This window comes from Physcomitrium patens, chromosome 2 (genome assembly GCF_059467195.1).
Source record: "Physcomitrium patens ecotype Gransden chromosome 2, ASM5946719v1, whole genome shotgun sequence".
In the NCBI taxonomy this organism is placed as follows: domain Eukaryota; kingdom Viridiplantae; phylum Streptophyta; class Bryopsida; order Funariales; family Funariaceae; genus Physcomitrium; species Physcomitrium patens.
In genome coordinates this window covers 24949196-25021284 of record NC_143411.1, presented here as the reverse complement: position 1 = coordinate 25021284, position 72089 = coordinate 24949196, and the positions used below count along the sequence as shown (strand labels likewise).

General features: G+C 32.0%; 3 protein-coding genes across 3 annotated transcripts; 1 reads left to right on the top strand and 2 right to left on the bottom strand.

Annotated features, from left to right (window-relative positions):
• Positions 1-40070: 40070 nt before the first annotated feature.
• On the bottom strand, positions 40071-42159 carry LOC112278884 (naringenin-chalcone synthase). Its single transcript, XM_024512753.3, has 2 exons — positions 41946-42159; positions 40071-41687 (listed from the first exon to the last, which is right to left on the bottom strand). The coding sequence occupies exons 1-2, from the start codon at positions 42157-42159 to the stop codon at positions 40693-40695; spliced, it is 1209 nt and encodes a 402-aa protein (XP_024368521.1). The 3' UTR covers positions 40071-40692.
• A 22923-nt stretch (positions 42160-65082) lies between these two features.
• On the top strand, positions 65083-67124 carry LOC112276778 (naringenin-chalcone synthase). The gene is made up of 2 exons (XM_024508464.3): positions 65083-65572; positions 65831-67124. The coding sequence occupies exons 1-2, from the start codon at positions 65359-65361 to the stop codon at positions 66823-66825; spliced, it is 1209 nt and encodes a 402-aa protein (XP_024364232.2). The 5' UTR covers positions 65083-65358; the 3' UTR covers positions 66826-67124.
• Positions 67125-68631: 1507 nt separating this feature from the next.
• Positions 68632-70065, bottom strand: LOC112278462 (chlorophyll a-b binding protein, chloroplastic). Its single transcript, XM_024512008.3, has 2 exons — positions 69842-70065; positions 68632-69425 (listed from the first exon to the last, which is right to left on the bottom strand). Exons 1-2 carry the CDS (start codon positions 69991-69993, stop codon positions 68774-68776), a joined length of 804 nt encoding a protein of 267 aa, XP_024367776.1. The 5' UTR covers positions 69994-70065; the 3' UTR covers positions 68632-68773.
• Positions 70066-72089: the final 2024 nt, after the last annotated feature.

Genomic DNA, 72089 nt, shown 5'->3' with positions numbered 1-72089 from the left:
ATCAGTGGAATTCCTCCAAAGAATGTAATGTTGCTTCAGGAGGAGGAAAGCTTTCTTTTTTTGTATGTATGTTTGGAAGGCTTCAAATGACAGGATGCTGGTTAGATCAAAGCAATGAGTTGTTCATGAGCTAAAACTTTTCAGAGCTTACAAGATGAGCATCTAGTAACAAACTCAAAAGAAGAAATTAATTATTATAATCATAATAATAAATCATAGTAATAAATCATAATAAGAAACTCAACAAAGCTGGGGCCACCTCTTAATGAACTGCTAACCAGGGTCAACAAAGTCCATTTTCATAGAAGTAGAGCTTAATGTAGCCACAGCTGGCATGTCCACAATAGATTCACCCCTCCAACAAGAATAAGAGTGGGAAAAATAGACAACACAACCCACATGGCTAGATACAAACAAAATAAAATATAAAGAAAGACCATTTTCATTAGAGAAGCTTTACTTCAATAAATTCTCATACACATTGTACATTGTATCTCTTTGCAAAAATGAAAGAGGATGAGTGAAAGAGGAATTTGACATATGAATACATAAGTCAAAGTCTTCATATTCTTTCTAAAGTGGTCAACAAATACATGAATGTGTATGTGTGTGTAGTTAAATAAATAAATAAATAAATAAATAAATTCAACAGGACTCCACAGCCTTGGTGTGATCTCAGAGTTTTTTTGTAGCTCTTCTCTCTACAACTCTTGATATTTAAAGGTTCTTAAATATTTTAGATAAGGTTGATGGTTTGATCCCTTATGACAGCATCTTATGTCCACATTTGTATTAAAAATTTCATTAAGTTTATGATTTTTACTTTTTATTTTTATATCATGTATTTTATTATTATTATTATTGTTATTATTTCAGATTGTTGGTGGTTGAAGCAAGTACAACAGTTTCACCATTTTATTTTATTTTGTCAATGTTTCACAATTCTTGAATTCATAACTTCAATGGGTGTGTACTGGCTGTAGCAGAATAGGTACCCAGTACTGGATGAACAAAAAATTGTAATGGCTCTTTGGATAAGAATATTTTTAATAAACCCTAAACCTTTAATTTTTCATAAATGATTTTTTGTTTTGTTTTTTAAAACCCAAAATTTTTTAACCTTTCACTTCTCCTATTAATATTTGATCCACTTGTAACAATTGGTAGTTTGTCAATAAGCTATTCAAAAAAGTGAGGCAACTATTTGACATCAATATTTATCAACATGCAAGAATGATGGACGGATGGAGTAAAAATGTCAAAGGGCAAGCTCGGTACAAATTCTACAAAACTGATGTGCATTCATTAAATAAGTATAAAGACATTTAATTTTAAAAAATTATGTCTTTTAAATTTATATATATGATATACATATGTAAATTCATACATTATGGTATATATTAGATAAGAACATAAAAATGCATGTGAGGATGACAAATATTGAAAGGCTCAAAACAAAACCTTTGTGATTAATATTTTTTTATATAACCAATCACATGGCTATGCGTATATGTGGACATACACACATATATTTATAATTGAGTTCAAATTTCTTTTCAATTCTAAGATATGATTTCTTCTAATAAAATTATCTACTAAAATACTTTTATATTTTCAGTTTTCTTTGATTTAATTTAATATTACATAATAAACAAGTGTCTCGGAATTCAGAGGGATGAAGTTCAAAGCTGCAAAAGCACAGAGCCCAAGTGGAACATTCTGTGGCTCATGTGCATGCATGAATGTGAAGATGGGATTTTTTTGGACGGGGGTTGGGCTATGGGGAAGAAGCAAGGAGGAGAAACAGCACAAGCTTCATAAGTCACTGTCGAAGTAACCAGGATACACTACCATTCACATCATTTTAACCGTCGCTTCGCACTTCTACGATTATGTGCCTGGTGTCTACGAAGCAGCGCAGTCAAACAAGCCAATGCACACGCCGCTCACCACATGACGAATCATCCATTGACTTGTGGGTAAAATCAGAGAGTGCCGTGTGTGCAAACACGCACTTGTAGGAGATGCATTGCAGAATTTCTACCACAGTTTCACATTCGAGATGCGGACGAAGTCCGTTCCAACCGGCGACCATACACCGGAGGGGACGTAAGACTCCTACCCACTGAGGTTAATGGGGGCGAAGAAGGCCTGGTAATCTGTCTCCAAGTTCACCGTAGTCTCCCATCTTCGGTAGCAGATGCAGACTCTGAATGCTGGGACGCAATCCCGCGTTATCGGTAGGTCGACCAATCCAGCTGTTGTTGAAATCTTTCGCATGATATAAAGTGCGTGCAAGTTCGGAAATCACATCTCAAGGGTCATTTGAGAAAGGCAAATCATATTTTCGCAGCATATTAAAGGACTCAAGACCTCATCAATCGCAGCTCTCTGGTTTCGATTGCAGACAAATCCATTCCAGTTTTTTCGATTGTGGAGTTTCTCCATACTTCAAGTACTTGTAGTCGACTTGACGCATGATTTTCTTTGAACGCGACGACGATTGATGACGGAGATAAAGTTCCGTACTTTACTTTTCGTTTGTTCTGATTTTTGGCGACTCAGGATCTGAATCGCTGCCATCTCATTCCGTACACGACCAGCCGATCGACTGCTATCGGGCCGTGCAATACACAGTTGGAAGAAGGAACAACTCAGTCACCGAGTTGTTGCACGGGATGGAAATCAATTAATGGTTTTCGACGCAATCTGTGAGGTGGGATTAAAATCTGATAATCCGATTGTAGGCATGAAAATCCTACAGTGTTGGTGAAGTAGGTCACTGGTTGCTGCAAAGCTGCAAATATCTTCAGGAGGTCGGAAGATTCGGTTAAGGTGAGCTTCAGGCTTGATTTTATTTCCGCTTATAGGGTGACAATGAACTTGAGAGTAAGTTTCGAAGTTTCTCTAATTTTTTATCAGCCCCGATGTAGAATTCGATTGTTGTTCCTCCCTGTGATCAATCCACTGCAAGCATTACGACCCTCTCCGAAATCCACTCTAGGCAAAGACATGATCCATTGCGAGGGTCAGTGATTGCTGCAAGCAGATGTCATGATCTAAAAAAGGAACTACATTTCCATGATGCAAGTCCAATAACTAGAGTACCATTGTGGCAGCTTTCGGGCCATCGAGTTGCTTCTTGCAACCCATCTCATTCCTTGATGGCAGCCAGTTCAGTTAATTGGAGCTAAATATTGCGGAAACATCATTGGGATTTTCCTTTTCCACTGAAATATATGTTGGTCTCAATTGGCCTACTGAAAGCCTACCAAGTTTTTTGGTATCGTCATGGATTTCAGGAAGGTGTCTTTGTGCCTTTTCTTCGCTGTGCAAGCTCAAATGTAGCTAGAGTTGCTTTCAAATATTCTACTTTTAGTTCTGAAAATGAGTAAACACTCAGCAGATGATCACTAATAGCAGCCCTGAATGCCTGTCGTGAACCTGATTTCATGATAGCTCACTACGCAAAGTAGCCCACAGACTGAACCCTGACAGACACTAACATTTCTGGCTATCATAGGAAGCATCACCCTAATGCAAACTGTAGAAGGCAAGCCCTTCATAGCTCCTGACTTGAAACTCTGCAACTATACTCACCTTTCATTAGAGGTCTTCTGTACGTTACCCCTATGCCTTGGCCCTCTCAAGAAATTTTTTATGAAAACATGATGTGTTATAAAAATATGATGGACATCATTCATTGCAAACAAAATGTGCTAGAAGCCAAAGAAAGGACTCTTTTGGTGACTTAGTTAAAAATTGGATAAGTCATAGCTTTTGGTACATATAATATGGAACATTCAACAGTCCTCTTCCAAAGGTGGGACTTAATTCTTTACTGAAACAAGACCTAACATATCCATAAAAGCTAGAAACTTATCTCTAAGAAGAGTTTTTGTGAAGATGTCTGCCGCTATTTGCTCTATGGAACAATATTCTAAAAAAATTGTCATTTTTCTAAACATTGCTTAATAAAATGATGTTTTGTATATCAATGCTTTGTATGACTATAATGTCCTAGATTCTTGGCAATAGCAATGGCATTCTAATTGTCCTCATAAGTGAAAATCTTTTTTGGTTCAAGAATGTCATAATTCTTAAGTACTTTACAAAGCCACGAAGTCTCCCTTATTGCAATAACCAAAGCTACATACTTTGCCTCTATTGATGAAACAAAAACTAAAGATTGCTTCTTGCTTGATTTTGTGATAAATTTCTCACTTAATATAAATGTATCACCTCCTACTGAATGACACGTCTTCATACAACCTACTCCATCTCCATTACTATAGCCTAAAAGTCAAAAATTTGCTTTATTTTTTCTATATTAGAATACCAAATATTTTATTTTTTGCAAGTAATAGTAATATTTATTTGATTCTTTGCCAATGTGAAATATATAGATGTACCATGTTTTGAGTAAAGTATTGACAAGTAAATATAATGTCATATCTTGTATTATTTACAAGGTATAATGATGAATCTAAAGCTTTTTAATAAGGCTTTAGACTTTTTGCATCCAAAAAATTATCATTTCATCTTTAGTGACATGACTTCATATCATTGATATAGCAATTTCTTCTACATCTTTTATTCCAAATTCTTCTAACTTCAATAAATATATTTAATTTGGCTCACATTAATAGTATTATTTTTTTTTATCTTACAAAATATCAATGCAAAGAAAATTACTAGGTTTATCTAGATCTTTCATCTTATAGCACTCTTATAATTCATCCTTGTATTTTACAAAGATCTCAAAGTTCTTACCACTAATAAGTACATCATGGATATAGATAATTAGTGCAAGAATTAGTCCTTCAATGTACATTAAGTACAAATAAGGATCTATTCTTGAGCAATATGAACTAAGATTCAATAAAGATTTATCCAAACTCTTCTTCTATCTACATCTAGATTGCTTCAAATCATATAAAGTCTTTAGCAATTGCAACATCTTGTCTTTGTATTTTGATAGAACTTCCAAACCTTTTGGAATCTTCATATAAATATCCTCTTCTTTAAGTTCATCATTTAAATAAGCTAAAATAATATTAAATTACAACATATTCTAATTAAGAATAATAATAATTGCAACAAATATGTAAATTATTGCAAGGCAAGGAACTGATATAAAAGTTTCTTGATAATCAAGACCTTTTACTTGAATAAAATTCTTCAAAACCACTTGTACTTTAAAACATTTAATAGAGCCATTGCTAGTAAGTTTTTTTTTCTTAAAAACACATTTTGAATCTACAACTTTCTTACTATTGGATAAAAATAAAAATTTCTATGTATCCATCCAATCCATCATTCATATATAATCTTAAGGATTACTATTGAAATAATTCTAATGTACTTAGATATTAAAAATCTAGCATATTAAGATTATTTCTATGATCTATATCTTTTCCAATTTTGTCATGAGAAGTCAATGGTTTACCAAATAATTCATCTTTGTTATTGAAAAAATCAAATTTTAATTAAAAATCATCTTCTTCACTTTCGGTAGAATAATTTCATATCCTTTTGCTTCTTTTGAATATTTAAAAAAAATACCCTTTTTTTCTTTTGCATCAAGCTTTTGACATTTTTTCTTTAGTATCTGATATCAAGCAAGCAAACCAAAATGATGAGTATTTTAAAGAAAAGTTTTATTTTTCATTATAAAAAGCTTCATGTAGTGTTTTACTACTGATTCTTATAAGTAGAAGGCGATTGTAATTCCAAGTCACAAATTTTGCTACAAATATCTAATATTGACGATCTAGTTTGACATTGTTTAGATGTTTTTGTATTCTTTCAAAACAAATCTATATCGTATGCTCTTCCATGATAAAAATTTCATGTATATATATATATATATATAAGAGTGATCATGTGCCAAATATCTTCAACTTTAAAATTAAAATCAAACTTATTATTCAAGAACTCAATGCCTCAATTAATAATTTTTTTTTTTTTTTTTTTTTTTTTAGTTCTTTTTTGTGTCTTTTCTTCGTAAGTCTTATAAGCAATATATACTTCGTCTTTAGTTTGAAGAAATGCAAGGCTATAATAGCCAAAAATTTTATTAATAACCTAATTATTCAGTACTACCAAAGCCAGATATATTAGAATAACAAAGGTTAGATACTATTATATCAAGGAGTATTTTTCTAAAAGATGACAACTGAAAATCTTATTGCAAGTAAAGTTGGGAGTATTTATAGAGGACATCATACATTTGTGACTTACTTGATACAAATTCAGTTCAATGTACTACATAAATATTATTACAGACACTATGGTTATACTTAAGAAATGGAAGAATATGAAAATACTCAATAATATAGACATTATAATTTTCTTGACTGAAGTACTTTTAAAGAGAATTATTTCATATTAGATACCTTTAGAGTAATGCCATCTTAGTACATAGAATTCTTAATAGGTTGCTTAACCATTTCTATTTTTTAGCTTGCCAAAATCTCAATAAATGAACAATACTCTTGTTACAAGAATTTCATGCTTTTCTTTAAGAAGATGATTATCATCTTATTTTTATAGATAAGAATCTAAAGAAGTATCAATTATAAAAATTTATAATGTTATTGACTATTTATATCATCCACGAGGCTAATATTATCTTTTAAGTTATTTTTTTCAACTTCAAGTATATTCTAATAACTTTATTTGTAATTGTTGTCATAATTTTGGACACACTTTTAAATATCATTCGGCATCCTTATCATTATATATTACATTACCAACTTTTTATTGTCCAATAATATAAAGATCCTTTATGTCCCTGACACTATAATTTCTATATTATGAAAAATTTCATGGACTTTCTTACAAAAATGCTTGGTATTTATTAAAATATTCAAGTTATAGCACCAATATCTTAAAGCAGTTGAGTAATAAGCAGCTTTGTTTTGAGAAACTTCTTGAAGTGACTCTTAAAGTACTTACAATATAAGGAAATGATACCAAATGGATTTTTGACTCTAAATCATGAATATAATTTTCAAGAGACATGGATTTTTTTTATTACTTAATTTTTTTTTAATTAATATTTATTATTCAATCAATTTAGACTTGATTTTTTATAATAGGCCAATATTATTACATATAATGAGTGTATTATTGAGATACAAGGTGAAGATGATAAATGTAAGATCTTTGTAGAGGTAATATATATTACCATCCAAGGTAGAAGCTACAGAATCAAGAATGACCAAAAAGCCATTGACAACTTTATATCACTCCTAAGGAATTTATTTTAGCCTATAGAAAGTTTTGTAGAGTCAATATATCATTTTAGGCCACAAATGTGAGATTCTTTTAAAAACTTATATGTAAACTTCTTCACTAAGACAACCATTAAGAAACGTGGTTTTAACATCTATCTAATGCAAGTAGAGGTTCTATTGGGTAGAAATAGTAAAAATAGGCTACATCTATTAGATATCAACTACGAAAAAATGGTTTATTTGAATATTAAAAATTATAGTGATTTTTTTCAGAAATGTAATATCAAATGCTTAATGGTACAAAATATTGTCATTGAAAATAAAATAATAAAACTTGGCAGTGTGGATTAAATCTTGATTAGGCATATTTTTGGATAAGATAGACGTGAGTAATAAAATTGATATTACAGATATATTATTGGTATTTGTAAAAAAATATCACAAGTGTGATGATAATACCCGCACCATGTATATTTCTTGGTGAATTTTGCATTAAAGCATTGAAGATAGATATGTCTAACATCTTTTTAAATTATACAAAATATGCTTATTTATAATATGCCTTCAAATGGTATTGAAACTAATTAACTTTCAATATAAATCTATTCAACTTTTACCAACATATTCTCTATTTTCCAAGTCATTTGTTAAAAGAGCTCTTTTATAAGATTTGATTTTTTTTTGTAATTTTAACTTATAGAAGTAGAAATAGAGTTAATAAAGAATGGAATACAAAGGAGTCTTGTGTAAATTCTAGGTAGAATAGCATGCTATATTAAAGATCAAGATACATTGTGTTTGAAAGTAAAAGATAGTATAGAAGAGAAAGTGAGGTAATCTCAAACTATTTTTCTAATATTTTTTTGATGCTATCAATTCTTGTACAACTTGATCCATGTTTTGGATTTATGAAAATGTGAGCTATTTGAAAGCTTTGATAGAAAAAGCTCCTTGAAATCTACAAATAGTTGTGGTGTTAAATAGTTATAGATTAAGATATGTCAATTATGTTGAAAAATAAAAAATGAATGATGAGACTGATTTTGCATCTTATTTTATGATTTCTTCCAATGTTTGATGAAGTGTTTTTATTCTTTGAGTACAATAAAGTGTGTACTTTTTCTTGATATCAACCTTGTTCAATCATTTTAGACCATAGAATTCAATCAATGGAATCAATTACTTCTAATTTTGGTAAATCATCAAATAATCTTTCTTACATTTTTTTTTCAAAAAATTGATGTTATAGGCCTTCTTTATTGCTTTAAATTGATTTAACAAGGACTAAATTTTTTTAAATTTAGCTTCTAAGAATATAATAGAATTTGATTGAATATATTCCATATATGTGCAAAGAACATGGGAACCTAGTCGCATTAGCAAGTTAAGATTAGAACTTAATGAACTCACCAAGGAAGTGATAATGAACAAGCTTGTGGAAAGTGAAGTTATATTTGCTATACTTGTTATAATGGTTGTAGGATCATGTTTTATATTATCATTGGAATTCAATTCTAAAGATAAAAGAATAAACATAAAGATATCTTTTTTTAAGCTTGGAGACAATGGTACCAAAACAAAGACGTATTTGCTTGAGCTTAGAGGCAAAGGAGCCATACAAGGATGTTATTCATATAAAAGAAAATTTGACAAGAGCTATTTGTATTAAAATAAAATAAGAATATGTAAGAACAAACTTATAGCTACGCCAAAATGTCTAAGTTAATAAGAATTAGATATTAAAATATCAATTCATATTATCACAAATATAATGACATGATTTGGAATAAGGTCTAGAGGCATCCTTACAAAGATTGAATTTTCTTATGAATTTCTTGGCTTCTCCTAGTCCGCACCAATATTTGACTTAATAACAATTGGTTCTTAGGCATTTTTTATATAAAATATTGAATCTACTAATCAAAAGATTAAAAATATAATATAATATAAATTCTTCATAAAGAAGGTTTTTTTGACTTATATAATCATAAAAAATGAAGTATATAAGAATCCTTAAGATTTTAAGATACTACCTTTTCATCTTTTTTTATATTAATTTTTATTTTTAATTTAATCCTAATTTAATTTTGTTATCTTTATGAAATCTTCTCTAATTACATTACTAAGCTTTTAAGTTGTTGCCATATTGGCAATAGCCACTTCTAGATCTTCAAAGAATTATCACATTTTCACACTTCTAAGGTTTTTTTTTTTTTTTTTTTTTTTTTTTTCTTCTTCATTGTTATTTTATAGCAACAAACAACTTCATTCATTTGAGCCAATTTTTGGAGTAAAAGAAGTGATGATGAGCAAGATGGTGGTAAGTCACTTGGATCAAAGGTGAATACAATTTAAGTATGAGAGTTGTAAGGAGGTTGAACATACTTGCTAATATAAAGCTTGAAAGTCAAATTAAATCTAGTCAATATATCATAAAAATAATAAATAAGATTCCAATAGAGGTTTATTATGATGTAACATTAGTCAATGAAGTTGCAAATTTGGTATAGATGCTCTTGAAATCAGCTACAAGAGAGTTGAAGTGAAGTGATGACTAATGGTAGAAGCATCACATTATGGATTTAAGACCATATAAATTTGCAATAGGTCAATGAGGGCCTCAAACTAGGTGAGAGATATTGATGTGCTTGAGAGGAGTACTTGAAGTTGGCAAGAGTTGATAATAGTTGGAGGAAGTAGAGGTGGTGCTATCAAAATAGTTTTAATGTTGATTTTGTGTAAGATTGGCACTTGGTGCAAAGTAAGTGTAGTATCACACATGAAGAAAGGCATTTTATTGGTCAATTTAAAAGCAGAGCCAATTATATGATCAAATAGTGGATCTTGCTATAATGCTGTATCTACTATATTGGAATTGATGGAATTATAAGGATGAACAGAAAAAAACTCTTTTCTAAAGATGATATTGATAAGAATTAGATAAAAACTATAAATTTATTAGTTTTTAGTTTGTATTTTCTTTATTAAATAAAATATCTAAAAAATGATAAAAAATTAGAAATAATTAATTAAATTAAGATTTGAAATAGAATAAAGATTATATTATAAAAAAAACTTTTAGAAGATAATATATATATAAATATATAAATATATATAAATACATAAATATATATAAATACATAAATATATATAAATATATATAAATATATAAATATATATAAATATATATAAATATATATAAATATATATAAATATATATAAATATATATAAATATATATAAATATATATAAATATATATAAATATATATAAATATATATAAATATATATAAATATATATAAATATATATAAATATATATAAATATATATAAATATATATAAATATATATAAATATATATAAATATATATAAATATATATAAATATATATAAATATATATAAATATATATAAATATATATAAATATATATAAATATATATAAATATATATAAATATATATAAATATATATAAATATATATAAATATATATAAATATATATAAATATATATAAATATATATAAATATATATAAATATATATAAATATATATAAATATATATAAATATATATAAATATATATAAATATATATAAATATATATAAATATATATAAATATATATAAATATATATAAATATATATAAATATATATAAATATATATAAATATATAAAAATATATATAAATATATATAAATATATAAATATATATAAATATATAAATATATAAATATATATAAATATATAAATATATATAAATATATAAATATATATAAATATATAAATATATATAAATATATAAATATATATAAATATATAAATATATATAAATATATATAAATATATAAATATATATAAATATATAAATATATATAAATATATAAATATATATAAATATATAAATATATATAAATATATATAAATATATATAAATATATAAATATATATAAATATATATAAATATATATAAATATATAAATATATATAAATATATATAAATATATATAAATATATATAAATATATAAATATATATAAATATATATAAATATATAAATATATATAAATATATATAAATATATAAATATATATAAATATATAAATATATATAAATATATAAATATATATAAATATATATAAATATATAAATATATATAAATATATAAATATATATAAATATATAAATATATATAAATATATATAAATATATATAAATATATAAATATATATAAATATATATAAATATATATAAATATATATAAATATATAAATATATATAAATATATATAAATATATATAAATATATAAATATATATAAATATATAAATATATATAAATATATATAAATATATAAATATATATAAATATATAAATATATATAAATATATAAATATATATAAATATATAAATATATATAAATATATAAATATATATAAATATATATAAATATATATAAATATATATAAATATATATAAATATATATAAATATATATAAATATATATAAATATATATAAATATATATAAATATATATAAATATATATAAATATATATAAATATATATAAATATATATAAATATATATAAATATATATAAATATATATAAATATATATAAATATATATAAATATATATAAATATATATAAATATATATAAATATAGTTGCACATAAAAGAAATAGGAAGAATGTTCTTTAATTTTTTAAAATTTATTTATTGAAGATATTCAAAGAATTGGCCTCATAATGCTTGCATTAAGAGATTATATTAAATGACAATAGAACTTCTTGTCAATAAACAAGACATAAGAATCTTCTTTAATATTACCAGAATTTGTGATACTCATACTTTTTATATATTCATCTTTTTTAATAAATTAATATATAGCTTTCTTTAAAAAAAAAAAAAATCAGAAATTGATAGTGACTAAAGTGAAATGGCATAAATCTTTTAGAATCTTCAATCCAATTTTTTTTCTTTTAAATATACAAGCTTCAAATAAAATAAAAATTTAGAATATAAGATTTCAAAAGAGGATTTGGATTTAGAATTTTAAAATAGAATAGAATTTAGAATTTTAAAATGATATCAATCTTCTTAAGAAAGAAATATAAAGACTCTTCATAAAAATAATAGCTTTCTTATATTATTATTTTACAAATATTTAATGAATAAATTTATTGACCATATGAAAAATAAAAAAAAATTAAAAATGGTTTTTATTTTATTGAACATTGAATACGTTCTGAAGTTTATAAGAAAATTGAACAATTAGTAATAGTCAAAGGCCCTATATTTTCTTAAGGTAAATTTTTTTCTACAACATATTGATATTTTCAATGAGAGAACCTTGACACAATTCTTTTACTAAAAACAATAGATGATGATGATTTAGGATTTGAAATACTTAGACGAATAGTTTTAAATAATTGATTTTCAGCATTTGTATAATTCATGGAGCAAAAACAACAAGTTCAAGGAAGTCGCAATGGTATTTTGTTGTGATTTGGCTACTATGTGAAAATAATGTATATATATATATATATATATATATATATTTAATATATAATTTACTATATAATATAGTGAGAGCCATGTTATTAGATTTTAATTAATTACAAAATATAATTAAATTACTACTTTGAACATGTTAATTTTAAAAGATTATTATTGAGGTATATTTTATGTTGATAGTAGTTTTTATATATTTAGAGTTATTTTTATTAGACATTGGTGACTCTTAAAATTTGTCAAAGACATGAATATCAAAGAAAGAAATCTTCAATACACTATTATGTCACTGAAAGGAACTAAAAAATCAGTCAAAGATGATATAACATTGAACTAGAATGGCTATTGCGAAAAATAAGAAAATTAGAAAGTCTTGAAATAAGACTAAAGAATAAAAAGGCATTGACAAGAATGAAGATAGCTTCACTCTTACTTTTATATATACTTTTAATTAGGAGTTAGGTGCCGATGTCCTATAAGACCTCGAAAATGTGCTGACTTTGCAAGACACATATCTTAATTTATAAGGCAAGTTTCTTATAAGTGTGCCACATAGTTAACTTGTTCCACAAGCTACTAATATGTGGTTAACTATTTGATCAATTTTCTAACCTATTAATCATCTATAAATTCATATAAAGCCAAAGCAGCGCCTACAAAGCTTTTCTAAAATGTAATATGAAATCAACCTATTTTTATCTATTTTTACCTATTTCTACTTAATTATATAGGTATTTACTAGTATATCTATATATATCCATGATATTATCTCTTCTTCTAGGGACAAATTCTACAAGGAGCAATCTTTATATGTTAAAAATATCTAAGATGCAGTGAATTATACTTGCCACATACTCTCATCTTTGTTCCCTTTGAAGATGGTTGATAGGTCTTCTTAGCTATTGATAGTATCATATACCAAGGCAAAAAGATCACCCTATTATTTAATTATTTTTAAGACCTTTGTAACTTCCTTCAAATAAAACATTTGAAATACCTTCAGGAATTGTTCCTACCTCTAATAAATTAACCAAACATTGAGAGTCGCTTCTAAGGTTGTGATACCAAACATGTTGTATCTTGCCATCTATTTGAGGAAGGACATGTCATTTTTGAAGATCTTTATATCGATTTTGTTGTCTTAAAGATTGTGACAATCACAATGTCTCATCTAATAAATTTACAAATAAAATCTCTTGAGTTGAATCTGCTAATTGTTGATTTTCTATCTTCATAGCATCATAAATATACAAAAGTTATAAAGAAGAGAATAAGATAGAGTGTTATCTTCCTTTGATCTTGTTTATTTTATAACAAAGATTTGGTATTCTTCATCTTGATTTTGATAAATGTCTTCAATGAAAAGCTTCAACTCTCTTTGTTGTATTTGTAAGATTTTTTTGTTGACTTCCATGTGCATTCATTGATATCATATTCATGCCAATGAATAAGATATTTCAACCTATTTTGTACATCGTCTTAAATCTAAGACTTCTTCTAGCTCAAATTCTTGATTATTATTGACTTCTATTTGAAAAAGTGATATTTGTCTTCTTCTTGAGATCTTCACTATCTTATATGGCTTAAAAAGAGACACATAAAATATAATCAATAAGCAACAAGATTGATTTGTTCACTAATAGGAAAAGGCCAAAGCCTACAATAGTCCAACTTTTCATAAGAACAAGTAGTCTTGATATTACGATAAAGTAATCATACCTTGTCACCTACATTGAATTATAGTTGTTCCTTGTAATAGGCATCTATATTAATTTTTTGTCATTCTTAAGCTCCTTTTCATTGTGCCTTCATTGTTGCAAGTAGCTCTGACAAATGATTTGCCAAATCTTTTGCCATGGAATTATAAACTTTTGAAAAGTCAAAAGCATTAAGTTGTAGTTGATAATCATAATTGGCAAAAAAAGTTGTTTTTTGAATGGAAGAATATATCAAATTATTGTACGCAAACTCTACCAATGATAAAAGAGTTGTCCAATCATCTTGATGATAATTGATGGTACACCTCAAGTATTGTTCAAAAATTTGATTTATCCTTCCTCTTTGTCCATGAGTTTGAGTATGAAAAGCCAAAAAGAGCTTTATATCTATCTTTAAAATCTTGAAAAGGATTCTCAAAAATCTTGATATAAATTGAATCTTCCTATTCGATATAATATCTTTAAATAATCTGTGATAGCAATAGATGTTGTTAAAGAAAAGCTTAGCCATTTCTTTAGATGTAATAAATTTTGTACATAACAAAAAATATGCTATCTTGATAAAAAAATCTACTACCATGAATATAAAATCATAGAAATCAAAGACCATAGTTGTTTTAGAATAAGTAATACCTGAAGAAGTCCATTAGATCAATGGCAAGGAGTTTCAGATTTTGAACAAATATCCCATGATTGTACAAAGTCTTTGACTGCCTTTTATATTTGAAGCTATTAAAATCTCTCAATATTAGCTCTAAAATCTTATTATATCCAAAAAATCTAGTTTATGAAAAGTCATGACAAGTTTGAAGAACATATAATCGTGGCCCACATTTTGGAATATATAAGCATTCCTTGAAATATAGTAGGTTGTTCTTGAACTTGAACTTAGAAGTATCATATACTTAGAAGAATTATTCTTGATATCATGGACAAGAAGATCAGAAGACATACTTGATTAAATTTGCTTGACAAATATTGAATCAATAATCAATGTTGATTTTATTGCTCAAAGGTGAAAATATTTTGGCTTCAAGAGAATTATTCTTTGTTTATTAAAAGATACATTTTATTCTTTTGGTGGAAGATAAAAATATTTAAAAAGGCATTTGACAAACTTTATTATTTTTTGGATTGATAAATAATCTTGAAATCAAAACTTGATAACGATATGCTCCAATAAGCTTAATGACGATTTGAAACTTGTATCAATATAAAATATTTGAGATTCTTATGATTTGTATACATAGTATCGTGTTGTAGTTCGGCTATTATGTAAAAATAATGTATTTATATATTTAATGTATAATTTACTTAGCAATATAGTGAGAGCCATATTACTAGATTTTAATTGGTTGTAGAGTGTGGTTAAATTACTACTTTAAAAAGGAGTTTGTTTAAAAGGATTACTATTAAAATTTATATAACTTTATTTTCTTTTGATAATGGTTTTTGAAGTTGATTTATTGGTAGTAACTTTATACATTTAGAGTCATCTTTGTTAGACATTGGTGATCCTTAAATTTTTATTTTGGTTCTTTAATTTGATGTTTAAGATATACAATGTCAAAATCTTATATAAAAATGAATTGAAGAGAGATTTTGGTAGCAAAAAAGGTAGTTAGGGCATCGATATGAATAAATGGAGATAGATGATATAAATCTCCATTCCTATTAGTCAAAAATCATGACCAATGGTCTTCAAGGAGGTTGCCTAAGAACATATTAGAAATTAGGGTTAATCTTTGTTCTTCTCGTTGTGTTCAAGCTTCAATATACCAAAGCAATTGAACTAATAGAGGTGGGTTCAAACACGGTGTCGTGTTGCAACATGACTATATGGTGAAAATATGAATGGAAAAGATTTATTAATATTTAGTCATGTTAGATGTTAGAAACAGTGGCCAATTCCAGTGCCAATACTCAGGGGCCAATTAATGTCACCCCATTGCAAGTTGTACCACCGAACGTGACAACAGTGTATACTCTACCGGGGTCATCAAACCAAGTACCTTCCGTACCAATGGAACAACCAAGATTATTTTCTAATCCTACATGAAACAATCTAGTAGATATATATTGCTGGAAACACCCAATATGCCTGATGGGGGTGCAAGAAGACCACTTTATTATTTCCATTGCAGACAGATTGGTGATTATGCTAGTAAATGTCCAAATCCCAAAGCCAGTGACAATTACGCGCTAGTGTGTAGAAATAGCAAACAGTCAAGGTATACTTATCAGCAATGTAATGCTCCATTCAATTTCAATAATTGGCATTAGAAGATCCAAAGCCAGAGAAAAATTGAAGGGATAAATTAAGGTCCCCAAGTTTCTCCGATAAATTAGGTGGAATGAATCCGAGCCATTGTCGTATGGCGTGATTTGTTATTTGGGAATACACTGGGTATCTAGCTGTAGAGAGTGTAGCTTAAACCTTTATATGATTCTTGTCTTAGCTTCCAAAATTCCTTTATTTTTGTATAAAACTCTAAATATAACAAAATCCCTTCACAACATATTTTTTCCACGAAGGATTTTCTTGCCCCGAACTTTAGAAAATCATAACTATTGATCTAACCGTTCAATTTGTCTAAAATTTACAAGATAGGTAGAATTCACCCTTAACTTTTACTACAACAAAAACCAAATGCAAATTTGCTCTCGATCTTTTGGAATCTAAGAAATCCTAGTAGACACTCTAAACCCTAATTTACAAGCACATGAAAAACTATTTTCCTTATATCTCAAAAATCCAAACTCCAAATTCCACAAAACTTATGTAGAAAGCTTTATAAAAAGATTATACACAATCTTGGAAAATTTTGAGCCAAAACCTCATCAATTTGTCTAAGATATATCTCAAATCACAAGCACAAGTAAATTGGACTATGTACTACACTTAGATTCCAAATACTAACTTCAAAATCTAATAACTCCTTTATTTTAACTTGGAATCTAGTAAGAAATACATAAAAAGTATAGCCGCAAAAGTGTTCTCTCCAATCGCAGTCGCCGATCCTCAATTGCAGTTGGTACGGGTGTGTTATGTCCAAAAGAGTAACAGTAGGTTCAAAACTAACACCTTAACTTTGAGCACCTATAACTTCTTTATAAAAACCTCAAATGACACAAAACTTATACCAAAACCATAGCCAAAAACCTAAACCTTGTGAATCTAGCCTTCAAAACTCCAATAGCCCCGAGAAACTAACCCTAATCCCTAATATGGCATCAGACAGCCTCCTCAAAGCCCATTGGTCATGATTTTTGATCAATAGGAATGGAGATTTTCATCGTTCATCTCCATTCATCTATATTGGTGCCTTAATTACTCCCTTTCCTACCAAAACCCTTCTTCAATCCTTTTCCTTATAAGATTTACATAATTTATGCTCTAAACAGCAAATAAAAGAACCAAAAGAAGTTTTCAAAGGTCACTAATGTCTAACAAAGGTAACTCTAAATATTTAGAAGTTACTATGAACTAAACCAATTTTAAAAGCCACTATCAAAAGGAAATTAAAGTTATACAAATTCTATAGTAGTCTTTTTAAATAACCTCTTTTCATGATAATAACCAAATTATAATCTACAACCAATTAAAATCTACTAATATAGCTCTTAACATATTATTTAATAAATTATATATTAAGTACATAATTATATTATTTTCATATAATAGCCAAACCACAACACAACACCGTTCTTACCAGGAGTTGGCAAAAAGAAAAAGGACTAATTCAATATTCGGATGAGTTTGATGTGAAGGGCCAATTTGACCAAATTACGGAGACATCCAATCCAGGTCCTAGTATGGGCCTTTTATCCAATATGAGACCTAACTCGGTTGGGATTAATGAGGTCTTGAATACGGAGACTTTGGTTCCATTTCAAGTTGTTCCATTCTCTATGCCGTTTTGGAGAAATGTTCTTTCCATGGAAAGATCCTTTTAGAGGCAGAAATTCCATAGAGGGGGGTCTGCTGTTCCAATTCATAGTCCAGGGTGGAAGAATAGGGGACCTTACGGAGTTAAAGAAAAAGAGAAGAAAATGAAAGGGCATTCAGGGAGATGGAAATTTTGGGATCGGAGAGCTAGCTTCAAGCTCCTTCAAAAGGTATAGAATTGGATTTCATGAGTTTGAGAGGACTTTGCAATCATTGCTCAAAGTCAGTGTTTGTATTGGTGAATTGGATTTTTACAATAAAGTAAAGGCTAGTACTCTTGACTGTTTTACAAAATTGGAGAGACATCTGTGGTTGAAATTTTAGAGGTGTCTAGATGGTTGAGTATACTAAGTACAAGAAAAAATTTGTATTAATCTTACGGTACGAATAGAGGATATTTGATCATTAGTATAAAGAGATATAAGAAGTTGGCATATTAGAGTTGTTTAGGGTTTTTATAATATCTGAGATCTATCGACTAAAATAAGGTAAATTTTGACATGGTAAGTCGAGGACATAAACACAAAGTTTGAATGAAAATTAATGGTCAGAAAAGAAAAAATTGCAAGTTAAAGTTTATCATCAACCTTCTAAGCGGCGGTCAAGGGACTTCAACATGGATTTACGATGTTTTCTTGTAATCTGTAAGTTGGATTGGATTAAAATTCTTGAGCAGTTAGAAGACTTGTAAAGACACTAGTGGGAGAAGTCTCACAACAATCAGATTATCAGATTGAGAATTACAGCTTGCCGAGGCTCATTGTCTAAGGTTAGGATTTTAAAAAATAAATAAAATATAACAAAAAATAAAATAAAATAAAAATAAAAATAACAAATAACAAAAGAATCTGTACTTATAATATCTAGAAGCTATTAAAAATAGTGTTCTAAGCACTTTGTATTGGGATTAAGCTTTTATATTGAAATCTGAAATACTTTGTGTTTAGATAGTTGAAACCTACTAGACTACTTGGATACTTGTAAAACATCATTTTATCTTCCACAACTAGATGTCCAGTGCATTTTTAAGCTAGATAGCATGTAATACGATAATGGAGAAAGACTAGTTATATGAATTGGATCTGTTAGTGTCACAATTGATTGTACTCTGGCTATCTGAAATCAATTATCAAATTACAAAACACCAAGGCTTACTACTTCCATCTTAATTTAATCCATAATCCATTCTACGACTATCAATTCAATAATACTTCTATATTCTTATCCGTTCATCTCCCACTTACTCTCTTTGTGGTTTAGATATATTTAATTACTGATCTCTAGCTTACCTATTGTATTCAGTTTCTTAATTCATCACACAGAATTACGACTCTCATAGTCTGGCACTCCAAACTAACTTCTCAGTATTCAAAAACTATCCATTACTCATCAACAACAAAGAAACAAAAAGAAATAGCACCAAGCTTGCCCCGGTTTACGACTATCACAATCTGGCCTTTGGCTTACGGCTCTCACAGTCTGGCCCTTTACTTACAGCTCTCACAGTTTGGCTCTTGGCTTATGGCCCTCACAGTCTGGCTCCAATCTCTCTTTTCTCAACCTCTTTATCTTACCAAAAGATGATCCGTCGGCCGGCGGATTCCAAAGGTTATGATCTTTTGAATTCTTAACCATTTATTTCACTAATAACCTACTATTATCAACTAAACTGCTTAACATCAGTGTAATTCTCAAGGTTATCAATAACCAACTAGTAACTTACCACAAAGTTTATTTACATATTCTACAGAGCCCCACTCCTATTTGTGCAGCGTCCTTGCAAACATTATTTAGCCTCAACTTATAAAAACGTAGCAGCGTTAGCTTCTTCAGTTAATGGCGTTGGCTTACCACTCTTTGAATTGGTGACCTTCTCCTCTGCTACATCTTCATTGTCTGCTTTAGTATTCGAGGGTTTTTCATCCAAATGTATCGTCAGATCTTCATTCAATAAACTTTATTCCCATACTTGAGACTCATGTCGAGCAATTTGGTTGTCACGCTCTTTTAATATCTTCTGGCATTCTTCTATCAATTTCAAAGGTATCTTCGAAGGTGTTGTCACTAAAACTGGCATATTGGTCTACACTAAATTATTGGCCTCCTTCTCTAATGCAGCTAGTTTAGTCTGTAACATCGCAACTTCTACCTACAGCCGTTCTTGCCATTCCTCTCAATCGGTCTCCAACCTTGCTTTCTCAGATACCATGTTCGCCATCTTCTCCTTAACCACAAAAGAAAACACGATGCTTGTCAAGAGCCCTCCTCCTACTTCTTACTATGGTCCAATCAATTAGGTCGACTCTCCCTTATTTCCCATGATTCGTCATGATGAAATATCCTATCATCATCATTATTTATTCCCCTTTTTCTTTTTGGAACAAAAAACCCATCTCGAGTTTATATATAGTAAAGTTTAAGTCGATTGCCATTGATCCATGTCATAAATTTAGTACCCATAAAATCTTCCAATTGCACAAAATCATTTGAAAATCCGTCAATAACTCAATATGGCCCATGCGATTGAACTTGAAATTTTTCTAGAAACTTTTTAAATCGGCTATCATAAAGAAGTACCAAATCATTTGGCATAAATGCCTTTGATCTAAGCTTACTATCATAATAAGTCTTCCTTCGTTTTTGTGTAGTTTCCATGATCATTAATGCATTGGCTCTATTTTCATCCAATTTTTTCAGTTCTTTTAAACGATGCCGTAATGAATCTTGATCTCCCAATCTATTATCTATAGCAATTCATAAACTTTGGACTTCCAATTCAATAGGTAATATTGCTTCTTAGCCATAAACCAATTGAAAAGGAGTAGCATTGGTAGTAACTTTATATGCAGTACGGTATGCCCATAAAGTTGCGAACAACTTAGTGTCCCAATCCGCTCTCGCTCCTAAAATTATTTTTGTTAAGATTTTACATAATATTTCATTAGTCTTTTCCATTTTTCCATTGGCTCTAAGGTGATGCGGTGTAGTCTTACGATATTTTATCTCGTATTTAGCCATAAATACTTCGATTGTATTATTTATAAAATGAGTTCCTCGTTCACTAACCAATTTTCATAGACAATCTAACCATGTAATAATATGTTCATACAAAAAGGTTGCTTCTGTACTTATACTATCGATTTTTGTAGCTACGGCTTGAGTCCATTTTGTTATGTAATCCGTTGCTACCAGTATATACTGTTTTTATCCATTTCTTGAGGTTGGTGCATTACAAAGCTGAAACAGCATAACCTTATAGGCAAAGGTTCCCTAATCCGTAGTAAAAGTAGTTTTTACTAGTCTTCTTTTGTAATCTTAACTTGATTATAACCGAAGAATCCATCAAGAAATGAATAACATTCATGTCCAATAATAGCATCTAATTTACTATCCATGAATGGTAAAGGAAAATAATCCTTCTTGGTAGCTGCAATTAATTTTTGGAAATCTTGACAGATGCAAATTTTTCCATTCTTTTTTGATACCATAAAAATTGGTGAAACTCATTCACTGAAAGGAACTGGATAGATAAATCCAACTTCCAAGAGTTTATCTAGTTCTTCTTTTACCATAAGTGAGTATTTTGGATTAAGTCGATGTTGTCTTTGGCATACTGGTGTAGCGTTCTCCTCCAATATAATTCGATGCTCACAAACTTCAATTGGAATTCCTTTCAAATCCACATAAGACCATGCAAAAGCAGTTTTATGCATTAAAAAGTAATCCACCTAAATTTCTTTATCCTTACCTTTTATACCATAGTAAATCTGAATGATTTGGAGAGCCTACCCTGTACCTAAATTAATTGATTGACATCGTGGAATTTCAGGAGTCTCTGGAATAATGTTCTACTCAATTCCAAAATCTTTCATAAAATCCAACAAATTAGAACTTTCCAACTCTAGTTCCATAGTATTAACGTGATTAACATCCTATCTATTTATCCAATATGCAATCATATGATCAAAATTGTCAATGACATCTGGAAGAACTAAGTACTCTCCTGGTCTCCTAGACTAGAATTTCATTCTAGTGTGTTGAACAACTTATCTTGTATCAGCATAAATTGGGTCAGGTGCACTAATTTCTTCTTCTATAGACTCATCTTTACAATCCGACGTGAATTCTGAACTGACAACTTGAGTTTCTCCTTGATATTGGACAGGGTATATTTGAAGCACAATTTTATCATTATCTTTTTTAATTGTCAATGTACCATGGTCCCAATAATTTCGAGCTTTAGTTTGATACAATCACGATCACTCCAATAAAATTGGATATGACAATATAAAGCTTCGCAATCAAAAAATAATATAATGAATTTTATAGATAATTCCTTCAATTACTGTATCAATACTTCGTAAAACATCCATAGGTTTAACTCGACTGGAATCAACTATTCTCAAAACTACTATAGTAGGCAATAAGTGATCCAAATCCAACTCCTCCATTGTAGTGGCATTCATAAGATTTACATTAGATCCTCCATCTACTTGCACTCCCGATAATAACAATCCATCAATTGAGACATCAATCATTGGTGCATCAGGATCGAGATTCAAACTTACTTCTTGGATTTTTTTATTTTGAGATCTGCAACAAATTAATAATGAATTCAAGATAGTTCGGCACTCAAGTACTACCACCAATAGTTGCTTATAGAGATCATGGACTGTATGGTATCCAAATCTTTTAGAATATCATATGGTTCTGTATTAGTGGTAATTTCCAATGTCCATTTCTTCTTCCCAATCCTAGACACCGATGTAGATAAATTGGTTTTCTCTATATTAGAAATTGATAAAGCTATTGGAACTGAATTTAACGGAGCCTGTAAAATTGATTCTTTCAACGGATAAGATTGTTCTCCAAATTGGACTAATATTAGTTCCTTGGAATTCATGCCTCTCAGAGGATCTTTCAATGAAAAGGACATTTTTGAAAACTGTGTAGAGAACGGAACAGCTCGATACGGAACTAAAGCCTCCATAATTGGTACCTCATTGGGGTGCACAACCGATTTAAGTCTTATACTAAGTAAAGGGCCCATGTCAGGACTTGGATTGAATGTCCCCGTAATTGGGTCCAATTGGCTCTTCGCTTCAAGATCACCCAAATGTTGATTTGGTCCTTTTCCTTCTTGTTGACTTCTTATAAGGACAGCTTGGACTACTTCTATCTAATGAACTAGTGAAGCTTGAGGACCTTGATTTATCTCTTCCATTGTTCTTTGGCTTTGGATCTTCTCATCTCGATTATTGAAATTGAATGGAGCATTATATTGCTGATAAGTATATTTCGATTGCTTGCAATTCATACACATTGATACATAATCGTTACTAGCTCTGGGATTGAAACATTCATTGACATAATGACTAATTTGTCTGCAACAAAAACAACAAAGTGGTCTTGTTGGACCTCCATCTGGCATATTGGGTGTCTCCACCGATATATACCTACTAGGCTTGTTCCATGTAGGGTTAGAAAATGATCTTGGTTGTCCCATTGGTATGGAGGATAATTCGTTTGATGACGCTGGTGGAGCATATTGCTGATACTTCTGCTGCTCCTTCCCATGGTTCTGGAGGTTTGATGCAGACCTCTAATTAAAATTAGAACTTTGAAAGTTATTGAATATTTGATTTTGTCAATTAGATCGATTTCCATTCCATCCATACATATTTTCTATTTAAACTTGATTGACTTCCCACTGAGTCGGTGGGATCATAGTCTGATTACTGAATTGTTGTTGCCTTTGTAAATGCCAGCAGTTTTGAGTAGGATGCTTTCTTCCACAAAATATACATTAAACACTCATTTGTCTAGGTGATGGACATTCCATATCAAAATGACCTTGTCCCTTACAATTATTACACCATACATTAGGTCTCGTATTAGAAGGCTTATGTCATTTTTTCTTGTCTTTAGCCAAATTCACAGCCAATTTTTCCATCTTTTTTATTAGATTTAATAACAAGGCTTCATTTGGATCTTTAAAAATCATATTTGTGAGCAACTCTGGTTGTTGATAGGTTGGCAATGTAAAATAAGATGTCATTATTATTGGTGCTATTACTTAGAGTGGTATAGCATTAATTGGTTGTTGCAAAATAACATTCTTCATGTTGGAGTCAGCCATTTGTGGATAATTATCCATTGGTACATTTTCTGATTGTATTTATTGGGTTCCTGAACTTGGAATCATCATGGCCCCCCACTGTTAACAATTGGTTATAATGACATTCTTTCCACACCTTTGCTCGTACCAACGATGCCTCTATCATAGCTGGTCAAGCCTCTTTTACAAACATTTTCAATTCTAGTGGATGCAAACCGTTAATTAATATCGACAATACAAATGCATCTGGCATTTGATTATTTGACCATTTACGAAGTATATCTGCAATCCGACCATAACAAGCCTCTACTGATTCCTCCGCAAATATCTTACTATTCATAAAACTTTCTCTAAACCGATCTTCAAATCCAATTGGTCTAAAATGGGTTAGGAAGGCATTCCTCAAGGCCTTCCAATTGAGAATTCTATCCATTGGTTGTCAAATATACCATTCAAAAGCTATATCTTTTAAATTTGCTGGCAACCATCTCAACCAAATGTCTTCAGTTCTACCATTATTAGCCACGCAGGCTATCAAAAATTGAGATATATGGTGATCAGGATCAAACCCCGACCAACCACTAAAAGTAGGTAATGGTGCCACACTTGTAGTTCGGTCTCGTACTGCTCCCATTTGTATTACAATTGGTACTTCTGGCACTCTTGCGGCCATTGGTGTTATCACTGGTCTCTTTTCTATTTGAATTTGAATTTTTCTTCCTTTGGTTTTACTTGGACCTACAATTTCTTTTTGTCGTTCCCATAGGAGATTTCTTATGCATAATCATTCTTGTCTTTCTTTCGCTTGTCGATTAATTCTTTGATAATCCTCCCCTTTATGATTATCACTTATAATCTTTTATTCTTCTTTACAAAATCAATACTGCCTTGAATTATAACTCACATATTTGTAATGCTAAAACTGGTTCTTCTAACGTTCTCATTCAACATATAATTCCATCTCCCATACAATCAATTTCTAATATTTCATATTATTATCATTTCCCCGGCAGTGGCACCAAAATGGTGTTCTTGTTGTGTTCAAGCTTCAATATACCAAAGCAATTGAATTAATAGAGGTAGATTCGAACACGGGAAAAGACTGGTTATATGAATTGGATCTATTAGTGTCACAATTGATTATACTCTAGCTATCTGAAATCAATTATCAAACTACAAAATACCAAGGCTTACTACTTCCATCTTAATTCAATCCATAATCTATTCTATGACTATCAATTCAATAATACTTCCATATTCTTATCCGTTCATCTCTCACTTACTCTCTTTGTGGTTTAGAAATATTCAATTACTGATCTCCAACTTACCTATTGTATTCAATTTCTCAATTCATCACACAAAATTACGACTCTCATAATCTGATACTCCAAACTAACTTCTTAGTATTCAAAAACTATCCATTACTTGTCAACAACAAAGAAACAAAAAGAGGTAGCACAAAGCTTGCCTCGGCTTACGACTATCATAGTCTGGTCCTTGGCTTATCACTCTCACAGTCTGGTTCCGATCTCCCTTTCCTCAACCTCTTTATTCTACCAAAAGATGATCCATCGGCTAGCGGATTCCAAAGATTATGATCCTTTGAATTCTTAACCATTTATTCCACTAACAACCTACTCTTACCAACTAATCTACTTAACCATTAGTGTAATTCTCAAGGTTATCAATAACCAACCAGTAACTTATCACAAAGTTTATTTACATATTCTATAGTCTTTCAAGGGGATTCAAATATCAAAGACTAAGGTCAGCAAGTTTAATTATTTGGCTATGATTTTGTTGCAAAAACTTGAGTCATTTGGAGTTTTTATGAAGGAGATATAAGCACTTGAAGTCAAGGTATTGGTTCTGTATCTACTATCACTCTTTTGGATATATCATAGGTATACAGAAAGCAACAAAATATTTGTAATTAGAATTCAAAAAAGAATTTTTTTGGCTACACTCAACATATATTATTTGATGAATTCTAAGCTAGGATGAGAGAGATATTGGAAGTTGAAGTCAATGCATAGAATCTAAAGAGTAGTAAGTGACCCAAATCGCTAGTGATTGTATTTTGAGCTATATCTTATGTAATTTGATAAGATTTTGATTAACACTTTCTAAGAATATATATTTTTATGTTATTAAAATTTATACATAAGATTTTTGGTATTTAAATTTTGGATTTGTGAAACATGAAGAAAATAGTACTTAGGTACTTGTGAATTAAGGTTTGAAGTACCTGCTAGGATTTTTCAGATGTCAGACAATCAGTAGCAAATTTACAATTGATTTTTCTTATAGTAATGCTTAAGAATAAATTCTATATATTTTTTAAATTTAACAAAAATTGAACATTTGAATCAAGAGATATGAATTTCTAAAGTTTTAGAAGAAGAAACCTTTTATAGAAAAAATATATTTTGAAGGGATTTTATTATAATTTGAGTATTTTATACAATTAAAGAGATTTTTTAGAAGTCAAGATTTTATATATATATATATATTGAAGATGGATATATGGAGATATAATTAAATTTTGATATAAAGATAAGTTTTGGAAAAGAGATTATAGATTTTTTTTGGAATTATTGAAAATCTAACTTATTGATAAATGGTTAGTTATGTTGTGGTATAACCAATAATGTTAGGAAATTTCTAAATATTTTAGAAAGCCTTATGTATAAACATTTTTAAATATAAAAGATTTTACTAGTATGATATCTTTTTGATATTGTAGTATTTATTTGTCTTCTAATTTAAAAGTTAAATAACTTATTAGAGCTTGGCCAATAAATTAAAACTAAACTCTCTACAGCTAGGTATCTAGTATATTTCCAAATAGAAAAACATGTAATATGACAATGGTGACTCAACTTGAGGCGCCTTCTAAATAATGATGCCACTCTTGAAATGAATCCACAATTGCAAGAAATTCTTTGTTTTGGATCACATAATTAATCTCAACTACTGAAAATTTTTAAGAATAAAAAGCTACTAAATGGAGTTTGTTATCTACTTGTATTTGTGATAATATTACACCCAAGGCAAAATCTAATGCATTTATTTCCATAAAAAATGCCTTAGAAAAGTCAACACGATATAAAATTAGTGCAAAAGTAAATTTTTTTTTTAGAGCATCAAACAATGCTTCTACTTTTTACACTACTCAAGTTTGTCTTTACAAGTCAAACGTGTAAGTGGAGGTTAAACTTAAGAAAAATTCTTAATGAAGATCCAATAATAATTTGCAAAGTCCAAAAAGCATTATTTGTCTCTTATTATTTTTAGAATCTTCAAATCCATGATAATATAAATTTTTTTAGATCTATTATTAGTCCTTCATTAAAAATGATGTATCCTAAGAAGTCAACTTGAGTAATGTAAAATACATACTTTTCTAACTTTGTATATAATCCTATATCTCTAAGTTTTTGTAATACATGACAAACTTAAACTTCATATTCATCTATGTTTTTAGAATAGATTAAAATGTTATTTAAATAATAGATGATAAAATCATCAAAAAACTCACAAAAGATATCATTCATTAGATGTTGAAAAATAGTTGGTATATATATAAGTCCAAATAGTATGACATTATATTCAAAATGTGATTTTCTATTCATCTCTTTCTTTAATACGTATTAGATTATATGCTCTTTGTAGATCTATTTTTGAATAGATCTTTTCTTGATTTAGTTAATTAAAAAATCTTAAAATAAAAAATAGAGGATACTTATTCTTGATGGCAATCTTATTGAGTTATTGATAGTCGACACACATCCATAGAAATCCATCTTATTTCTTTACAAATAAAATAGGAGCTTTGATTAGAGATTTAAAATGATGTATGAAATTCTTTGCCACATTTTCATAAATGTATGCTTTAAAAGCAACCAACTTGTTTTGTGTTAGGCTATTGATTGGTCCAAATGGTGGTTGAACTCCTTCATGAAGATTAATTGAACAATCACAAGAAAAATACTCTAGAAGAATATTTACATTTTTTTTTTCAAAAACATCCTAAAAATCTTGATATTGGCTAGAAATATCACTTGACATCTTTTTACCATCAAAAATGGATATGGCATAAAAATAAAGCAAAAGATAATCCTTCTTTTGTGGCATATAAAAAACTCACGCTCTTACTAGTAAGAGTTTGGATATATTAGATTTATATATTTTTACTTGACTAATATGATTTTAGATTAAACTATTAGAAAAATTGATATTACAAGAAATCTAAACTATTTGAAGATTATACTTTTTTAACTAAGATAATCCTAAAATAACAAGATTGAATAAAAATATTATTACATTAAATATTACTATGCTATTATGATCTTTAGTTATTAAATTTTAAAAAATAATCTCATGTATAATATCTCCAAAAGATAGCAAATGATCATCTATAACTTCTACATATATAAGTTTAGTTTTTTTGACTAACAATATTTCTTATTTTTTGACAAAATCTTCATTTGTAAGACAAGCTGAGGCTCCTGAATCTAACAAAGCTAAGACTTTGTGATTTTTTAGTCCTAAATAAACTTCTATTATAAAACAAGATAAGAAATCTAAAGAAAGAATAGGACGTTTATTAGATGTTATATAAGATTTCAGCAACATGGTTTCTATTATAGTTGAAGAAACTTGTTTTTTAATACTTCATCTTCTTTGGCAACCATGCTTTTCATTTTGTGATTGTGTTTTTTTTTTAGAAAATGTTGAATAGTATATTTATCTTTTCCAAAATATAAGCATAAGCCCTCTTGATATCATAGAGTCTTTTCTTGCTCTGTGAGGGATTTAAAATATATCATATTAATTTGCATTGGTTCTATCCTTGATGAATAAGTTTATAAAAACTTAGAAGCTGCCATTATTATTTGATTTATTCTTCTTTAGCCAAATCTTTATTCTTGATATCTTTCAAATAATTGATACTTACATGTAATGGCTTCAGTGATAATTTTTTTCACAGATTTTGCCTTTGGCATTGTTAGTAATAAATCTTTGAAATTATCATTCAATCCATATCAAAATTGATTAATAAGGACTTTCTCATCTCAATCTATGTCACAAGCAAGGCTTTGGAATTCAGCAACACATATGGTCACTGATTGTGATCCTTGCCGTAAACACAAAAACTTGGTCTTTGCTACTCTTTGTCAATCACTTTCTCTAAATGTGGCCATAAACACTTCTAGGAATGAATTCAAATCATAAAGGAATTACGAATCATTTTTTCATTGAAGGTGTAAACTAAAAGAGAAAACTTCTTGATAGAAGTATACTTATGAATTGAACTTTAGTAAATCCATTCGAATATTAGAAGGGATGCAACCTTAAATAGAGCTTGACTTATTGCAAAAATCCTCAAAATTTTGATCTTGTTCCAGCAAACTTTTCAAGTATACTAATTCTTATCTTCATCATACTTATAGAAAAAAAATTCTCTAGATTTGATTGTAAGGTCAATCTACTTGCTTCTTTCAATTGCACAACTTCTTATCATAGACTCTGAACTTCTTTTATAGGTGTAGGCATAGTACCTCTATGATTCACATTAGAAACATATGAGATTTCTACTCTTAGAGTGTTTTCAAAAACATCTTCATGAAGATTTGTAATAGTTGCAAATTTATTTTTACTTTTGCTAAGAGTAGCATTCATAATTTTTTCTTTTATAGATAATTCAAACAAATTCAAAAATTTAAATTAGAAGAAGATAATTTATAATTTCTAATATCAAATGAAATTTTTTGCAAAGAAGGATAATCTGCAACCTCTAATATCAAATAAAAATTTCCACAAAGAAAGGTAATTCACTCTCTTTAAGAAAAATATGAATATTAGAAAAAATAAAGAAATAAATAAATAAAAATATTTAAAGGTGGATAGTCTTCAACCTTTAAAAGATAAGAATAGAAGTAGAATAATCCACTCACTTCTAAAACAAGAGAAAAATAATAAGTTAGCACTCTTGTCAAATTGTTAAGAACATGAATTTTAAAGAAAAAAAATATTCAATATACTCTTGTACTACTAAAAGAAACTATAAAGTCACTCAAAGATGACCTGATATTAAACTAAAATAGCTATCGCCAAAAACAAAAAGACTAAAAAGTCTTGAAATAAGACTAAAGACTAGAAATGTATTGAGAAGAGTGAAGAAGGCTTCACTCTTATCTCCATATATACTCTTAAGTAGGAACTACGTGATGATGTCTTATAGAATCTTTAAAATGAGTTGACTTTGCAAGACATATATTTTAACTTGCAAGGCAAGTTTTCTATATGTACATGACATAGTTAGCTTATTCCATAAATTAGCAACATGTGATTAACTTGTTGACTAAGTTTCTAACCTATCAATCAACTATGAATACATATAAAGTCAAAGCAACATCTATGAAGCTTCTAAAAAGCTTTTTTAAAAGATATTATAAAATTAATCTACTTTTATTTACTTTTATCTACTTCTATCTAATCATATAGGTATTTATTAGTGTATCTATATATATCCATGATAAAATATTATTTTTATTTTTTTATTTGGTGTTTAGATTACATACTATGAAAAATGTATTAAAAAATAAATTAGAGAAGGCATGTGTATAAAAAAAGTAGTTAAGTCAATCATATAGATGAATGGAGATGAATGATAAAAATCTCCATTCTTATTGGCCAAAATTCAAACCTAATGGACTTCAAGGAGGCTACCTGAGGTCTTATTAGGATTTAGGATTATTTTTTTTAGAAAAAATTGAATTTAAGAGGCTAAAATCAATAATTTTAGGTTTTTGGCTATGGTTTTGGTACAAATTTTGAGTGATTTGAAGTTTTTATAAAAGAGATATAAGTGCTCAAAGTAAAGGTTTTGATTTTGTATCTATTCTCATTCTTTTAGGCATAATGTACACGTAGAAAAAATAATAAAGAATTAACAACTATAGTTGGAGAGAGCACTTTTTTAGCTATGCTTTTAATACATTACTTGATGAATTTTAAGTTAAAATGAAGGAGATATAGTAAATTGAATTTAAGACTTGTAATCTATGGATAGTAAGTAATCCAATTTACTAGTGGTTGTATTTTAAGTTATATCTTCAATAATTTGACAAAATTTCAGCTCAAAATTTCTAAAAATATAAATTATCATATTATTAAATTTAATTTTCAAATTTTGTAGTATTTGAATTTTTTATTTTTGAGATTTGAAGAAAATAGTATTCAAGTGCTTGTATATTATGGTTTAAAGTATTTACTAGGATTTTTAAGATGCCAAAAAATATGTAGTAGATTTATAATTTATTTTTTTGTGGTAAAACATAAGGATAAATTTTATATTTTCTAGAAATTTTAAAAAATTTAAAAGATTGGATTAAGAAATATGATATTCTAAATTTTGGAGACAAAAAATCATTTATAGGAGAAAAATATTTTGAAAGGATTTTGCTACAATTTGGATATTTTATGCAAGTTAAAGGGATTTTTGGAGCCAAGAATTTATACATATGTTAAAGATGGAAATATAGAGCTATGAAAAATTTATATTATAAAGATGGATTTTTGTGAGAAGATTATAGATTTTCTTTGAGCTTATAAAAAATTTAACTTACTAGAAAATAATTAGTTAGGATTTGAAAAAACTAAAGATGTTAAGATATTTTTAGATGCTTTAAAAAGCCTTATATACAAATCTTCTTAAATATAAAAGATTTTTATTATTAGAATATCTTTTTATATTTTTTAATTTATTTATCTTTTATAATAGGAATAAATCACTTATTAGATATTGGCTAATAAATTAGAGCTAAATTTTCTATAGCTAGGTATCTAGTGTATTTTCAAATAGAAAATCATGGCATACAACAATGGTACTATTAAAGCCTTACAAGTTGTGGTTGATAAGATTAAAAGATTCAAAAAAAAGACATCACCAAATTTTTTAGGATCTACATATGCGAGATGGATGTATATCAAGTTTTAGAAATAAAAATGATCTTTTTTTTGATCTTGCTATTATTCCTAAGATAAAAAAAAATGAAGGAACTATATGAAGACTTTATTTCTTAAAATAAATTTATAGAATATCTTAAAGATGAATTTTTTGAAGAAGATTCAAAAAGAATGACCATGAGGTCATTTTTAGGATAGATTGAATGAAAGCTTGGATGTCAAATGGATCCAAGTAAATTAATTAAATATTTAAAAAAAATTATTAAAAAATAAATCAAATCAAAAAATGAATAAGATTATTTATGATGAAGGACTAGAAGAATTAATCAAAGATAAGAAAGATTTGAAGGTAGAGATAACAAAATTGGAAAGACCTCAAAAATATAGTATATTAAATATTTTGAAAATATTTAAAAAATATTTAAAAAAATATATATAGTATATTAGTTTAGACCATAAGCTTGGTGAATGTGATGACTATAAGTCACTATTGATGGAATTATTGTTCATTTCAAAGAAAGAAGGATAAGACTTTCAAGCGCTAATGAGTCTTTACTGATTAAATTTAAAAAAAGAGATATGAAAAAATTGATAGAAGAATAAACTAATAATAGTAGTATCATATCTAAAAAAATAAAATTATATATTATTAAGATATGATAAAAAAATAAAGATTTTGGATTTATCAACAAGAAATGCTATGAAGAGAGGACTTGAGATTATTAGAAGAATAACTAGGTGAGAAGATCTAGTTGATGCTTTGAGCATTAAAGATTTTTTAGGTGTAAATCAATAGCTGCTAGTCCATATGGTGTTTTGATTAAAAAAAAAAGAAGCAGAGCTATTCAACAAGAAAATTCTATTAAATTTTGTAATAATAAGAGAACATTTGAAAAGAAGAAAGAAAATAAGAAAGATGTATAAAAAAAGGCCAAAAATAAAAATTCCTCCTATAAACTTCAATCTTATATTGAAACATCTATTGATATGAAGAATATTTTAGAAGCTAAAATTGAATTTTTCTTAAGAAAAACTCTTGGTATAGCAAAAAGAAATTTCTATAAATTGATCATGGATGTAATAAAAAAAAAAACAAAAACAAAAAAAAATAACAACCAAAGCTATTATAATTGAGATATTAGACACTTGAAAGACTCAAAATGAAGAAGAAGATATAGAACATGTATTTTTCTAATCCTCAATGCCAAAATCAAAAATAAAAGTAAGCTTAGAAGAAAAGATTTTAATCAATAATAATATTTTTATGAAAGTACGTCAAGCAAAAAAAGATCTAGTTGCAAATTGTATCAAATATGATGTTTATGAAGAAGAAGAAGTGAGCTCTTAAATTTTTTATTGTGCTAGAGTAGTTACAAAGACACAAGTAAAGCTTGGAGATTTAAATGATATAATATTAGCTTTGGTTGATCATGGATCAAAAATTAACATCATACCATAGAAGATATATGAAAAAGATAAGTGGCCAAATAATATGAACCATGGATGGATAATTAGAGCAAAAAATAATCGACAGAGAAATTATTTTAGAGCTTATTTGGCAATAAAGACAAGGATTGGAGATATAGAGATAGAAAAAAAATAATTTGTGAAAAATTCAGCTACATATCCAATAATACTAGGTCAATTTTATATCATTGCTACAAGAACAAAAACCAAAATTTTAGAAAATAGTTCTCATTATTCTAAGATTTGTAGTTCTGATGGAAAAAAAAGATGTAAAATTCATTATAATTAAGTCTATTCATGAAAGGCATTACATCCAATTAAGAGAAGTATCTTTGAAATCAAAGGATAGATTTTTGGACTTGTAGAGAGCACCCTTGTAAAAAAGGAACACATGGATGCAAATAAAAATTATTCCAATTCTAATACAAATATTTAGAATAATAAGTTTTTGGATTTAAATGATAGTATTTTTTTAAGTTTTTAAAAAATAAAAGATTTGAATTTTATAGATAAAATAAAGATAAAGAAATAAATAAAAAATAAAATAAAAAATAAAATAAAAATATGGATTTAATTTTAAACGAAGAGGCTATAGATGGAATAATAGAAGTATGTTTAGAAAATAATTTGATATTGGTCTTAGAAAGCATAATAGAAAACAAGAAAGAAGAAGTATGGATAAATTTGCATTCAAGAAAAACTTATAAAGAATTTAATGATGTAATAGAAAGTATAGAAGATGGCACTACTTATGGATTAAAATATGACGATTTAGTTTAAAAAAAATATAAGAGAGTAGCTAAAAAAGTGAAGCTTGTAGCTACTTAATTACCACTTGATATTATAGAGCATATCAAGCAAGCACTTAAAGAGCCAAGGTTAAGGAAAAAGCAAAGAATTAGGCATCAATTTGCTCAAGAGTCATTGGCTAAATTGTAAATTGGAAGGGATGAATTTTTAACAACAAAAAGAAAGATATTTCAAGAAATGCTTATTATACATAGTAAGGCATTTGTCTAAATTTCTAATAAGATAAGTTTTGTGGATCCTAGTATTGTTGTGCTAATGTTAACTTTTACAATGCCACATGTTCTATGGAATTTAAAGCCTATTCTAGTACTAAAAGCTTTATTTTCTAAAATTATTAAAATTATTAAAAAAAAGAGTGAAGATAGGAATTCTAAAACCTTCAATTGCTCTCTATTCAAATACATAGTTTAAAATACCTAAGAAATCAAGAGCATTGAGATTCATTCAAGATATGCAACTAAAAAATATAGTAATCATTAGAAATATATAATCTAGATTAGTTATAAATGAAATAGCAAAATAATTTGCTAATCATGCTATCTATTCTATTAAAGACTCATATTCAAGATATAATCAATTCCAATTGGTGAAAAAAATTAGGGATCTTACAACCATAAAAACTCCTTTAAATTTGATGAAGATGTATACCTTATGTTAAAGTACAATCAATTTGGTGGTTCATATATAAAATATAATAAATAATATATTAAAATAATTTATTCCAAAAAATCATTTTATTTTTGAATAATATATCAATAAAAGATTTTAAGTATAAAAAAAGATGAAACCATTGATGTAAATAATTATAAAATATTTATTAAGAAACATATCAAAGATGTGGTTCAAATATTGGATAAGCTTCAATAAATAAATTTGACATTATTTTTTAAAAAATAAAATTTTGGAATTAAAAAAATTATAGTAGTAGAACATATGTATGAAAAATATGGTAGAAAATAAAATCCAAATAAAATTAATGCTATATCCAAAATGAAAGCATGCAATAGTAATACTAAAGTTAAAAGATTTTTGAGTGCATGTGTATTTCTTCATATTTGGATGCCTTATTTTGTCTATATTTTAGAATCTCTATATAAGTTATTAAAAAATGATAAAATATTTATATAAAAGAAGAAACATGAAGAACCTATGGAAAATTTAAAGAAGGTTTTAATTTCACCATCCACCCTTAAATAATTGAATTCACAATATAGAAGGCTGATAGTAGTAATTGTAGATATTCATTCAATAGCTATTGAATAAAATGATAAATATATATATATATATATATTAAAAATTTAGAGCTAGAATTCTGAAAGAAAGACAAAAGGCATATCCTCAAGTTAAGCATAAATTTTGAAAAGTACTTATAGCTTTAAAGGCTAAGAAAAATTATTTGATTGGAATTAATGTAATTTTAGAAATAGATTATTTTTTTCTACTTGGTATGATAATTAATTGTTCTATTTTGTATATTACTATGTTAAAATGAATAACTTATATCCAAATATTACAGTCTCTTTTTAATATATATACTACTTTATTTCTACTTTTCTACTTTTCTTTTGACACAAATTTTCCAAGTTTATGCATCTTCTTCTAATTCATGTTCTTAACAAAGAGATAATATCATGGAAATATATATTTACTCTAATAATTATCTACACGATTAAATAAAAGTAGGTAAAAGTATATTTATTCCATAATGTTTTTTAAAGAAGCTTTTTAGAAGTTTCATAGATGTAGTTTTGATTTTACATGTCATTATAGTTGATTAGTAGGTTAGAAACTTGGTCAACAAGTTATTCATATGTTGATAGCTTACAAAACAAGCAAACTATGTGGCACATATGTAAAAAACTTATCTTGCAAAATCAACATGTTTAGAGGTTCTATAGAATACTGCCCTGTAATTCTTAATTAGAGTATATATGGAGGCAAGAATGAAGCCTTCTTTATTCATGTCAATACATTTTCTACTCCTTAGTCTTGTTTCAAGATTTTCTAGTCTTTTGTTCTTTGGCAATAGCCATTCTAGTTTAATACTATACTGGCTTTAAGTGGTTTTACAGTCTTTTTTAGTGATACAAGAGTTTATTGAGATTTTATTTCATTGAAATTCATGTCCTTTACAATCATCCTCAACCTTGGCTTATAATAAAATAATCCAAAAATTAACATGAAAAAAATGCCTTACTCAATTAGCAACATAAAGAACACAATAACAAACTTAATCAAAGGAAACCCCATGCAGACATCAATGTCAACACAATTTCAATCAATAATTTCAATGTGATCTCAAGATAGTTCTCAAGAGGCAAATTTGAAGACAATAATTTACAATACTTGTTTAATACATAAAATCCTTGGACATACCATCTAAAAATTGATTTTCTTAGATGCAATACAAAGTGAGGATTATAAAGTAGTAAAGATATTATAGAAGCCAAGATTGAAGAATATTTGGGACCTACCACTATTATAGGTCCAACTCAATGAAGCACAAAAGAAGCTACATGAGCTTCAAAATGCACCTTCTATCTCCATGACCAATAATGACCTAGAAGATACACATCTAAGTTTGACAACAAGTGTTTGCAATGTCAAGAACGCCATTAAGTATACTATGGTATAAAGACAAGTTTGTGGCACTCACATACAAATGTATCAATGCAAAATAAGAGATGCAAGTACTATGTGATAAATTCCAAATCACACTATAAAAAAAAAAAAAAAAAAAAAAAAAAAAAAAAAACCAACATAGAGGCTATAAAAATATGGCATAAGTTCAAATGAATAAGTTACAAGTAGCAAATATAAGACTATGCATAGCAATAAAATCAACCGAGTTTGCAATTTAAGATTTACAAGTCAAAATCAAAGACGTACTTCAAAGAATGGATGGATTTGTAGGTAGAGAAAATTCACTCTTATTAATAAAGTAAGGTCTATCCAAATTATCCGAGCTCATAGTCAATCCTAAGAAAAGAAAAAGGTGGTCTGTTCTCAATGCACTACAAGACACCAATATTTGTGTGACAAACTTCTCATTATCAAAAACCTGCCAAAGATAAATACTCACCACATATTTCTTACAACAAAGTGATAAATTATTAAGATAAATTGTAGGTCTCGGATAGCAACTCCAATTTCAATTCTGACTTAAAAGAAATTCAAGACAATGTCGTATTATAATTGATTATATTATGTAAAAAATAGTTAAAACATATGATATGTTCATAAGTCTTGGCGTATGTTAGAATGGTTAATAGATTAATTTTAAAAGAGTGGATTAAAGAAACTTTACTTTGAATTTTATCTTTTTTGATTATAGCATTAAAAATAATTATAAGACCTAAATTTTTAATATGAAGCCTTGAGAGCAGATTAGAGCCTAAAAAAAAAAATCTTAACTAGTTTAAGGCTTATTGAGAGGTATGAAAGCAAGGCAAGGTATGATGAATGCAAGGAATAGAGATCTTCATTCCTATTTGTCGAAGGCCATACCCAATGAACTTTAAGGAGGCTACCCAAGGCCTTATCAGGAATTAGGGTTTCTCTTCTAAGGTCATTCGAGCTTTGCACGCTTAGATCAACAAATTTAGGATTTTGGATACAAACAAGGTGTAAAGTTTTTATGATTTGGAGATTTTATGAAGGAGTTTTTGGCGCTTATAGTTAAGATATCAATTTCATATCTACAATCACATATTTGGGCATAAAATATATTTGCACACACATGAAAAAAATCATTGCACACATTAGGGCCTGGCTATAGTAATACATCACATGTATTATTGTAAAGAACTACTTTGCAATACTCAATCTTTTTTTTTTTACAAAATTAAGGCAAAAACCTCTTTTGGTCATAAACATATTAGAGATAGGATATGGGTGTCACGAACATAAGCATGTAAGCCAATAATTATATGTATAAATAGGTAAAAATTTTAAAAGTAGATAAAATTATATTACCTATAAAAGCTTCCTTGAAGCTTCATAGATAGTGCTTTGACTTTAAAGGTGTCTTTAATTGAATTTTTGGTTTAGAAACGACGTCAAAAAGTTGGCCATGTACCACACATATTATTAACTTGAAGACCAAACTAACTATGTGGCCCATACATAAAAAAACTTACCTTGTCAATCAAGGCATGTGTCCTACAAAGTCAACACATATAGAAGGTCCTATAAAACATCGCCATATAGCCCCTAGTTAGATAGTTTACATAGAGACAAGAGTGAAGCCCCCTTCACTATTGTCAACTCCTTTCTTACTTCTAGTCTAGTTTCAAAGACCTCTAGTTTTCTTGACTTTTGGCAATAGCTATTACAGTTTCTTTCTTAATATACATATTGAGTTATTTCTATTTTGTCACCTTTCTTTGAGAGAAGTCTAACTTATTCATTTGTCTTTATCAAGTTCATGCCCTTAACAATGACATGTCTTAGGGAATTAAATACTATGTGCTAAAACGATCAATGGATACAAAGCAAAATAAATCATGTACACCAATAAACACAAATATAAGAATAACACTAATAGTTCAACTACAAAATACAAAGGAGCAACTCAAATATGAGCCAAAAAAAATATCATATTTAAGAATTATAGAAATACCACAATACTCGGTCAAAAATATTGCAAAATAAGTAAAGTGGTACTAGACATTAGAACCCTTGAGAACAGTGGTACTTGCCTAGATGCCATGAGATTCTAATTTTTTTAAAATGAACAAACTCATTTATAAGATGAATGTTTATTCTTGGTCACAAATTCTTAGTTTTTTTATCTCGTACTTACTTTTAGTCCTTGAAGCTCAAATAACAAATAATATAAAGTCCTCTTGTATCATCAAATAGCTTCAATGTGTTGATCACTAATCCATCATATCTTGATGGAATCTTTTATGCTTGTAGAAGTATATCGATTCCAAAGTATACCATGTATTAGGCCAAACACTCATTAACCTTAATGCTTGGATATTGTTTAAATTCTTTCTTCTTTGATTGTTGATCTTGAACTATTTTGCCTCCTACTTTTTTCTTTGTTTGTTCATTCTTTTTGTCTTATGAAACTTCTCAACTATTTTTATTTCTCTAGTTCAAACTACATGTCTATCAAATTTGTTATACTAATGAGTATTGTGGTGGTGTTATAAAACCAATGCAACTTCAACTTTTTGAATTTGAACAAGATTGGATTTGGTTTGGAATTCTCCAGAATAACCAATCACGGAGTATTACTTTGAAGCAAATACTACACACAGTGCAACCCAAACCAACAAGTTCTCAAAAAGTGAACTAGTTACTTTTGCAAGTTACCAATTTGTTTATTTTTGTTCTTTGAGGAACCAAATAAAGTGATCTCTGCATCAAATGCTTTTTAACTAAAACCACACTTCGGGTGGGGCAAAATGTCGCCACACATTCAACTTGCAAAATGCTCATAAATTGTGCCTCATATCAACAAGAATCGCACAGTTCCTACAATTTCTCAAACCATGTGACTAAGCATGGCTGCAGATTACGTAAATAATTCCTGCCCTCCTTCGAAAGGCAACTCAGAACACTTCAAGTCCTTTCACCCCTCCAACATGATCCCTGCCTTGGACATTTGTGCCCGCTCCAACGTCTCAGCAACTTGCAACTGTCCATGCGACCTCCTCTGTCGCCGTCGCCGCTGCAGAACCCCTGGTGGACGGAGGCGGTAGCGCGCTGATCCAACTGACCAAATTTCATCGAAAGTCCATTTGCTGCAGACCTGAATGTAAAACCCTCTGGTGCCACAACCTGGATGCTCTCTGACCCATGAATCATCATAATTCGCTCACTCATACGATCTCCACTCCAGCGCGCAAAAGGAAAACCAGGGAGACGATATTGATTTGCCCGTGCCCGTTGCTACAACTCAAACGGTGGCCGCGGCCCGGAGGACCAGCACTTCCAGGGTGAGCCCCGGACCGAATCCAATGAAGAAGCCAAACTCGCTGCCCTCTCCCAGCGTCGACGCCCCCATCTTGACCGACCTCTGGCGAATCTGATCCAGCACGAACAACACCGACGCCGACGACATGTTGCCGTACTCCGACAGTATGTCCCTGCTCCCCTGCATCTTGTCCTTGGTCAGCTTCAGCTTCGCCTCCACCTGGTCCAGAATGGCCGGGCCTCCCGGGTGCACCGCCCAGAACATCTCGTTCCAATCGGGCGAACCGACGCACTTCCTGGCCTCGTTCAAGAACTTCTCGATGTTCTTGGAGATCAGCCCTGGCACGTCCTTCATGAGGTGGAAGATGAGCCCCGCCTCCGTCAGATGCCCATCAATGGCTCCATCACTCTCTGGCAAGATCGTCTCGCCCGCCCAGTGCACCTCGAACAGTGCTTTCTCCACCTCCGGCTTGGGATCGGATCCCACCACGTACACTCCGGCGCCATCGCCGAACAGGGCCGAGCCCACCAAGCCGTCCAAGTGGTTCTCGCTGGGTGCGCGGTATGTGACGGCCGTGACCTCGCTGGCCACCGCCAACACCCTGGCGCCCTTGTTGTTCTCCGCCAGATCCTTGGCCACCCTGAGCACGGAAGCACCGCCAAAGCACCCGGTCTGGTACATCATGACCCGCTTCACCGTGGGCTTCAGGCCCAGCAGCTTGGCCAGGGCGTGGTCGGCTCCGGGCATGTTCACGCCGCTGGTGGTGGCGAACACGATGTGGGTGATGTCAGACTTGCGGCCGCCCCACTCCTTGATGGCCCTCTGGGCTGCCTCCGCGGCGAGCTTGGGGACCTGGACGACGACGATGTCGTGGCGGACGTTCAGGGAGGGCTCCATGTACGTGCAGATGCCGGGGTTAGCCTTGAGCACCTCCTCCGTGAGGAACATGTGGCGCTTGCGGATCCCCGACTTGTCACCTGCATCGACATTCATGGCCAAGCGTCAGCTGCCGTCGTAAGGGGCCGGAATCGACCCAATTTCAGGAACATCGCGACCGCCGCATTCCCATCTCGACGCCCGCAACAAATCACAAGTCGCAATTCTAATGCGCTCGCGCCGCGCAGCCCGTGCAATGAGCACGTCGTCGAGCGCGGCTGGGGGTGAGGGCCGGCCCACAGGGAACAGTGAGCACATCACGAGCCGCGAAGAGAGTCACACGGTGGAGGTGGACTTACAGATGCGCTTGAATTTGGCCTTCAGGGCGTCCTTCTCGCCGCAGTTGGTGATGTTGAAGAAGAAGTCGGGGTACTCGCTCTGCAGGAACTCCGCGGGAGGCACCGCAGTGCCGACGCCCAACACACATGCTGGTCCCTCAGCGCGAGGCTGGCCTCTGGGAAGCGCGCTCCTTGTGGCAGCACCCTGAACGTCGACTTCTCCGCTTGGTGCCATGGGCACGTTTGGGTTCGGAATGGATGTTGAGTCCGAGCTGCTCACTCGGGGTTGTCTCGAAGCGGCCGGACAATGAGCGTTCAATTTGTTCCGGTGAACTGGCCCTGCAGCCACTGCCTAGGATCTCTTAACCTGCCAAAATCAGGGGGCTTATATGCAACGCACAATGTGCCGGCGAGAAGGTGGCCCGAGTTGAGCAGACGTCTCGCTCTGAATCTGTTAGCTCACAAGTTTGTTGCTCTATCTGCTACACTTCCTGAATGCGTTGAGTGCACAGAGAAGTTCTCTGTTGTGCAGCTTCATTCAGCATCGCTTTCTAGATGAGGGGAGTGTGCAGAGTGAATGTGGTGGCCCACAAGCCAGGGAAGAGCGTTGAATGATGTAGGACTTCGACAGGAACAGTGCAGTCTTGGCGACTTTTTTCTTGCGGCTTTTGTTCCTTTTCCAGGCGCCTGTTGGTTTCTTTCAACGTTGACAGCCTTTTAAGATGACCTGGAGTTTACTTCGGCTGCTGGCTTGTTCGGACCATCCGCATGAAGCTTCGAAGACGTCACAATCCACTTTCAAAATCCTAGGGAACTATGACAATTGGTCCGTATGGTTGTCAACGAACAGCTGCAGACTTTAGATTCTTCACTTCAAATATAAATCGTAAGGGAATCGTCCGGTGGGTTTGCCATTATTAGCTCATACTGGAACATGTTTCCGTCTGAGTGGAAATGCAGCATTTTCCTATTTGTGAACCAATACTGTATGGCCATATGATGACGGGGGTGTCTAGAGCCATGACACATGTGCATTGCCAATTTTGACCATCGATTGGAGAGTCTTATTGTTAGACTTTACCGCGGTCTTTGACATGTGGCATGACCATTTGGATATATTAAAGAACCTCACGAGAGCGAGATAGTTGATTTACATTCAAATAGACGCTTTCACAAAGAATGGAATTTAACTTATACGTATCAGCTCATGACCCAGGCAGATATTAAATGCAATTTCTGTGTAAAACATTTCCATGCTTTACAAACACAAGCTTTGCATATGTGTAGACAAGTTTTGTGATTGTGAATTAACAGCATTTGTTATTCATTATTCAACAATTTGATTACGGCATGTAATGCTCCTATTGATTGAAAACTTCTAATATCCACTATAAATTTCGTGGACAGGTGAATTCAAACAATGTCCTTTTTTCATTTTTCATTTTCATTTGAGATATGTTAATCATGAATTCAATACATTTTCATGCGACGGAATTCAAGATTTTTTCATTGAGCAAGGATTGTGTTTATGTTGACTAATTTGTGCTCACAACCATTTGGTTGGAATGCAAGATAACTCACCTAAATTTTCGAGTTTTTGTACACATCAAATTCACACACAACCCAAAATAGTATATCTTTCTAATTTGATTCGATTTGATTTTTTTAGTTGATTTAAAAGTTAGATTCTCTTGGTTGCAATGGAGGATCTAAAAACAATTAAAAATATTGAAAAAATTAAAACTTAAAATGAAGTTCTTTCAAAATAATCTAACTACATACACTCTAATTACTAGTCTAACTACACATCAAGTGCAAAAAAAATCAACACTAGATATTTATGCGCTATAAATTGCATTTTAATAAGAGGGGTTTGAATACCATGCCAAACTCTAATAAATGCCTACTTATTTAACTAGTTCCAGATGGACAAAGGAAATATGAGATGACCACACCAAAAATTTAAATCCCAAGGCATAGTCTATCTATTATGAGCATCGATATCCCAAACTCCACAACACTGCATGCATGTCGCCTACAAAATGTCCTTGTTGCAAAGAGTTGAAAATGCATAGATTGAAAGACTTTTCCACCAAAATAAAAAGATACAAAAATAGACAATTTAGATAAGCAAGAGTTCTTGTCAACATTGTAATAGCTTAATAGCTTTCAAATGATCTATAAATAAAATTGTACTTATTTTTTGATATATATATATATATATATATTTTTTAATTTTTTTGAATGTTTACTGTCCTACTTTAGAAACCTGTAAGTTAATTTATTAGCAACAAAAGCTCTTTATTAAACTAGTTACATGGCCTTAAACTTGACATTATTATAGAAAAATAATTTCTTTATTGGCTCAAATAAAATCATTTCAATTAGAAAGGCTTATTGCTTAAAAATAAACCCTCATCAAAAAAATCCTCATTTACTCTTAAAATCTTAATTCTAAGATCCTAATCTAATTAAATATTTATATGTTTTAATTGAATCATTTATTTGAATTCAAATTTTCAAACTACAATAACAACAAATTAAAAACACATATTACTAATGACATTTAAAAATTTGAATTATCATCATAATCAAAAGGTATTATTAGAATTAAAAAAGAAAATTAAATTAATAATTAATTTCTTAAAATAAACTTTTAAAAAATCTTATTTATGTTTTAAGCAATGATTTGTTTTTAAAGCAATAGTAACAAAAAAATTCAATTAAAATTAAAAATCTCACTTATATTTATTCTACTTCTTAAAATAATTTTTAACTTTGAGTTTATCAACAATCCAGTTATTAATATTAACACTAAATTATTTTTTAGTATTTTTATATTTATATCTTTTAATAATATTTTTTTATTTTTATATAAAATTTATAGTAAGAAAGAATCTCATTTAAATAATTTTCTATTTTTTTTTATTCTACAAAAAAAATTCATTTATTGTAAATACTTAGTTTTGTATTGTAAGATCTTGTTTGTATTCTACTTCATATCAAAGACATGAATCTTGAAAGAAAAAAATCCCAATATATTCTTGTATCAGTCAAAAAGACTTAAAAATCAATCAAAGATGATAATATATTAAACTAAATTGACTATTGCCAAAGATAAGAAGACTAGAAAGTCTTGAAATAAGACTAAGAATTAGAAAAGCATTGATAAGAATGAAGGAAGCTCTACATTTGCGTCTATATATACTATCGAACTAGAAGTTGCATGGCAATCATCTATACGACCGCCAATAGATGTTGACTTTATGAGATATATGTTTTAACTTACAAGGCAAGTTTCTTATATGTGCACCATATCATTAGTCTCTTTTAGAAGCTTCCAACATGTGTGATATTTAGTTAAGTTGTTGACCAAATTTCTAATTTATTAATCAAATATATATACATGTAAAATCAGAACCACATTATGATGCTTCTAAGAAGTTTTTTTACAAGATATTATAAAATTAATCTATATTTATTTATTTCTACTTAATGATATATATAATTATTGAAATATATACATATATCCATGATGATAATTTCTCTTTTAGAAATAAAAAGCAACCATCATCTCTCATGGATCTTACTATTTTTCATCTTGATTTTGATAGACATTGTTGATAAAAAGCCTCAACTCTCTTAGCTATATTTGTAAGATTCTTTGTTGGTATTCATGTAAATTTATTAACAACATCTCTTGTCAATGAATAAGTTATTTTAATCTATTTTGGCAGTACCTTCAATTTAAGACTTCTTCAACCTCTAGTTTTTGATTATTATCCAATTTTATAGAAAGAGGTGGCATTTTTCTTCTTTTTAAGATATTCATTATCTTATATGATTGAAGAAGAAACACGTAGAGTATAAGATGGCTCTTCATAGATGCTAGTAGATATAATTGATAAGCAATGTCATTGTTTTCTTCATAAATAGGAAATGGTTTAAGCCTATGATAGTCCAACTTGTTACAAAGACAAGTAGTCTTTATATTATAACAAAGTAATCCTATTTTATTGCTCACATTGAATTGTGGTTATTCCTTGTAATAGGCATCTATATTGAACTTTTGTCATTCATTAGCTTTTTTTAATTGCGCCTTCATTATTGCATGTAGCTTTGATAAATAATTTGCTAAATCATCTTTTGCAAGATTATCAACTTTTAAAAAGTCAAAAGTATCAAGTCATGGATGATAACCATAATAGATAAAGAAAGGTATTTATTGAATAGATGAATAAATCAAATTATTGTATGCAAACTTTACCAATGGCAAAAGAATTATCCAATCATCTTAATGATAGTTGATAGTACACTTCAAATATTACTCCAAAATTTAATTCACTTGTTTTGTTTGTCCATCAATTTGAAGATGAAAAGCCAAAAAGAGCTTTACATTCACATTTTGAATCTTAAAAAGGGTTCTCCAAAATCTTAATATAATTAAGTCTTTCTATCCAATATAGTATCTTTACACAATCCATGATAGTAATAGATGTCATCAAGAAAAATCTTAGCCATTTTTTCACTTGTGATAGATTTTGTACATAGTACAAAATATAAAAATATAATTAAATAATCTATTAGTAAAAATATGATATCATATAAATCCAAGATCCAAAGATGTGTGATAAAATTCATAAAAGTACAAGACCATAATTGTTCTAATATAGGTAATATTTTAAGAAGTCCATAAAGTTGATGATGAGGAGTTTTGAATCTTGAATAAATATCACATGATTGTACAAAGCCTTTGATTGCCTTCTACATTTGAGACAACCAAATATCTCTAGATATTACTTCTAAAATATTTTTGTATCTAATATATTTAACTATTAGAAAGTTATGATAAGCTTAAATAATATGTAATCATGCTTTGTCTTCCAAAATGTATAAGCATCTCTTAATATAGAATAATTTATTCTTAAATTTAAATTAAGAAGACTCATAAGAGTTATAATAATTATTCTTAATATCATGAATAAAAAGATTAGAGGACATACTTGATTGAATTTGCTTAAGAAAAATTGAATCAATAGTTAATATTGATTTTATTCCTTGAAGGTGATAATCATTTGGCTTCAAGAGAGTAATTTTTTGTTGACCAAAATTTTTATTTTTTTTATTTGGTGCAAGATAAGAATGTCTAGATAGGACGTTTGTAATACTTGGTTATTTTTTGGATAGATAAGTGACCTTGAGATCAAATCTTCATAAAAACATGCTCCAAAAATTCAAATCATATCTCAATATGAAGTACTTGAAGTTCTTGTGATCCATATATATAAAGATTAGACTTAAAAGTTAACCACATATTAGTAGCTTGTGGAACAGTGAGCACATCACGAGCCGCTAAGAGAGTCATACGGTGGAGGTGGACTTACAGATGCGCTTGAATTTGGCCTTCAGGGCGTCCTTCTCGCCGCAGTTGGTGATGTTGAAGAAGAAGTCGGGGTACTCGCTCTGCAGGAACTCCGCGGGAGGCACCGCAGTGCCGACGCCCAACACACATGCTGGTCCCTCAGCGCGAGGCTGGCCTCTGGGAAGCGCGCTCCTTGTGGCAGCACCCTGAACGTCGACTTCTCCGCTTGGTGCCATGGGCACGTTTGGGTTCGGAATGGATGTTGAGTCCGAGCTGCTCACTCGGGGTTGTCTCGAAGCGGCCGGACAATGAGCGTTCAATTTGTTCCGGTGAACTGGCCCTGCAGCCACTGCCTAGGATCTCTTAACCTGCCAAAATCAGGGGGCTTATATGCAACGCACAATGTGCCGGCGAGAAGGTGGCCCGAGTTGAGCAGACGTCTCGCTCTGAATCTGTTAGCTCACAAGTTTGTTGCTCTATCTGCTACACTTCCTGAATGCGTTGAGTGCACAGAGAAGTTCTCTGTTGTGCAGCTTCATTCAGCATCGCTTTCTAGATGAGGGGAGTGTGCAGAGTGAATGTGGTGGCCCACAAGCCAGGGAAGAGCGTTGAATGATGTAGGACTTCGACAGGAACAGTGCAGTCTTGGCGACTTTTTTCTTGCGGCTTTTGTTCCTTTTCCAGGCGCCTGTTGGTTTCTTTCAACGTTGACAGCCTTTTGAGATGACCTGGAGTTTACTTCGGCTGCTGGCTTGTTCGGACCATCCGCATGAAGCTTCGAAGACGTCACAATCCACTTTCAAAATCCTAGGGAACTATGACAATTGGTCCGTATGGTTGTCAACGAACAGCTGCAGACTTTAGATTCTTCACTTCAAATATAAATCGTAAGGGAATCGTCCGGTGGGTTTGCCATTATTAGCTCATACTGGAACATGTTTCCGTCTGAGTGGAAATGCAGCATTTTCCTATTTGTGAACCAATACTGTATGGCCATATGATGACGGGGGTGTCTATAGCCATGACACATGTGCTTTGCCAATTTTACTTTGGCTGCTTGGTTGTTCTGACCATCCGCTTATTCCTTAAGCATGAAGCTTCTAATTCATCACAATCCTCTTTCAAAATCCTAGGGACTATGAGAGTTGGTAGAAAAGTGGTGAAGTGTCATGGATATTCACATTTATTCCAATAATTATTTATATGTTTTGATAGAAGTTGGTAAATTTGGATTATTATCTTTTAAAAGTTTATCTTTTAAAAGTGTATCTTTTAAGAAAACTTCTTAAAAGTTCAATTGAAACCAATTTGTTTATACATGTATTTGTAGTTGATTTGTAGGTTAGAAATTTCATCAATAATTTAAGTATGTACAACACATGTTGGTAGCTTTTTGAATAATTTAAGTATGCTCCACTTTTATATAAATCTTGTTTTGCAAGTTAAGACATGTATCTACCAAATTCAACATATGTTGGAGATCTTATAGAATATTGCCACGTAGCTCCTAGTTAGATAATATATATGGAAGCAAATGTAAAACCTACTTCATTCTTGTCAATGCCTTTTTAATCTTTAGACTTGTTTCAAGACTTTTTAGTATTTTTGGCTTTAGGAAGTGCTAATATAATTCAATATATTTACACTTTTGAGTGATTTCTAAGCCTTTTTAAATGACACATATATGTATTGTAGTTTTTTTCTTCAAGATTCTTATCCTTGATAATTTGACTATAATATTGATTTATTATTCTTGTTTTGTTTTAGAAGTGAATGAATTATCTCACTTCTATTGTTGTAATTTAAAATTTGTGGTCTATCCACCTTTAAATAAATAATTAAAAAATATTAACAATGATTTTTTTCTAAAAGAGAGTGGATTATTTCTTGTTGTAAATTTTTTTATTTAATATTTTAGATTTCAAATTATTTTCATCTTATTTAGTTTTTAGAATTTATTTGAGTTGGTTATTGAAAAAAGAAAAAAAAAACAAAAAACAAAAATTAAATACTACTTTTATTGGAAGTAAAAATAGATATCCAACTATTAGAAATCTTTACAAGCTTGTGAACATTCTAAGAGTAGAAATCTTACATATTTCTAACATGAATCATGGAGATACTATTCCTACATATATGGAAGAAGTTCAAAATCTATGCCGTAAAGTTGTGCAATTGAAAGAAGCAAGTAGATCAAAATCACAACCAGTTTTAAAAAGTCTTATTTCTACAAGTACAAGAAGTAAGGATTAGTATGCCAGAGGAGTTTGATGGAATAAGATTAAAATTTTAAGGATTTTTATAAAAAATTAAGTTCTATTTAAGATTGCATCTTTTCCAATACCTCAATAGATTTACTCAAGTTAGATTTATAGGCGCACTTCTATCAAAAAGTATTCTTTCTTGATTTGTACCTTTGATGGAAAAAAATTTAGAATTACTTTATGATTTGAATCCTTTTTTGGAAGTATTTATGGCTGTATTTGTAAAAAATTATAAAAAATGGATAGTAGAAATCAAGCTTGAATCCGTACAATAATGATTTATTTAGCTACCACATATGTTCCTGAATTCCAAAATCTTATTTGCAACATGGATTGGAATAATAAAGCTATTATCAATCAATTTTGATATAGATTAAAAGATAATATTAAAGATTTATTGATGATAATATTAAAAGTAATTTTTTTGAAGCACCTTATTGTTCAAGCCATCGTGTGCAATAATCAACTCATTAAAAGATAGAAAGAATAAAGATTTAATTAAAAAAATACAAGTTAAGCAATAGTAATATCTTCTAAGTTTTTAGAAGCTTATTTGTTTAAGTAAAAGCTTATGCAAATTAATACGATACATTTTAAACCTCTTATTGAGCAAAAAAGAATTTATTATTGTTAAGAAGGTTTGTATTTAATTTCTAAAGAGTCCAAGCACATTACTCAATATTATCCAAAGAAATAACAAAATCTCAAAATAAAGAGCATGGTTGCCAAAGATGACAATGTGTTTGAAAATGAGTTTTTCCAACTACAATAAGGACTATGCAGCTAAAATCCTGCATGATCTCTAGTAAAGGTCATATTCTTTCCTCAAATCCCTCATCTGTTTTTACAAAATAAGTTTTTTTAACATCAAAAAATCACAATGTCTTAGCATTGTTAGATTTAGGAGCCTCAACTTATTTTATAGATGAAGACTTTGTCAAAATATAAGATATATTCTTAGTTAAGAAAACCAAATCTATGCATATAAAAGTAATAGATGGTCGTTTTTTGTCTTTTGAAGATGTTATACATAAAATTATTCTTTTAGATATAGCATCTAATAGTCATTATAGTTTAATAATATTTAATATGATTAAATCTTCTTCTAATCAAATTATTTTAAAATAATTATGGCTAAAAAAACTATAATTCTTAAATAAATTAGATTTCTATTATCATAAGGCGTGATTTATAATCTAAAAATATACTAGATACTTGATTGTAGAGAGTTTAGCTTTAATTTATTGGCCAAGCTTCAATAAAAGATTTATTTTTAATATAAAAAATAAATAAATGCAACAATATCAAAAGATATTTTATTAGTAAAAATCTTTTATATTTAAGAAGATTTATACATAAGACTTTTTATAGCATCTAGAAATTTCATAACATCCTTTGTTATATCAAATCATAACTAATCATTTGCTAGTAAGTTAGATTTTTAATAATCTCAAGGAAAATCCACAATTTCCTTTCAAAAACTCATCTTTATATTATAATATTATCATAGCTCCATATCTCCATCTTTAACATATATTTAAAGACTTGACTCCCAAAACACCCCTTTATTTTGTATAAAATGCTCAAATTGTGGCAAAGTCCTTTCAAAATATTTTTTTTTTTGAAAAGAATTTTTTTACTAAAATTAAGGATTTTATATTTCTTGATCCATTTATTGAAATTTTTTCAAAATTCTAAATAATTTAGAATTTATCCTTAAGCTTTACCACAAAAAAAAAATTATAAATTTACTATAGATTGTTTGGCATCTTAGAACTCCTAGTAGGTACTCTAAATTCTAATTTATAAGTATTCAAGAACTATTTTCATTATATTTCCAAATCCAAAATCGAAATACCAAAAAATTTGGTATATAACTTGAAAAAATAATAATACAAATTTGTAGAAAATTTTAGACAAAGATTTGTTTAAATGCCCAAGATATAGTTAGAACCAAACCTCTCATGAAATTGATTCTCCAACAAAACTCAATTTGAAAGTATTGTATTCAAGTAGTCACTGCTTCTTTAAATCCACTTTAAACCTCTTACTTTTTATATGTAGAATATAGTTCTTTAATCAAAATTTCCAATAACTTAATTTGATCTTCAAAAGCCCTTCATATGCATGAGCTATGCTCCAAAGAATGACAAGAGGAATGATATCAGCACCTTCATTTTGAGCGCATATATCATCTTCTCAAAAACTCCAAATTATACAAAACTTTCACCAAAACTATATCTAAAATTCTAAAAATAATGATTTTAAGCTTTGATGTTCAAATGTCTTCAAAAGAATAAGCCTAATTCTCAAAATTGTCTCAAGCAACCTCCTTGAAGTCCATTGGACATGACTTTTAGCCAATAGGAATAGAAATTTTTATCATCCATCTCCATTCATCTATATAGATGGCTTAACTATCATTTTTTATATACAAATTCTTTTATAATTCATTTTCTAATAAGTTTTATATAATATGTATTCTAAATATCAAATAAATAAAATAAAATAAGATTTCAAGAATCACCAATGTATAATAAAGCTGATCCTAAATATAAAAAAATTATTATCAACATAAAATCAACCTTAACAATAGCTCTTTAGATTAACTACTTCAAAGTAGTAATCTAACCATATTTTGTAACTAACTAAAATCTAATAATGTGACTCTTCCTATATTGTATAATAAATTGTATATTAAATATATATATATATATATATATATATATACATTATTTTCATACCAAAGCAAAGCCACAATACAACATCATAACCTTGATTTTTTTCATAGTTTAGTCTAAGATTTTTTTAGGCTAGTAAAAATCCATAAGATTGATATTTCCAAACTATAATTGATAGGTGTGGGAACTTTCTTGTATGCTGAAAATAAAGGATTTCCTTTTGTTATATATGCTATACCTATTGATGATGGAGAAAAGATTTCAAGTGGCATTCCAATATAATATCAAGGTTATCAAGATGTTTTTTAAAAACTAAAATGTAGATATTCTTTTAAAGCATTATTTTTATGATTGTTCCATCAATCATAAAAGAAGAACTCAACTACCATTCACACCAATCTATAGCCTATCACAAAATGAGTTAGTTTCATTTAAAGAGAACATTAATAAGAATTTGGCTAAGAACTTCATATTCTATTTTGAATTTTCAACTATGGTTCCTATCTTATTTGTAAAGAAAAAAGACAAATCTCTGCAAATAAATGTAAACTATTCAAGATTCAACCAGATTACTATAAAAAATAGATATCATCTACCTTTGATTTTAAGACTTCTTAATCAATTGAATTAAGCAAAGATTTATAAAAATATAGATCTACAAGAAGAATACAATCAAGTATGCATTAAAAAAAGAAATAAATGAAAAACTTCACTTCAAATCAAATATAAATATTTCAAATATAATGTCATGTCTTTTGCACTCATGAATGTACAAGCTACTTTTCAACATATAATGAATGATATCTTCTGTGAGTTTCTTGATAATTTTGTCATCTATTATTTAAACAACATCTTAATGTACTTTAAGTATAAAAAAAAGTATGAAGTTCAAATTTATTGTGTATTACAAAAACTAAGTGATATTGGATTATACGCCAAGATAGAAAAGTAAATAATTTTACACTACTTGAGTTGACTATTTAAGATAAATCATTTTAAAAATTGGTCTTATAATGGATCTTAAGAAGCTCCAAGCTATTCTTAATTAGGATATTCCAAAAACAATCAAAGATGTGTAATATTTTTTGAGATTTACCAATTATTAGAGAATCTCCATTTAGAACTTTTGTCAAGTTGCGACTTTTCTAGTACATCTCACATGCAAAGACAAGCATGAGTAGAGCAATAAAATTGAAGTATTTTTTGAAGCCTTAAAGATAATATTTATTTTTGCACAAATTTTGTATTGCATAAATTTTTCTAAGACATTCTTTATGGAAACAAATGCATTAGACTTTATAATGGATATTAATTTGTCACAAATAGAAGAAACTGACAAGCTCTATCTAATAGCTTTTTATTTTAAGTAATTTTCAATAGCCAAGATTTACTATGAGATTTAAGACAAAGAACTTCTTGCAATCATTGATTCATTTCAAGAATGGCATCATTATTTGAAAGGCACCTTAAGTCTAATCTTTATATATATATAAATATGGATCACAAGAACCTCAAGTACTTCATATTGGCATATGATTTGAATTTTTTGAGTATGTTTTTATTAAGATTTGATCTCAAGGTCACTTATCTATTCAAAAAATAATAAGTTATCACAAACGTCCTATCTAGACATTCTTATTTTTTATTAAATAAAAAAATATATAACCTTTGATCAACAAAGAATAAAACTCTTGAAGCAAAACGATTATCACCTTCAAGCAATAAAATCAATATTAATTGTTGATTCAATTTTTTTCAAGCAAATTCAATCAAGTATGTCCTCTAATCTTTTTATTTATGACATTAAGAATAATTATTTTAAGTATTATGGTTCTTTTTAATTTGAATTTAAGAATAAATTATTTTATTTTAAAAAACAATTATACATTTTGAAAGACAAAGCAAAATTACATATTCTTTAAACTCATCATGACTTTTTAATAGTTAAGTATTTTGGATACAACAAGGCTTTAGAAGTAATATCTAGAGATATTTGGTGGTCTCAAATGTAGAAGGCAATAAAAGACTTTGTATAATCATATGATATTTATTCAAGATTCAAAACTCTTTATCATCAACGTGATGGACTTCTTCAGTTATTTCCTATGTTGGAACAATCATGGTCTTGTACTTCTATGAATTTTATTATGGATATTTGGATTTTGGATTTGTATGATATTATATTTTTACTAATAGATTGTTTAACTAAAATGTCATATTTTGTACTATGTACAAAATCTATCATTAGTAAAGAAATGGCTAAGCTTTTGCTTGATATCATCTATTACTATCATAAATTATGTAAGGATATTATATTGGATAGGAACACTTAATTGTATTAAGATTTTGGAGAACCCTTTTTAAGATTCAAAAGGTGAAAATAAAGCTCTTTTCGGCTTTTCATCTTCAAATTGATGGGAAAACAAAACAAATAAATCAAATTTTGGAGTAGTATTTGATGTGAACTATCTACTATCATCAAGATGATTGGACAATTTTTTTGCCATTGGTAAAATTTGCATACAATAATTTGGTATATTCTCCTATTCAACAAATACCTTTCTTTATCTATTATGCTTATCATCCATGACTTGATACTTTTGACTTTTCAAAAGTTCATAATCCTACAAAAGAAGATTTAGCAAATTATTTATCAAAGCTACATGTAATAATGAAGGCGCAATTAAAAGAAGCTCATGAATGAAAAAAGATCAATACAGATGCCTATTACAAGGAACAACCACAATTCAATGTGGGCAATAAAATATGGTTACTTTGTTGTAATATAAAGACTACTTGTCTTTGTAACAAGTTGGACTATCATAGGCTTAAACCTTTTCCTATTTATGAACAAATCAATGTTATTGCTTATCAATTACATCTACTAGCATTTATGAAGAACCATCATATATTCTACATGTCTCTTCTTCAACCATATAAGATAATGAATATCTTAAAAAAAAGAAAAATGCCACCTCTTCCTATAAAAGTAGATAATAATCAAAAACTAGTGGAGAAAGAAGTCTTAAATTGAAGGCAATTCCAAAATAGATTAAAACAACTTATTCATTGACAAAAATATGATATTAATGGATGTATATGAAAGCAAACAAAGAATCTTGCAAATATAGCTAAGAGAGTTGAAGCTTTTTATCAACAATGTCCATCAGAATCAAGATGAAAAATAGCAAGATCCATGAGAGATGATGATTGCTTTTCATCACTAGAAGAGAAAATATCATCATGGATATATATATATATTTCAATAATTACATATATCATTAATTCGAAGTAGATAAATATAGATTAATTTTATAATATCTTATAGAAAAGCTTCTTAGAAGCATCATAAATGTGATTTTGACTTTATATGTGTATGTATGTGATTAATAAATCAGAAATTTGGTCAACAACTTAATTATATATGACACATGTTGGAAGCTTGTAAAAGAGGCTAATGATATGGTACAAATATAAGAAACTTGCCTTGTAAGTTAAGACATATATCTAATAAAGTCAACACCTGTTGGCGGTCGTATAGATGATTGCCTGTCATGGATATAATCATGTAAGCTATTAATAACATATACAAATAGGTAGAAGTAAGTAAAAGTAGGTAAAAATAAGTTAATTCTATAGTATTTAATATGAAAGCTTCCTAGAAGCTTCATAGACGCTGCTTTGATTTCATAGGTGTCTTTAATTGACTTTTTGGATTAGAAACGTGGTCAACAAGTTGGCCATGTGCCACACATGTTGTTAGCTTGAAGATCAAGCTAACTATGTGGCCCACACATAAAAAAACTTGCCTTATAAGTCAAGGCATGTGTTCTACAAAGTCAACACATATTAGAGGTCCTATAGAACGTCGCCACGTAGCCCCTAGTTAGATAGTATATATAGAGACAAGAGTGAAGGCTTCTTCACTCTTGTCAACTCCTTTCTTGCTTCCAATTTAGTTTCAAGGGTCTCTAGTTTCTTTGTCTTTTGGCAATAGCCATTCCAGTTTTTCTTTCAATATACATACTTGTTTATTTATATTTTGTTATCTTTCTTTGAGTGAAGGCTCACTTGTCTGAATTGTTTTTTCATCGAGGTCTTGTCCTTGACAGATTGACAAGAGTACACCTACAATATCAGAGCTTTGTCTAATCTTGATTAAGAGTGGATTACTCCTTTTTCTTGATAAGATATAAGCATATTAGAAGTTGCAGATTACCCTCTTCTAAATTGATATTGTCCTTAGTATTTTCTTTGTTCTCAAGTCCTCTCTTCTATTTGTCTTGAGCGATATTAGACATCTTCTCTCTTCTAAGTGTTATCATGGCAGAACTTGTTGAAATGAAGAGTGCAATGGCACAAATGCTAGAGCATTTGAGGGAGTTAATGCTTACAATGCATCAATTCAATTTACCACCATAAGGAGCAACAAGATTGGCAGGAAGTGAAGATATAGAAATGGTTGGAGCTGCTTCAACATCTGTACCAAACCATGTCCTTTCTCCTACGATGGAATGCCCTTCAAATGTTAGAGAACCATGAATTGCCCTACCCAAGAAGTTTGATGGCACCAGATCTAAGTTTCAAGGATTTATCAATCAAGTGCAACTTGTGATTGAACTTCAACTCCAAAGCTATCCAATTCCAGGATCATAAGTTAGATTTATTGGTATGCTTCTTTCAGGTTCAGCACTATTGTGGTTTTCATCTTTTTTTGAATGACGAGATCCAATATTCGATAATCTAGAGGCTTTTTTGGTAGAGTTTCGATCCATGTATAGAGAACATGATGCAATTCATATTTCAACCAATAAGATCCATATTTTACAACAAGGCAATCGATCAGTAACATAATACGCTTCACAATTTTGATAACTTGCAACTGATATTAAGTGGGATGATGCTACACTTATTAGTCAATTTTTCTACGGATTACAATATGAGGTAAAAAAATTAATGCTCAACTTACCTGATCTTCAAACATTGAGTCAAGCAATTGACTTTGTTGTGAAGTGCGACAATCACCTTTTTGAATTTCGATCTGAGAACCATACAAGTAAACCTCAACGTTATTATAATTCAATGGCAACACCAATACCTCTTCAACACATACATTCGGAAGTAGAGGATATGTAAATTGATGTAGTACGTTTCAAACCTCTTATTGAGCAAGAAAAGACTCATCATCGTCAAGAAGGATTATGTTTATATTGCGGAGAATCAAAGCACACTTTTCAACATTGTCCAAAGAAATGACGCAATCACAAAATGAGGAGTATGGCTGTGAAAGAAGATAATATGTTGGAAAACAAGTTTGTCCAGCTATAATAGGGATTGTGCGGCTGGAACCTTGTACAACATCTAGTAAAGGTCCTATTCTCTCCTCAGAGCCCTCTCCTTGTTTTACATTAAATACTATTTTAGGACCTAAACATTACAAAGTCTCTGCCTTGTTAGATTCAGGAACCTCAGCGTATTTTTTAGATGAAGAATTTACTAAAAGACATAGCATATCTTTAGTAAAGAAAACTAAACCTGTTCATGTAGAAGTCATAGATGGTCGTCCATTGTCTTCTGGAGATATAACTCACGAAACCCTTCCTAAAGAAGTAATAAACAATGATCATAATATTTTTGTAGTATTTAATATCATTAGATCTCCCTCTAATCCACTCATTTTAGATTTATCGTGGTTAAAAAAATACAACCCTCAAATAGATTGGATTTCCCGAACTCTTATTTTTTCTAAAAATATAACTAACAATGTAGTTAATCAAGTAGAGAGTCATAAGTCTAGTTCAATTAAATCCATATTTATAGGTGCAAAAGCTTTCTTGTATGCTGCTATGAAAGAATCACCATATATTATTTATGCCACACCCGTTTTTACTGGTGAAAAGACTTCAAGTGGCATTCCAAGCCAATATCAAGAATTTTAAGATGTATTTGAAAAAAAGAATGTGGATACACTCACGAAACATCATCCCTATGATTGTTCAATTGACCTTCAAGAAGGAGCACAACCGCCATTTGGACTAATCTACAGTTTATCACAAAATGAGTTGGCTGAACTCAAGGAGTATATTGAAGAAAATCTAGCCAAGAATTTCATACGTCATTCTAAATCTCCGGCAAGAGCTCCAATTCTATTTGTGAAGAAAAAAGATAGATCATTGTGGATGTGTGTTGATTATCGAGGACTCAATAAGATTACCATCAAGAACAGGTATCCATTTTCTTTAATATCTGAACTTCTTGATCAGCTGAATCAAGCTAAGATCTATACAAAAATAGATCTTCGGAGAGCATACAATCTAGTACGCATCAAAGAAAAAGATGAATGGAAGACTACGTTTCAAACTAAATATGGACATTTTGAATACAACGTCATGCCTTTTAGACTTACAAATGCACCAACAGCTTTTCAACATCTAACGAATGATGTTTTTTGAGAGTTTTTGGATGATTTTGTGGTCTGTTATCTAAACAACATCTTGATCTATTCTAAGAATCCAGAAGATCATGAACTTCATATTCGTCATGTATTACAAAAGGTAAGAGATGCAGGACTCTATGCCAAGATAGAAAAGTGTGTATTCCACACTACTCAAGTCGATTTCTTAGGTTACATCATTTCAAATGATGGACTTATGATGGATCCTAAGAAAGTTCAAACTATTATAAATTGGAAGATCCTAAAAACGGTAAGAGATGTCCAATGTTTTTTGAGATTTGCCAACTACTATCGGATCTTCATCAAAGACTTTTCTCGAGTTGTAGCTCCACTTACACGTTTGACTTGTAAAGACAAACTCCAATGGAATCAAAAAGCGGAAGTTGCTTTTGAATCTTTGAAGACAGCGTTTATTTCTGCACCAATCTTGTATCATGTTGATTTTTCCAAAGCATTCTTTATGGAAACAGATGCATCGGACTTTGCTCTGGGTGCGATTTAATCACAAATGAAAACAGATGACAAACTTCATCCAGTAGCCTTTCATTCAAGAAAATTCTCAGCAGCAGAAATCAATTATGAGATCCACGACAAAGAACTTCTTGCAATTGTGGATTCTTTTCAAGAATGGCATCATTATCTAGAAAGCGCTTCCAGTCCAGTCACCGTGTATACGGATCATAAGAACCTTGAATATTTTATGTCAACACACATATTAAATCGTCGCCAAGCTCGTTGGAGCATGTCTTTATCAAGATTCGAGTTCATCATCACTTATCGGCCAGGAAAACAATAAGGTTTGTCCGATGCCTTGTCTAGATGTTCTTATCTTGCACCAAAAGAAAGAGATGCAACTTTTGAGCAACAAAGAACGGTTCTCTTGAAGCCGGAGCAATTTCATCTTCGAGCAATAAAATCAACATTGACTGTTGATTTAACTTTTATTAAGCAAGTCCAGTTAAGTATGTCTTTAGACCCTCTTCTTCATGATATCAAGAATAGTTTTTCTAAATCTCATGATCTCTCTAAATTTGAATTCAAGAACAACCTACTCTATTTTGAAGGAATTCTATATATTCCAAAAGAAGAAGCACGTTGTCGTGTTGTAACACGAGTATACCGTGAAAATATAAAGAAAGGGGACTTTTATTAATATTTAGTTACCTCGAATATTGGGGGCAACGACCAATTCCAGTGCAAATACTGGGAGGCCAGGGTCAGTCACCCCGTTACAGTCAACCGGGGCATACTGAAATGCTCCGTTCGATTCCAATAACAGGAGTCAGTAAAAAAGGAAAAGGACCAATTCAACGATGGGTGAGCCTGGTTCCAAGAGCCAATTGGATCCAATTTCAAGACATCCAATCCAGGTCTTACTACGGGCCTCTCAGCCAATCTGACGCGAAGGACCAATTTGACCCAGTTACGGGAACATCCAGGTCTTACTACGGCACTCTTAGCTAATATGAGACCTGAATTGGTCGGGCGACTCAATGTGGTTTAATTACGGGGTTTTGATTCCGTTTCAGGTTGTCCTGTTCTCTGTGCCATTTAAGGGAACGTTATTTTCGATAAAAAGATCTCTTAAAGGTAAAAATGGAGAAAAAAGCTCTGACGACGGAAGCCAATTTTGGATCCAAGACGAAAGATTGAAAAAAATTCAGAATTAAGGTTAAGAAATGAGAGGGGAGAGGGGAGAGTTTTTTTTTGAAAAGGATCAGAGAGCTAGCTGTATGCTTCGGGCAGGGAAAAAAGACAGAGAATCGGATTTTTTTTTTTCTTCATAGGGTTTTGGGAAGACTGAGGCAATCGTTGCTGAAGTCAGTGTTGTAATGGTGAATTGGGATTTTTAATGAAGTGAGTTTGATTACTCTTGACTGTTTTGTGAAATCGAGTTACGTCTGTGATTGAAGAATTAAAAGGATATCTATAGGACTGAGTATGCGGAGTGAATGAAATTTATCGGGTTAATCTCACAAGACAGTCAGTGGATACAAGATGGTGAGTATAAAGCAGTATCGAAGATTAGCAGTTTGGGTTGTTCGGGGTTCTCTGCAACATCTAGAGACCTACCGGCTGGGGCAAAAAGGACTTCCGCAAGCAGTCGAAGGGCATCCGTATAGATTTACGGTGTATTCTTGCAGTCATTTATATTCCAACAGTTAATAACCGATAGACTGCTTGAATATTGGCAAATCTCTATACTACCTTCTACAGCCCGACACCCGGCACGTTCTTGAGCAAAAAAGCACGTAATACGACAACGTTTACGTATTCTTCAAGCTTGTCACGACTTCCCAACAATAGGACATTTTGGATATAATAAGACTTTAGAGCTGATATCTAGGGATTTTTGGTGGCTTCAAATGTGGAAGGCAGTCAAAGAGTTTGTACAATCATGTGATATTTGCACAAGATCAAAAACTCCTCGTCATCGACCTTTTGGACTTCTTCAGCCATTATCCATTCCAGAACAACCATGGTCTTCTGTTTCTATGGACTTCATCACGGATCTTTCAATCTCAGGTTCTTATGACTCTATATTCATGATAGTAGATCATTTTACTAAGATGGCACATTTTGTACCATGTACAAAATCTATCACATGTAAAGAAACAGCTAAACTCTTTCTTGACAATATCTATCACTATCATGGATTATCCAAGGATATTATATCAGATAGGGGAACTCAATTTATATCAAGATTTTGGCGGACTCTTTTTCAAGATTCTTAAAGTGGATATAAAACTATCTTCGGCATTCCATCCTCAAACTGGTGGACAAACGGAGCATGTTAATCAAGTTTTAGAGCAATATTTAAGATGTATCATTAATTACCAACAAGATCATTGGATAACTATTTTGCCATTGGCAGAGTTTGCTTACAATAACATGATACATTCTTCTACAAAACAAATACCTTTCTTTGCTAATTATGATTATCATCCATCGCTTAATACTTTTGACTTTTCAAAAGTTGATAATCCTGCTGCGAAAGATTTGGCAATTCATTTATCAGAGCTACATGCAACGATGAAGGCGCAGTTAAAAGAGGCTCAAGAACAACAAAAGGTCAATGCGGATGTCTATCGAAAGGAACAACCATCATTCCTCTTGGGTGATAAGGTATGGCTACTTCGTCGTAATATCAAGACCACTCATCTTTGTGACAAGTTGGACTATCAAAGACTTGGACCATTTTCTATTTCTACACAAATCAATCCAGTTGCATATCGTTTACATCTATCGGAGTCAATAAAAATCCATCCAGTATTCCACGTGTCTCTTCTTGAACCATACAAGATAGTGGACATACCAAGAAGACGACAAGCTCCACTTCCTCCTATAGAAGTGGACAATAATAAAGAGTTTGAAGTAGAAGAAGTCTTAGATTGAAGGCGGCGCCGAAATAAATTAGAATATCTTGTCCATTGGCGCGGATATGATATTAGTGAACGCACATGGGAGCCAATAAAGAATCTTGCAAATGCAGCAAAGTCGATGGAGGCTTTTCATCGACGACATCCATCAAAATCAAGATGAAAACCTTCTTTACAAAAAAAACAACATCTAAGCAAGATAACATTCTACTTTCAATTCTTGTTCGTAGCTTCTTTGTAGTAGTGACGCTCAGGAGATGGAGAACCAACAACCAGCGGATTCGACTCAAGGGCCTTCATTTGCTCACTTGCCAGATGAGACATTACGATTTTCACAACCATCAAGATGATGCAATCGAGATGAAGCTTTGATTAGACGCTGCTTTGATTTCATAGGTGTCTTTAATTGACTTTTTGGATTAGAAACGTGGTCAACAAGTTGGCCATGTGCCACACATGTTGTTAGCTTGAAGATCAAGCTAACTATGTGGCCCACACATAAAAAAACTTGCCTTGTAAGTCAAGGCATGTGTTCTACAAAGTCAACACATATTAGAGGTCCTATAGAACGTCGCCACGTAGCCCCTAGTTAGATAGTATATATAGAGACAAGAGTGAAGGCTTCTTCACTCTTGTCAATTCCTTTCTTGCTTCTAGTCTAGTTTCAAGGGTCTCTAGTTTCTTTGTCTTTTGGCAATAGCCATTCCAGTTTTTCTTTCAATATACATACTTGTTTATTTATATTTTGTTACCTTTCTTTGAGTGAAGGCTCACTTGTCTGAATTGTTTTTTCATCGAGTTCTTGTCCTTGACATTGCCATGCAACTCATAGTTTGATAGTATATATAGACGCAAATGTAGAGCTTTCTTGATTCTTGTCAATGCTTTTCTAATTTTTAGTCTTATTTCAAGACTTTCTAGTCTTCTTATCTTTGGTAATAGTCAATTTAGTTTAATATATTATCATCTTTGAATGATTTTTAAGTCTTTTTGAGTGATACAAGAATATATTGGGATTTTTTTCTTTCATGATTCATATCTTTGATATGAAGTAGAATATAAACAAGATCTTATAATATAAAACTAAGTATTTACAATAAATGAATTTTTTTTGTAGAATGAAAAAAAATAGAAAATTATTTAAATGAGATTTTTTCTTACTATAAATTTTATATAAAAATAAAAAAAATATTAAAATATATAAAGATAAAAATACTAAAAAATAGTTTAGTGCTAATATTAATAACTAGATTGTTGATAAACTCAAAGTTAAAAATTATTTTAAGAAATAGAATAAATATAAGTGAGATTTTTAATTTTAATTGAATTTTGTTGTTACTATTGCTTTAAAAATAAATCATTGCTTAAAACATAAATAAGATTTTTTAATAGTTGATTTTAAGAAATTAATTAAAATTTTAATTTTCTTTTTTAATTCTAATAATATCGTTTGATTATGATGATAATTCAAATTTTTAAATGTCATTAGTAATTTGTGTTTTTAATTTGTTGTTATTGTAGTTTAAAAATTTGAGTTCAAATAAATGATTCAATTAAAACATATAAATATTTAATTAGATTAGGATCTTAGAATTAAGATTTCAAGAATAAATGAGGGTTTTTTTGATCTTAAGCAATAAGCCTATTTAATTGAAATGATTTTATTTAAGCTAATAAAGAAATTATTTTTCTATAATAATGTCAAGTTTAAGGCCATGTAACTAGTTTAATAAAGAGCTTTTGTTGCTAATAAATTAACTTACAGGTTTCTAAAGTAGGACATTAAATATTCAAAAAAATTAAAATATAATATATATATATATATATATATATTAAAAAATAAGTACAATTTTATTTATAAATCATTTGAAAGCTATTAAGCTATTACAATGTTGACAAGAACTCTTGCTTATCTAAATTGTCTATTGTTGTGTCTTTAAAATTTAGGTGAGTTATCTTGCATTCCAACCAAATGGTTGTGAGCACAAATTAGTCAACATAAACACAATCCTTGCTCAATGAAAAAATCTTGAATTCCGTTGCATGAAAATGTATTGAGTTCATGATTAACATATCTCAAATGAAAATGAAAAATGAAAAAAGGACATTGTTTGAATTCACCTGTCCACGAAATTTATAGTCGATATTAGAAGTTTTCAATCAATAGGAGCATTACATGCCGTAATCAAATTGTTGAATAATGAATAACAAATGCTGTTAATTCACAATCACAAAACTTGTCTACACATATGTAAAGCTTGTGTTTGTAAAGCATGGAAATGTTTTACACAGAAATTGCATTTAATATCTGCCTGGGTCATGAGCTGATACGTATAAGTTAATTTCCATTCTTTGTGAAAGCGTCTATTTGAATGTAAATCAACTATCTCGCTCTCGTGAGGTTCTTTAATTTATCCAAATGGTCATGCCACATGTCAAAGACCGCGGTAAAGTCTAACAATAAGACTCTCCAATCGATGGTCAAAATTGGCAATGCACATGTGTCATGGCTCTAGACACCCCCGTCATCATATGGCCATACAGTATTGGTTCACAAATAGGAAAATGCTGCATTTCCACTCAGACGGAAACATGTTCCAGTATGAGCTAATAATGGCAAACCCACCGGACGATTCCCTTACGATTTATATTTGAAGTGAAGAATCTAAAGTCTGCAGCTGTTCGTTGACAACCATACGGACCAATTGTCATAGTTCCCTAGGATTTTGAAAGTGGATTGTGACGTCTTCGAAGCTTCATGCGGATGGTCCGAACAAGCCAGCAGCCGAAGTAAACTCCAGGTCATCTCAAAAGGCTGTCAACGTTGAAAGAAACCAACAGGCGCCTGGAAAAGGAACAAAAGCCGCAAGAAAAAAGTCGCCAAGACTGCACTGTTCCTGTCGAAGTCCTACATCATTCAACGCTCTTCCCTGGCTTGTGGGCCACCACATTCACTCTGCACACTCCCCTCATCTAGAAAGCGATGCTGAATGAAGCTGCACAACAGAGAACTTCTCTGTGCACTCAACGCATTCAGGAAGTGTAGCAGATAGAGCAACAAACTTGTGAGCTAACAGATTCAGAGCGAGACGTCTGCTCAACTCGGGCCACCTTCTCGCCGGCACATTGTGCGTTGCATATAAGCCCCCTGATTTTGGCAGGTTAAGAGATCCTAGGCAGTGGCTGCAGGGCCAGTTCACCGGAACAAATTGAACGCTCATTGTCCGGCCGCTTCGAGACAACCCCGAGTGAGCAGCTCGGACTCAACATCCATTCCGAACCCAAACGTGCCCATGGCACCAAGCGGAGAAGTCGACGTTCAGGGTGCTGCCACAAGGAGCGCGCTTCCCAGAGGCCAGCCTCGCGCTGAGGGACCAGCATGTGTGTTGGGCGTCGGCACTGCGGTGCCTCCCGCGGAGTTCCTGCAGAGCGAGTACCCCGACTTCTTCTTCAACATCACCAACTGCGGCGAGAAGGACGCCCTGAAGGCCAAATTCAAGCGCATCTGTAAGTCCACCTCCACCGTGTGACTCTCTTCGCGGCTCGTGATGTGCTCACTGTTCCCTGTGGGCCGGCCCTCACCCCCAGCCGCGCTCGACGACGTGCTCATTGCACGGGCTGCGCGGCGCGAGCGCATTAGAATTGCGACTTGTGATTTGTTGCGGGCGTCGAGATGGGAATGCGGCGGTCGCGATGTTCCTGAAATTGGGTCGATTCCGGCCCCTTACGACGGCAGCTGACGCTTGGCCATGAATGTCGATGCAGGTGACAAGTCGGGGATCCGCAAGCGCCACATGTTCCTCACGGAGGAGGTGCTCAAGGCCAACCCCGGCATCTGCACGTACATGGAGCCCTCCCTGAACGTCCGCCACGACATCGTCGTCGTCCAGGTCCCCAAGCTCGCCGCGGAGGCAGCCCAGAGGGCCATCAAGGAGTGGGGCGGCCGCAAGTCTGACATCACCCACATCGTGTTCGCCACCACCAGCGGCGTGAACATGCCCGGAGCCGACCACGCCCTGGCCAAGCTGCTGGGCCTGAAGCCCACGGTGAAGCGGGTCATGATGTACCAGACCGGGTGCTTTGGCGGTGCTTCCGTGCTCAGGGTGGCCAAGGATCTGGCGGAGAACAACAAGGGCGCCAGGGTGTTGGCGGTGGCCAGCGAGGTCACGGCCGTCACATACCGCGCACCCAGCGAGAACCACTTGGACGGCTTGGTGGGCTCGGCCCTGTTCGGCGATGGCGCCGGAGTGTACGTGGTGGGATCCGATCCCAAGCCGGAGGTGGAGAAAGCACTGTTCGAGGTGCACTGGGCGGGCGAGACGATCTTGCCAGAGAGTGATGGAGCCATTGATGGGCATCTGACGGAGGCGGGGCTCATCTTCCACCTCATGAAGGACGTGCCAGGGCTGATCTCCAAGAACATCGAGAAGTTCTTGAACGAGGCCAGGAAGTGCGTCGGTTCGCCCGATTGGAACGAGATGTTCTGGGCGGTGCACCCGGGAGGCCCGGCCATTCTGGACCAGGTGGAGGCGAAGCTGAAGCTGACCAAGGACAAGATGCAGGGGAGCAGGGACATACTGTCGGAGTACGGCAACATGTCGTCGGCGTCGGTGTTGTTCGTGCTGGATCAGATTCGCCAGAGGTCGGTCAAGATGGGGGCGTCGACGCTGGGAGAGGGCAGCGAGTTTGGCTTCTTCATTGGATTCGGTCCGGGGCTCACCCTGGAAGTGCTGGTCCTCCGGGCCGCGGCCACCGTTTGAGCGGCGTCCTAATGGCGTTGTTCGACCGTGGTGACTATTTGGAAGGTCATTTGTCATTGTACCCTCCGAATCGAGGTCTAGAGAGCGCCCCTTGGTACATTATTCTGATTAGAAGCTACCTCGACCGTTTCGTAGTTGATTTTTTGCATCAGGGCTTTCTCTGTCATTTCAGTGAAGTTAAGCCGCAGATATCCATTCCATCCATTCAAATCACGCTACTCCGAAGAAATTATAGATAGTGTAAACTGTATCATAATTCAATACCCTGTCACGAGTTAAAGTTACAATTTTTTTTGTCATGTCCCCGAATTCTTGGAGGAGGATTGTTCCAAATGGATTTTACACTGCACTGAAATTTGCAGTTTTGGGGAGTATTGTTGGAGTTGAGAAGTGAATGCATCATGCCCGCGTCTAGTGAGAAGAAGCACACGTTGATTGCAATGTAATTGACGCTCCGCCGCAGCAATACTTGTTGTGCCCTACATTTGCAACAACACAAAATGCTTACCAACTGTGCGCATTTGCGTTGCATTGTAGATACACAAAGCTCCCAGTAATAGAGTTAGCTACACTAATTCAAATTTTGCTTGTGACCATGAGCTCAATAAGTGCTTTAATAATAACTACATGTGAATTGAAAAGTCAAATGACTCAGCACACAGTGGCCTGCTGAGGAATGAATTTCTAGTACATACTGCAATGAGCGGAATGCAAGATTTGGTTGGGACATTTGGATTCTGTCTGATTTGTTGGAGATGGAATGTAATCCGCAATCATTCCTCCCCTCTGAAGATATGTGTGCAATAGTATATCATTTGGACAGGAGTAGAATCTCATTTTCCAGGCGCAAAGCGTACCTGATTTACTCTACGTTTTCTTGCGCCTAATGCAGAAAAGACACACTGCGGTTGCTAGCACTGCGACTCTCATAATCCGAAACTATGTACACCAATCAAGAATCTATACATCTACAGTCAAGACCGTCTGACACGTCCATTTTGCAAGGATGAAGAGCATATCAGTTCTGATATTCTTCCTGACTAATCCTTTCGATCCCGAATTCGAACTACACAGGTTCTTCCTTTCAAAATGCACACTGTTTACGCTGTGCACTGCCCGTTTCGAGCGATTCCTGTGTTCCTTGTTCTACCTTCTTGCATACACCACGACGGTCCATATACAAAAATTATCCCCACATCCCTTCCGCATTCATCTCCCTCCACTCCCATGGTACACAGTCGGTCTCTAGTCCCTTGCCCCGCTCCGACAAGCTTTACGCAACCCATTCAACGCCCACACATTCGTTTTCTCCACAGCAGCGTCCCGTTCCAGGAACTGCGTATTCCCGTCCTACTTCGACACCAAAGTGAACCGATGAGAATTGTGTGAGAGCCCGCTGTGTGCCTCACCCTCATATATGCTGATTGAGCTCTGCCATCCACGCAAACTACCTCTCGACGCCAATTCAATCACATGTCACGGCTTGCCAGATATGGATAATGCACCAGTCAACTCCAGTCACAAACAATCCCCGCCAACTTTATCCCCCCACCGTGCGCAGCGCATGGGCGCCTCGCTATGCTCCTAGAGATCAAACAAATTCCCCCGCACCCACCCTCACATTCACAGTTTCGGCTCTCACCGTCTTTCACTCCACGAAACCACTCCCCATCACATCGATCCCGCAAGACATGGCGCTACTTCCCATACCGGCCGAAACCAACACACACCCGTCTGCGTACGGAACCGTTCCATGCCCACATCCACACCCGCCTCCCCGTCCCTCCGCCCAGTTGCAATTCCCAATTACAATAACACATCCACAATTTACTCATTCACACTCTCCCAATGTACAACTGTGCGAACGCCGCCAACCCGACTGGTGGCTCCGTCTAGGTGACAGACTCTCGCAGCTCACAGAAAATTAAATCGGCTCTACCGCGCCATCCTAGTTCCCGGGGGTGAAGTTGGTGGCGTACGCCCATGCGTTGTTGGCCACCGGGTCGGCCAAGTGGTCGTTCAAGTTCTCCAATGGCCCCTTTCCGGTCACGATCGCCTGCACGAAGAACCCGAACATCGAGAACATCGCCAATCGCCCGTTCTTGATCTCCTTCACCTTCAGCTCCGCGAAGGTGTCGGGGTCGTCAGCCAAACCCAAGGGGTCGAACGACCCTCCCGGGTAGATGGGGTCTGTCACCTCGCCCAGGGGTCCTCCCGCAACACGGTAGCCCTCCACGGCTCCCATCAGCACCACCTGGCATGCCCAGATCGCCAAAATGCTCTGGGCGTGCACCAGGCTCGGGTTGCCCAGGTAGTCCAACCCGCCCTCGCTGAAAATCTGCGCTCCGGCCTTGAACCACACCGCCTCGCCGAACTTCACGCCGCTCTTCGCCAACAGCTCCGGGGTCAGGCACCCCAAAGCCCCCAGCATGGCCCACCGGGCGTGGATCACCTCCAGCTCCCTGTTGCGGGCGAACGTCTCCGGGTCGGACGACAGTCCGGCGGTGTCCCACCCGTAGTCTCCAGCGAACTCGCCGGTCAGGTACGACGGAGTCTCGCCGGAGAAGGGGCCCAAGAACTTGGGTCGGTCAGCTCCGTACCTGAGCAACAGTCCGACGTTCGGCTTAGGCATACGTTCCTCTCTATCCCTCACCAATGTCACCTCAGCAATGCACACCCTCGCCATAGCAGCTCTGACCCCAACATTTGTCACACTTCCAATGCCCCACCGCTGATGCCAACCTCCATCTCTCACCTCTCACCTCTCAAGCTGCTCCGCGCGTGGACAACCAAACCGACCACACGCCCCGGCCGGATGCCATTCCGATTTCCAAATTCAAGGCCTCCACTGCTTCATGGCCTCCGCCCCACAATCCCCAATCCCCAATCCACAACACACTCCGCTCAACCCCAATCCCCAACACACTCCGCTCAACCCCAATCCCAATCGCGCTCCCAACACAACCATCAAGCACTCAAAACTGTCATCCCAGAGTTCGTCAAGTGGGGACCATACCAGATGCTGTCGCTGCCAGCGGACTTGCTCACGGTCCGCCGCATCGTGACGCGGGCCTCCACATTGCCCACCTTGCGGGACAGCTCGTTCACGGGCTTGAGCACACCCTGCCCAGCCAAGGCTGTCGAGTGCATCGCGGTAGCTCCTGCCATGTCTGCACACACGTTCCCGAACGGAGGATCTCCAACAGAATGGAGTGAAGCGATGAAGTGGCGATACCGGGCCGACTGTGCACGGACGACCCAGCTCGGAGGAGGGCCTTATAGCGACTTCGCCCAGCGCAAAATCATGCTCGGGGCACTTCTACGGTCACCGGATTGGATAAGCCGAGATATCTCCACTGAGATAGCGAGATGGAATTCCCATCGAGCTGACCGCTGCTGGCCGCTGCTGCCAACCACGGAAACGGATTCCGCTGCCTCCAAAACCAGATGAATGTCACATTCCTCTGGCACCACTGTGGTCGTCATGGCCCATCTCGTGGTCAGCGGGCTGCACTGTTGGAAGCCCACGCAGCACCCAGTTGCAACAGAGTAAAAAGCCATGCTCATGACATCCTGTGGCTGGGAAGGGCAACTAAACCTATTTTAGAGGGGTAAATGTCACACCTACGTGACATGTTGCATTCTGCGCACAGAACTAGTGTCAAGAGTATGTGTATAAATGTATATGTATGCTCACAACCAACATGGCATTTGCACAAACCATTCACACAAACACAAATGTATTATTTGATAATTGTAAGGCTTGAGGTGCATAGGAAGAGTTTGGAGGGCCTACCTAATAGCTTATATATATATATATATATATATATCTATATAGAAACAAGAATAGGGCAACCATTAGTCTCAAGAGAAGCTATGTTGTATTTTGGTCTTAGTATAAAACTTTGTAATGTCATCATATTTTCCAACTATCCTTTTAGTTCTTTTACATCTTATTATTATTTGTTGTCTCTTAAGCTTCTTTCTTCTTTAGTGGTATATGAGTATATTGACTATCAAATTCTTATTCACAATTAGTATCTTTGTGGCATTTTTTTTTCTTAAGAAGACTTTCATCTACTTATAGGATTGTAAAGAAAGCAAAATTAGATATATTAACAAAAATAATACAATATGTATCTTTGAACGGATGTAAAGAATAGTGATTACTACTTTGAAGTAGTTTTAATCTATTTTGGCACTGCATAAATCTAAGACTTCTACTACCATGAAATCTTGATTATTTTTCATGTTTATAAGAAGATGTTGTATTTGACTTCTTCTCAAGATATTCATTGTCTTATATGGCTCAAAAAGAGATACATGGAATATGAAATGGATCTTCATAGACTCCAATAGATTTAATCGATAAGCAAAAAGATTGACTTATTCACTGATAGGAAAAGGTCCAATTCTATGATAGTCCAACTTGTCACAAGGATGAGTAGTCTTAATATGATAACAAAGTACCCATACCTTAACAACTATGTTGAGTTGTGGTTGTTCCTTGAAATAGGCATCCACATTGATTTTTTGTCATTCTTGAGCTTCTTTTAATTGTGCCTTCATTCTTGCATGTAATTTTGACAAATGATTTGCAAAACATTTTGCCATAGAATTATCAACTTTTAAAAAGTTAAATGTATCAAGTCATACATAATAACCATAGTATACAAAGAAAGGTGTTTGTTGAGTAGAACAATCTAATAAATTATTATATGCAAACTCTGCCAATGTCAAAAGAGTAGTTCAATCATCTTAATGATAGTTGATGGTACACCTCAAATACTACTCTAAAATTTAATTCACTTATTCTGATTGTCTATCAACTTGAAGATGAAAAGCTCAAAAGAGCTTTTTATCTACTTTTACAATCTTAAAAAGGATTCTCCAAAAATCTTGATATAGATCAAGTTTCCTATTTAATATAATATCCTTAGATAATCCATGATAGCAATAATTGTTGTTTAGAAAAAGCTTAGTTGTTTCTTTTCTTTTGATAGATTTTGTACATGGTACAAATATACCATCTTAGTAAATTGATCTACTATCACAAATATAGAATCATATAAACCTAAGATTGAATGATTTGTAATAAAATCCATAAGAATAAAAGTCCATGGTTGTTTCAAGATAGGTAATGGTTGAAGAAGTGCTTAAGATTGATGATGAAGAATTTTGGATCTTAAACAAATATCACATCATTGTACAAAGTCTTTGACTACCTTCCACATTTTAAGCTATGAAAAATCTTCAGATACTAG

What these genes read in the sequence shown, in the direction of transcription:
- LOC112278462 (XM_024512008.3), bottom strand. Translation starts at nt 69,993, where the DNA reads ATGGCAGGAGCTACCGCGATGCACTCGACAGCCTTGGCTGGGCAGGGT. An exon ending in GCTGGCAGCGACAGCATCTG is followed by an intron (nt 69,426 to 69,841) that starts GTATGGTCCCCA and finishes ACTGTTGCTCAG; the next exon opens with GTACGGAGCTGACCGACCCA.
- LOC112278884 (XM_024512753.3), bottom strand. Translation starts at nt 42,159, where the DNA reads ATGGCACCAAGCGGAGAAGTCGACGTTCAGGGTGCTGCCACAAGGAGC. An exon ending in GGCCAAATTCAAGCGCATCT is followed by an intron (nt 41,688 to 41,945) that starts GTAAGTCCACCT and finishes ATGTCGATGCAG; the next exon opens with GTGACAAGTCGGGGATCCGC.
- LOC112276778 (XM_024508464.3), top strand. Translation starts at nt 65,359, where the DNA reads ATGGCACCAAGCGGAGAAGTCGACGTTCAGGGTGCTGCCACAAGGAGC. An exon ending in GGCCAAATTCAAGCGCATCT is followed by an intron (nt 65,573 to 65,830) that starts GTAAGTCCACCT and finishes ATGTCGATGCAG; the next exon opens with GTGACAAGTCGGGGATCCGC.